Source organism: Nicotiana tabacum, chromosome 5, assembly GCF_000715075.1.
Source record: "Nicotiana tabacum cultivar K326 chromosome 5, ASM71507v2, whole genome shotgun sequence".
Lineage (NCBI taxonomy): Eukaryota > Viridiplantae > Streptophyta > Magnoliopsida > Solanales > Solanaceae > Nicotiana > Nicotiana tabacum.
This window is the reverse complement of record NC_134084.1, coordinates 160,206,863-160,278,951: the sequence shown is the minus strand read 5'-3', so window position 1 is coordinate 160,278,951 and position 72,089 is coordinate 160,206,863. Positions and strand designations below refer to the sequence as shown.

General features: G+C 38.4%; 3 protein-coding genes and 1 long non-coding RNA gene across 5 annotated transcripts; 2 read left to right on the top strand and 2 right to left on the bottom strand.

The window, feature by feature from the left end:
• Positions 1 to 7,271: 7,271 nt before the first annotated feature.
• On the bottom strand, positions 7,272 to 11,568 carry LOC107770037 (elicitor-responsive protein 1). 2 transcript variants are annotated; one of them, XM_016589294.2, is made up of 7 exons: positions 11,349 to 11,568; positions 11,150 to 11,254; positions 10,461 to 10,587; positions 9,952 to 10,023; positions 8,150 to 8,195; positions 7,728 to 8,037; positions 7,272 to 7,647 (listed from the first exon to the last, which is right to left on the bottom strand). In XM_016589294.2, exons 1-7 carry the CDS (start codon positions 11,392 to 11,394, stop codon positions 7,610 to 7,612), a joined length of 744 nt encoding a protein of 247 aa, XP_016444780.2. In that variant the 5' UTR covers positions 11,395 to 11,568; the 3' UTR covers positions 7,272 to 7,609. The 2 variants fall into 2 exon arrangements, with proteins under 2 accessions (XP_016444780.2, XP_016444781.2); XM_016589295.2 differs by lacking the exon at positions 11,150 to 11,254 and having other exon boundaries at positions 11,349 to 11,521.
• A 10,836-nt stretch (positions 11,569 to 22,404) lies between these two features.
• On the top strand, positions 22,405 to 24,093 carry LOC107770038 (uncharacterized protein At4g06744-like). The gene has a single exon (XM_016589297.2). It carries the CDS (start codon positions 22,605 to 22,607, stop codon positions 23,991 to 23,993), a length of 1,389 nt encoding a protein of 462 aa, XP_016444783.1. The 5' UTR covers positions 22,405 to 22,604; the 3' UTR covers positions 23,994 to 24,093.
• A 26,153-nt stretch (positions 24,094 to 50,246) lies between these two features.
• Positions 50,247 to 54,105, bottom strand: LOC107797097 (caffeoyl-CoA O-methyltransferase 5-like). Its single transcript, XM_016619959.2, has 5 exons — positions 53,890 to 54,105; positions 53,637 to 53,716; positions 52,809 to 52,953; positions 51,578 to 51,709; positions 50,247 to 50,776 (listed from the first exon to the last, which is right to left on the bottom strand). The coding sequence occupies exons 1-5, from the start codon at positions 53,959 to 53,961 to the stop codon at positions 50,483 to 50,485; spliced, it is 723 nt and encodes a 240-aa protein (XP_016475445.1). The 5' UTR covers positions 53,962 to 54,105; the 3' UTR covers positions 50,247 to 50,482.
• A 4,258-nt stretch (positions 54,106 to 58,363) lies between these two features.
• LOC107797096 (uncharacterized) lies at positions 58,364 to 63,671 on the top strand. Its single transcript, XR_001650600.2, has 2 exons — positions 58,364 to 59,034; positions 63,495 to 63,671. It is a non-coding gene; the product is annotated as an uncharacterized LOC107797096 (long non-coding RNA).
• Positions 63,672 to 72,089: the final 8,418 nt, after the last annotated feature.

The following is a 72,089-nucleotide window of genomic DNA, read 5'->3' as shown; positions in this document are numbered from 1 at the left end:
GTGCTAGAGGTGGAGCTCAGGCCGCCAGAGGTGGAGGCTAGCCAGCTTCAGGCCGTCCAAGAGATGTAATTCAGGGTGGTGGGGCACAGCCCCGATGTTACGCCTTTCCAGCCAAGCCTGAGGCTGAGGCTTCAGATGCAGTCATTACAGGTACTATTCTGGTTTGTGATAGAGATGCTTCAGTGTTATTTGATCCAGGGTCTACATACTCGTATGTGTCATCTTATTTTGCACTGTATCTGGTCATGCCTAGTGATTCATTGACTATTCCTATTTATGTGTCTACATCGGTGGGTAATTCTATTGTGGTAGATCGAGTCCATCTTTCTTGTATTCTGGTGATTGGGGGTCTTGAGACTCGTGTGGATTTGTTGCTTCTAGACATGGTCGATTTCGATGTAATATTGGGGATGGACTAGTTATCACCTTACCATGCTATCTTGGACTGTCATGCAAAGACGGTGACCTTAGCCTTACCGGATTTGCCCCGTTTAGAGTGGAGAGGAACTCCTGGTCATTATACCCGCAGTGTTATCTCGTATGTGAAGGCTCGGCGTATGGTCGAGAAGGGTTGTTTGGCCTATTTGGCATATGTTCATGATTCTAGTGCTGAGGTCCCTTCTATTGATTCTGTGCCCGTTGTTCGAGAGTTTCCTGATGTTTTCCCTTTGGACCTGCCGGGTATGCCACCCGACAGGGATATTGACTTTTGCATTGATTTGGCTTTGGGTACTCAGCCCATTTCTATCCCGCCATATCGTATGGCCCCGCTGGAGTTGAAAGAGTTGAAGAAATAGTTGCAAGACTTGCTTGAGAAGGGTTTCATTAGACCTAGTGTTTCGCCTTGGGGTGCGCCGGTGTTGTTTGTTAAGAAGAAGGACGGATCGATGAGAATATGTATTGATTACCGGCAGTTGAACAAGGTTACAATCAAGAATAAGTATCCATTGCCGAGCATTGATGATTTGTTTGATTAGCTTCAGGGTGCTAAGATATTTTCGAAGATTGACTTGAGATCTGGCTATCATCAGTTAAGGATTAGGGCATCCGATGTCCCTAAGACAGCTTTCTGCACTCAGTACGGGCATTATGAGTTCCTAGTCATGTCATTTAGGTTGACCAATGCCCCAGCAGCTTTTATAAATTTGATAAACCGAGTGTTCAGGCCTTATTTGGACTCGTTCGTGATAGTTTTCATTGATGATATTTTGATATATTCCCGCAGCCGGGAGGCGCACGAGCAGTATCATAGAGTGGTTCTTCAGACCTTGAGGGATGGCCAGTTATATGCTAAGTTATCGAAGTGTGAGTTCTGGTTGAGTTCAGTTGCATTTCCGGGTCATGTTGTATCAGCAGAGGGTATTCAGGTTGATCTGAAAAAGATTAAGGCAGTCAAGAACTGGCCTAGACCAGCATCAGCTATAGAGATTCGGAGTTTATTGGGATTGGCAGGCTACTATCATTGGTTCGTGGAGGGGTTTTCATCTATCGCAGCCCCGATGACCAGGTTGACCCAAAAGTGTGCCCAGTTCAGATAGTCGGACGAGTGTGAGGCGAGCTTTCAGAAGGTCAAGACAGCTCTGACTACGGCACCGGTGTTGGTTTTGCCCACAGGTTCAGGGCCTTATACAGTCTATTGTGATGCATCTCATATTGGGCTTGGTGCAGTGTTGATGCAGGATGGCAAGGTCATTGCTTATGCTTCGCTGCAGTTGAAGATTCATGAGAAGAACTATCTGATTCATGACTTGGAGTTGGCAGCCATTGTTCACGCATTGAAGATTTGGAGGCATTATCTATATGGCGTGGCATGTGAGGTGTTCACGGATCACAAGAGTCTTCAGTATTTGTTCAAGCAAAAGGAGTTGAATTTGAGACAGAGGAGGTGGTTGGAGTTGTTGAAAGATTATGATATCACTATCTTGTATCATCTGGGCAAGGCCAATGTAGTGGTCGATGCGTTGAATAGGAAGTCAGCCAGTATGGGCAGTCTTGCTTATATTCCGGTCGGTGAGAGACCTCTTGCTTTGGACGTTCAGGCTTTGTCCAATCAGTTCGAGAGGTTGGATATTTCTGAGCCTAGTCGTGTATTGGCCTGCACGATCGCTCGTTCTTCTTTATTGGAGCGTATCCGCGGTCGGCAGTATGATGATCCCCATTTGTATGTCCTTAGAGACACGGTGCAGAGCGAAGGTGCCAAGCAGGTTACCTTAGATGATGATGGAGTTTTGAGATTGTAGGGTCGAGTTTGTATGCCTAATGTGGATGGGCTCCGAGAGTTGATTTTAGAGGAGGCCCATAGCTCCCGGTACTCTATTCATCCGGGCGCCGCGAAGATGTATCAGGATTTGTGGCAGCATTATTGGTGGCGGAGAATGAAGAAGGATATCGTTGCATATGTAGCTCGGTGTTTGAATTATCAGCAGGTTAAGTACGAGCATCAGAGGCCTGGTGGTTTATTTCAGAGGATTGAGCTTCCCGAGTGGAAGTGGGAGCAGATCACTATGGATTTCGTTGATCGACTCCCACAGACTCGGAGGAAGTTCAACGCAGTATGGGTCATTGTTGATAGGCTAACCAAGTCAGCGCATTTCATTCCTGTGGCAATCTCCTATTCATTCGAGAGGTTAGCTGAGATCTATATCCGGGAGATTGTTCGTCTTCATGGTGTGCCTATATCAATCATTTAGGACCGAGGTACGCAGTTTACCTCGCATTGCTGGAGAGCAGTTCAGCGAGAGTTGGGCACCCAGGTTGAGTTGAGTACAACATTTCAACCTCAGACGGACGGGCAGTCCGAGCGGACTATTCAAATTTTGGAGGATATGCTCCGAGCTTGTGTCATTGACTTTGGAGGCTCGATTGTTAGGTACGGATCTGGTTCAGGAGGCTTTGGACAAGGTCAGGATTATTCAGGATAGGCTTCGTATAGCTCAGTCCAGGAAAAAGAGTTATGCAGACCGCAAGGTTCGAGATGTGGGTTTTATGGTTGGAGAGCGGGTATTGCTCCGAGTGTCGCCTATAAAGGGCGTGATGAGATTTGAGAAGAAGGGAAATCTTAGCCCTAGGTTCATCGGTCTGTTTGAGATTCTTGATCGAGTGGGAGAGGTTGCTTATAGACCTGCATTGCCGCCGAGCTTATCAGTCGTGCATCCAGTGTTTCATGTGTCCATGCTACGGAAATATCACGACAATCCATCCCACGTGTTAGATTTCAGCACTGTCCAGTTGGACAAGGAATTGTCTTATGAGGAGGAGTCGGTAGCTATTCTAGACCGGCAGGTTCGTCAGTTGAGGTCGAAGATTTTTCCTTCTGTTCGTGTTCAGTGGAAAGGTCAGCCTCCTGAGGCATCGACCTGGGAGTCCGAGTCCGATATGCGGAGCTGTTATCCCCATCTTTTCCCTGACTCAGGTACTTCCTTCATCACTTGTTTTAAAACGAATTTTCCGTGTTCTGAGGCCTTGAAAACCTCTTTTAGAATTACCTCGATTTGCGTGCAAAGTCCGAGCGCATAACCGGAAAGCTTAAATATGATAATCTATGAAAAACAATAAGTTTTGATTATAAAATGAGCTAATTTGACTTCGGTCAATGTTTTGGGTAAACGGATCCGAACCCATAATTTGACGGTCCTGGAGGGTCCGTAGGAAAATATGGGACTTGGGCGTATGCCCGGAATCGAATTCCAAGGTCCCAAGCCCGAGAAATGAATTTTTAAAGGAAATTGTTTTCTGGAATTGTTTAAAGAAATTTGAAATAAAATTTGATTAGAACATGATGGTATCGGGCCCGTATTTTGGTTCCAGCATCCGGTACAGGTCTTATATATGATTTAAGACATTTCTGTGGAATTTGGTGAAAAACGGATGTCATGTGACGTGATTCGGACTTAAATCGCAAAATTTATGTTTAAAGAAGTTTTGAGAAAATTTCATTGATCTCGAGACTTAATTTGATGTTCATGATGTTATTTTGATGATCTGATTACACGAGTAGGTCCATATGATGTTTTTGAGTTAGTATGTGCACTTGGTTTGGAGTTTCGAGGTGAGTTTCGGGTAGGTTCGGGATGTTTTAGACTTAAAACTAGAAGTTGCAGGTCTCTGAACCCGCCAATGCGGTCCGCACAAAAACGTGTGCGACCACAGAAGGGGGCCAGTGCGGTCCGCGGCGGAGGCCTGTGCGGCCACAGTCCATTTCGTGTGGTCCGCACAAGGCACTGGACCGCAGTACCTCAGGAAGGCCTGTGCGGTCGCAGTCCATTTTGTGCGGTCCGCATAGAGGGTCTGAGAGGGGTATAAATAGACGGGATTTTCAGTTATTTTGCATTTTTCAAAAACCCCAAAAATATAAGAGGCAATTTTTCAAACAACTTTTCTTCTCCAAATCAATTGTAAGTCGTTTTTAGCTAGTTTTCTTCAATCATTAACATCTTTTAACATGATTTCAACTTCAAATCAATTATTTTCATGGGGGAATTGGGTGTTTTGGGTAGAACCTAGGTTTTTCAAAAATTGGGGATTTGGACCTCGATTTGAGGTCCGATTTCAAAACAAATTACATATTTGAGCTCGTGGGGGAATGGGTAATCGGGTTTTGGTTCGAACCTCGGGTTTTGACCACGTGGGCCCGGGGGATGATTTAGACTTTTTAGGTAAAACTTTGGAAAACTCATTTTCATGCATTTAAATTGATTCATCTAGCGTTTATTGATGTAATTAAGTAACTTGTGGCTAGATACGAGCGAATTGGCGGAGGAATCGAGGGGTAAAGCTATAATTGAAACTTGAGTTATGTTCGAGGCATCGAGGTAAGTGTTTGGTCTAACCTTAGCTTGAGGGATTAGGAGTTGAGTCTTATTTGCTACGTGATAATTGTTGAGTACGATGTATAGGTATGGTGACGAGTATGTATACGTTGGTGTCTAATATGACCGTGAGTCTTTAAATTTTGAAGATCTTGATTTCGTTGTATCTTCCATGCCTTGGTGATGATTTCTAAGTGTTGTGGAAAGTTTGTGGAAGGAATTGTAACATTTGAACATCGAGGAGCATTGGCTCAAGTTATATTATGAATTGTGAAAGTATATGAGATGATTGAACCCTTTGGAGCAATGGCTCAAGTGGTAAAGTGAGTTATGAAATAAAAGTGAAAGAAAGAGAAAGAGTTATTAAATTGTCCCCTTGCCAGAATATTATTGCTTTGTTGATTATCTCCCTTGCCGGGATGTTGAGATTATTGATGTTGTTCCCTTGCCGGGATCTCTATTACTATTTTGTTTATTCCCTTGCCCTGTTGCTTGTGATTGTTGTTTGGGTGAGGAAGAGTGTTAAATCACGAAGGGTGATGCCGTGCATTATTTGCTATTGTGAGGAAAGAGTGTAAATCACGAAGGGTGATGCCATACCGTACGATATACCATTCCGTATCGATTTTCATTGATTATATGGTAAGGAAAGAGAGTAAAAGCACGAAGGGTGGTGCCGTGCACATCTTTATTATATGATTGATTTGGTGAGGACGAAAGTAAAAGCACGAAGGGTGATGTCGTGCACACTTTTATTATAAAATTGCTTTGGAGAGGACGAGAGTAAAAGCACGAAGGGTGATGCCGTGCAAATTGTTGATTTCTGATTCTTTGTTGATATTCGAGTTATGTGGTTTCTTTCCTTACTTGATGCTTTCTATTCGGAACTGTTATCTCCCTACAGCATGTTTTCCCCTCCCACATTGACTGGTTATTTTCTGTATTTCTTTTCCGCTGTATATACATTTGAACTGCACAGGTTTATTTGGTAGTCTGGTCCTAGCCTCGTCATTACTTCGCCGAGGTTAGGCTAGACACTTACCAGCACATGAGGTCGGTTGTGCTGATACTACACTTTGCATTGTGTGTAGATCCAAGAGCAGCTTTCGGACAGTAGTTGGAGTGCTTCCTTCAGTCCACCCGGAGACCCAAGGTAGACTACAGGCGTCCGCAGGCCTTGGCGTCTCCCTCTATCTCTACTTCATGTTTCATTCTCTCTTATTCAGAAACAGCGTATTGTTATTTCTTTAGACCTTGTATGTAGAAATCTTAGATAGTCTGTGACACTGTGACACCAGGTTTTGGGTATTTGAGGTTTTAAAAGTTGTAATAGACGTAGACTTAAGATATTTAATTGTTGACTTCCGCTAAATTATTTAAAGTTCCGTTGTTATCATGTTATCGCCTTGTGTTTGTTACAATGAAGCAATATGGAAGCGTAGCAAGTAGTTAAGGTTTGGCTTGCCTAGCTCCCATTAGTAGGCGTCATCACGACCCCCCGAGGTTGGAAAATCCGGGTCGTGACAATTATTTTTCTTAAAAATTATGCAATGCATTATAATTTTAATACACCACACCAAACAGTAGATAAGAAATAATATATGCATAACTAATGCTTGCATTACTAACACATGCATTACTAATCCATGCATTACTAATATACCTTATTCTGCACTATTCTTATACGCCCTACCAAACGACCTCTTAGAGCTCGTTTGGTATAAAAGATAAGGGTTAATTAATTCCGGATTAAATTTGAAATGAGTTTATCTCATGTGTAGTTGGGGTAAAATCATGGTATAACCAATCCCGGGATTAGTTATCCTGAGATTGTAGTATTTTTTATCCTTATGCGAGGATGGAATAACTAATCCTAAAATAATTAATCATGGGATAAGTTGCTTCCCAACCAAACAACCCCTTAGTTTTTCTCCCTAAGAGCTCCCTACTTTGCTCCCTTGTGACTCAGAAATCACAGTCTTAAGGTTGAGAAGAAGGGTGCTTACAAAGACGGTTCATATCCCAAATGGCTCATAATTTCTTTAATATTTAATTTTGGTATAGGTGCAGCTCTTCTGAGTGGACGCGAGATGCTTTATGCACCAGAATTGTCAGCCTTTAAACAGAAGTGCTACACAATTAAGGTCGAATATTTGGCCTCTGAGATACGTGTTGATATCCCGATCCTTATCTTATTAGTATGTACTTTTATAACATTGTTGCTCGAAGTAACACAGAAACAAAGATGGCAAAAGACTGATCACAAATGCTTTTCTTCAAGCATCCAAGAGAAGCTCATAGCATTTGAAAACTGCTATTCTCAATCCAACATGCTATTATTAATTTTTTTTAAAAACTTACATGATAAATTCAATTTCAGTGGCCAAGAGACAAGATTCCGAGAAAAAAATTCTTCTGCTTTGTTCAACAAATAAAGCTGGCATATCAACTATCAACATGATGTAAAAATCCAAAGAATATAATCTGAAGCCCTGTAAACAAGAATGACAATTCGGTGATTCCAGACTCTACTATGGCATCATAATTCTTATACAAACGCCAGTTGAACCTATCTGATAGAAGATTACTGTACATTCCGCTTCAGGGAATATAAAACAGGCAACTAAGACATAAGCTTCTTTTGGATCCTTTTCAGATTCTACAATATCATACAGCATCAAGCATAGCAATCACAAACATGTCATGAAAAGTCCTGAAATTTCGATGTCAGACTAAGCTATAAGACTACTACATGAAAGCATATATGTGCATTCGTTGTCCAAGCATTTAAGAACACAGCATCAGTGTGACCGCGGAGGATAGGCTCCAGGGTATGGACCTGGCAAAACATTAAAATATATAGGTAGTTGAGAAGCCGGGAGAGAATAAAAAAAATTCATGTCTTACAAGAATATTTACCTGGAGGATAAGAGTAACCCTGTGGAGGATAAGGCGGAGGTGGATATGCTGAAGTTGATGAGTAAGGTGAAGGATAAGCTGTCGGTTGAGGAGGATAAGGAGATGGTGGATGATATGTTGCAGAAGGAGGCGGGACTGCGGGATAAGGAGATGGTGCCGGATACGCAGAAGGTGGTGGGTGAGATGGTGCTGGATAGGCAGAAGGTGGTGGGTGAGAAACTGCATGCTGCGGAGCTGCAGAATATGGATATGATCCAGGAGTTGGTGCTCCATATGGAGAGCCTGATGGAGCATGGCTTGTTGCGGGCTTCTGGAAGTAGAAGGAGTAAAAGTCATTTCAAAGATATATAAACATGTCCGTGTTTGGTTTTGGAGGGGGCAAGGGCAAGGGAGAAATTCTAAGAAAATATGGTGGCACTTACATTGGCATTTGCATAATGCATTATTAGTCGAACCTCTCCTGCATGCCTGTAAAAGAAAATACAAGCAACAGTACTTCTGTTATGTGGTGCAATTTCATTAATTACAATCCCAACAGCCAGTGCAAAAAGACCCGAGAAAACTTCACAAAAATATAGTTTAACTTCGGAATCTTAGGTTCACATGGTTCAAATAAACTTAATCGGACTACAGAAATGGTCACAGGAAATCCATTAATGTTTATCACACAAACCGTCCTTGCTTTCTGAGATATACGCGAGATTCTTTACTAGATTTAAAAAAGATTTTGGGTATAATTTATTAAATGCTAAAAACTTACAATAAAACAGAAGTGAAACATTGAGGTCCTGCCAGTTGAGGCCAAAGGAGAGCAGCTTTTCAGATCATCTAGACAAGATAGACATAAGGTCTAAATGTGAAATTGTCTTTTGTTATCTTCTCTTTTTTCCTATAAGATGAATTAAGTGTCTCTTTTAATTCCTTTCCGTACCTGAAAAACATAACGTGCTAAAATATGTTTTATTCATATTAGGAAGACACAATTGTGAAAAAAGCTGCTCTCTTTGTTCGTCACCAACTACTTCACAAATGGTCTCAAGAATCAGCTTTATACTCCCATGAATCCACGTACTTGCATGCTGACTAGACTCCTTATATACCGTGAAAGCAAAGAAACAACACCTCTTGTTGACTTCGCTTAACTCCTGCAAGGTAATCAATGACAGAAACTTACTCGGATTCATCTAGTAACCCTGAACTGTAGGCCCACCGTGGCCCAACAGTATCTAGTATGTCTAAAGGTCTATATGGGGGAAGAGAGGAAGTAAGACAATTAGCCAGGAGAAGTTCAATGGAAAGAAGTCTAACTAATTGAATCCTGAATTCATGAGTTATGTCGCATCTTATATTTCTTTAACAAAGGCCGGAAATCCATCTCCCGTACAGTCATTTGAGAGGTAGAAGGAAAAGAAAATGGTGGAAGATAGATTCTGCTACAAACTGGCAAAGCCATAGCAAATTTTTAGGATGACTTATCCCCCATTTGCTTCTGGACTTAGCAAAAGTAAGATACGGTACACAAGGAGCGAGTTAATTTCCATTTATCCTCTTTCAGTTTGGTGCAAGTGACTAATGCTAATCACTGACTCGTTCTAATATTTAATCCATCAGAAGCACGAAGACTTTAGAAGCTAAGACCAAACTGAATGCTCTTCTGCAAGTCTGTAATCTATCATTTTATTCCTTAACTAGAAGATCCTAATGTCTCCTCTTTGTTGCTTCAAGTCATGTAGCTCTATTACAACAAGCTACGTTAATAACAGTTTCGTTGCTGAAAACAACAATAGTTTTATCTGTTCTCACACTAGGCAAGCGGTTTCCTTGGCTAAGAACCTAAAAATCTTTGGAAATCATTGTTACTTTGAGATTCTTCACGTAAACTATTAATTTTTCAGCACTCATACAAATAGTTTATTCAGTTCTGTCTGCATCACTAGCCTGAAGTAAGTTGACAGCTAATTATGCAGGGTCGAAATCTAAAAAGATGAAATGAAAAACTTCAGTGATGGATGTAAGGAATCACGTCAGATCCAAATTAAAATAGCATGAAAGAGTAAAGCACAATGTACAAGATTTCGCCAAAGAAACACAAGCAACAAAAAAATAAAGATTCTAACTAAGGAGCAGGACATACAGGCAAATCTAATTATAAAAGAAAGATAGACATTGAAAAAGAAGCAATATCATCTAGAAAAGAATAATGTGGCAGTTTTTCTTAATTTACCTGCCCCTCTTCGTCTGGAGTGGCCAAGCAGTATCGTCGTATCCATGAGACAGAACTTTCTGTAGTTGAATCCTAGAACAAATAATTAAAAATTAACACTCAACTAAACAAAAACTAAATTGATCATTCAACAAACTCAGCCTAACTCCGAACAGTAGCAGAATTGGGTGGAGGGGAGGGGGTTCAACTGAATTCCCTTCGTCGAAAATCTATACCGTGCAAATGGGATAAAAGCAACTATTTTGGTGATGTAAAAGCTGTTGAATCCTCTTTCTAGTATACGTAGTACGAGATGAGGTTCAAAAGTTGCTTTAGGTCACAGGTTCAACTCTCAACTGTCACCTTCTAGTACTTTTTTGAATCCCACTTATATAAATTCCTAGTTCTGCCGCTTTAGGTCGGTTATAAATGATTTATATCCATTTTATTTTATACAGGCACAAAATAGATAGAAAAAAGAGAAAATTGAATGAGAAGTAATAAAAAGTAGCAGTAGGATTTGAAATTACTTTCCGCTTCCTATGAAATCATCTGTATTAACGGTATTGCTATTCCAGACAACAGCGTTAATCTCTCGCAACCCTTCAATGAGCGTAAACACGAATTTCTCTTGAAATGTAGGATTTTTCCCGCCATCTACATAAAAATTGGCATGAATTTCATCAAAACTCACCAAATGAAAAAAATAGACACAGAGAAATTAAGGAAAACCGACAGCATCTAGCAAGGAACTAGTTAAATTGACTAAATAAATCATCGGTATTCATTCGACTCTATCAAATAATCCCTCTATTACAATTTATGCGATGCACTTGCTCTTTAATCTGTCCCCATAAAGAATGATACTTTTATTTATTACAAAATAAATTAAACTTAAACTTCTCATTTTACACTCTTAATCAGATGATTTATCAACAACAACAACAACCTAGTAAAATAGGGGTCTGGGGAGGGTAGTGTGCGCAGACCTTACCCCTACTCTAGGAGTAGAGAGAGGCTATTTCCGAAAAATCCTCGGCAAAATCAGATGATTTATCATCACATAAATATGTATAGCTTATTTTACACCATAAAATTTAAAAATCCTTTATTTTTTTAATAAATTCCGTGTCCAGACAAAGTAAATCACATAAAATGGGATCGAAGGAGTAATTAATTTATAATAGTAATATCAACCAATGGCTAATAAGAGTATTACCAGTACAAGTACGAGTACGGTATTTAGAACTGCCGTATTCAAGACAAACGTAGGGATCTTGCCTTGAAATCCATTCAGTATCCTTCAATTTGTTACAAGCAACAACTAAAAAATCGAAAATTCAAATCAAACAATTACGAGAATGAATTCATAGAATTTCAGTAGTTTATAATAGTTAAATGAAGATTGAAGTTGATACCAGTGACTTCTAGAAGCTGGCCTTGGATGCCATATACCATCGACATTGATGAAGAAGACAAACGACGACGAATTTGGGTATAAATTGTACTAGGAGATTTAACAAAGAAATACGCAGCAAAGACGGCTTTATATGGGACTAAAATAGAACGAATCAACCAATATGTGGTTTCTTGTTCATTTTTTTAATTTGAAATAATAGTACAATAATTAAACATCAGTGGGTGACCCTGAAATACGCGTAGAGTGATAATGTTAACGGCTAAAAGATTATAAATAAATAAATAAAATAAATGTCTGGGAAACGAGTACGAAATCCATTTACTACTAAGAAAATTGTATTAGTTTAATTATCTGAAAGTTTAATTATCCGACTGAAAAAATTACGAGTAAAATCAAAACAATTATTAAAAATTAAGCAAAGAAAAAATTGCTAATTCCGAAGGGAACAGATGGGAATACAGTCATGCTGATAGATTCGCATATTTGATTCAATTTGACAATAAAGAGTAGTAGAAAAGTAGAAGTTGAATATGGAGAGCTTATTAATATCAAGCTTGCGGCAAGTTTTGTCATTAAAAGACTTTTCTGACCCAAAAATAATAATAAATTGATTGACACGTCACCTGCCACGTACCATTAAAAAATTGAAAATTAAGATTAGCGCGTGTCATTAATAGAGAACAAATCCAAAGAACTACCAAACCTTTATAATATAAAGCCACTTGTTAGCTATTCAAGGCTGTGACTGAACTTCCTAATTTATAAGTGTGTCTGTAACAACCTAGCCGGTCGTTTCGAGAGTTGTAGTCTCATTCCTCCCTTTTTTTGCTCCTTTTATATTCTACAGTTGTATTATGACTAACCGGGTTAGTTGGTTCGGGTCTGGAGTGATTTCAAAATGAATTGAGACACTTAGTCTCTTATTTGAAAGTTTAAGTTGAAAAAGTTGATCGGATGCTGACTTATGTGCAAACAACCTCTGATTTGAATTTTGATGGTTCCATTAGCTCCGTTAGGAGATTTTGCACTTAGTAGCGCGTCCGAATTGTGTTTTGGAGGTCCGTAGTAGAATTAGGCTTGAATTGGCGAAAGTTGGAATTTTGGAATGTTTGACCGGGAGTTAACTTTTTGATATCGGGGATGGATTGGAATTCTGGAAGTTGGAGTAGGTCCGTGGTGTCACATATGACTTGTGTGCAAAATTTGAGGTCAATCGGACGTGATTTGATATGTTTTGACGTCGTTTGTAAAATTTGGAAATTTCGAAGTTCATTAGGCTTGAATCCGTGTGTAATTTGTGTTTTCGATTTTATTTGAGGTGATTTGAGGATTTGACTAAGTCGTATCTGGATTTAGAACGTGTTGGTATGTTTAGTTGAGGTCCCGGGGGCCTCGGTTGATTTCGGATGGTTAACGGACTTGGTTTTAAGTTGATGAAACACCTGAAGTGTTGCTGCTACTGATGTAATTGCACCTGCGGAGTAGGCAATGCAGGTGCGAGCCCGCAGAAACGGGGAAGGAATCGCAGAAGCGACCAAGAAAGAGTTGAGCAGAGGTCGCAGGTGCGAAGAGTATCTCGCACCTTCGCACCTGCGATGGTCGCAGAAGCGGGCAGAAGGACGCGTATGCGAGTTTGATCTGCAGGTGCGATGGAGTTCCCGCACTTGCGATATGCGCAGATGCGGTCCAGTGATCACAGAAGCGGAGACAGCTAGGCAAGTGACTTCCACAAAATCGAAGTTTTAACCGCAGAAGCGGCTCCGCATGTGCGGATAAATGGCCGCAAGTGCGAAAGGCCTGGGCAGAACATATAAATAGGGGACTTTGAGATTTTTCACCATTTTTATCACCTTGAGCTCGAATTTTGGAAGATTTTAAGAGGGATTTCGAAGTGATTACTGAGGTAAGCTACTTGTGCCCATTTATCTTCAATAATGATGTTTCCTTATTGCTTTTACACCTAGTTGGTGAGTTTTTGAGGTGAAATTTGGGGTTTAGGGCTAGGGATTTGGAGAGTGAATTTTAAGGATTTGGATGACCAAATGGTATCAGATTTTGATAAATTTGATATGGTTAGACTCGTGAGCGAATGGACTTTCGGATTTTGTGACTTTTGTCGGATTTCGAGACATGGGCCCGAGGGTCCGGTTTGAGCTGATTTTGGATTTTTTGCTATAATTCAGTAGTTTTCTTGTGGAATCGATCTCTTTAGCCTATATTAATTGTATTGTACTACTTGTGGCTAGATTCGGGACATTCGGAGACCGACTGGCAAGGCAAAGGCATTTTGGAGTAGCGTTTTGCTCGGATTGAGGTAAGTAACAGTTCTAAATCTGGTTCTGAGGGTATAAAACTGCGGACGTTGTGCTATGTGATTATTCTGGAGGTGATGCACATGCTAGGTAACGGATGTGTGGGCATACACCATGAAAATTGTGACTTGGTCACGTGGAATCGTAAATTGGAATAACTTGTTATTAGCTATATGTTTCTATTAGTGTTATAGAAATTGGACTGAAATCTATGTTAGAAATCATGCTTAGGCTATATGATGTCACTATTAGGACCCGCAGAGGTTGTGCACTTGTTGATTTAGCTACTATTTGTTGTCTTGTACTCAGTCATGACTTTATTTGCGTATCATACCTCCATCTCTTCTTGTTCCTTGTTGATACATATTTTATCTCTGTTTGGGTTGATTTATATGATTTCTGAGAGCCCGAGAGACTAGGGAGGCTAATGACTGAGTGAGGCTGAGGGCCTGATGGTGAGATATTGATACCATAGCACGTGAGTTGTCCGTGTGGATCCAGATATTTATACTGTAGCACGTGAGTTGCCCGTGCGGATCTCGATATGATATTATAGCACGTGAGTTGTCCGTTCAGCACGTAAGTTATCCGTGCGAATTATAACGCTTAGGCTATAGGAGCCCCTTTGAAGTCTGTACACCTCTAGTGAGCGTAGGTAACTATTGAGTGTGAGTACTGAGGGCTGAGAGCTGAGTGATTGAGCTGTTAAGATGAGTTGAGTGAATGCCGCCTTGAGAGGTTGTACTTGCTTTTGTTTATTGTTGCACTTAGTTGCTATCTATCATTGTTGTGAAATTTCTGAAAGATTTTATATCCGGTTTACTTGAACTTGAAACTGTATAAAACTTATTTGACTTGAACTATCGAATTTGAAAGCATGTCTATTCTTTACTGGAATTACTGAAAATGAACTATAACTGTGTAGCTCGTCGCTATCTTTAGTTCCTTATTTATTATGGTTACTTACTGAGTTGGATGTACTCATGTTACTCTCTGCATCTCGTGTGCAGATCCAGGTATTTCCTGACATGATGGACGTTGATCTCGTGCGTGGTTGAGTATTGGAGACTCGCGAGGTAGCTGCCGGCGTTTGCAATCTTTGTCTCTCCTTTCTTGCTATCTTTTCTTTCCTGTATTCGCATTTGACACATACTCTTGTAGAACTGTTTCTGGACTGGTTGTTTAGATGCTCATGACTTAGTGACACCCCGATGTCGGGTTATTTTCCGCATTTATGTTTTGGGACTTGGGTTCACCCTGTTTTTATGAAAAACTCCAGTTATTTTAAATGTCTTAATTCATTTTTGTTAAATGTTGAAAGTATTTTAAAAATGTCGGTTTGCCTAGTACCACGATAGACGCTATCACGATGAGTTAGATTTTGGATCGTAATAGTATCATTCGATATCGCTTCATAATCTTTTAGAAATAATATGTATATAAACAATTCGCCACAATGTTTGAAATTAATACTAGTAAAAGTTAAACATTTTGGTACATGTATGTAAACCGTTATTATAATGTACTACCAGTAAAACACACTAAGAAAATCGGTAGCCAAGAGGTCATTTCAGACAATCATATCACAAGTTTAAAGGTTAGTGGCCGTTTGTTACCTAATCGACCCTTTCCCACTATTTGTCTCAATTATATGCTCTCCAGTTTCATTTTATGTGACAAAATTTGAACATGCATGAAGTTTAACAGGAAAAAAAGATTTTTTTTGAAATTTATGATAAAAAACAAGTTATAAATATTTATGTGGCTATAAATTATTTTATTAATGATAAAACTAAAAGCTTAAAGTTGCATTATTACCAAAATTAGAAAGCTATGATTCATTTTGGGACGGACTAAAAAAAATGTTCCCATATAACGTTCAAAGGTGGGAGTAGGCCCTTGCTAGCATGGGCCCAACATTCCTAAGTTTTTTAGGCCTATTCTATATGAGAGATAGTTCTAGTACTATATTTTTTATTTTTCGACAAATATAAAATTCTAATTTTTTATTTTTTAAATTCAAGAAGTAGGGGGCTTATGTTACAAAAAATGAAACAATCTCCCTCTTACAGAAGTATCTGAATGAAACTAGTGAAACATAAGTATAATGTAAAGATCTTTTAAGCTGCTGATGAGGGGAGAAATTTTCTATATTAACTAATTATTCCTACCGATTCATTGAAGTACAATTACCAAAACGCACCTAGCCGATGAATTGAAAAATGCAATTGGTAAACTAATGGACAACTAAAATAAATGCAAAGATCGGTCTCTATAAAGCAAACTTACATTTTCGACGCAAATTGTAAGAAAAGCTAGTATCACTCTTCTGAAATTCAAAAATATACATTAAAATTGTGACTTATCCCGTGAACTCTTCGTTTTATAATGTCAATGTATATTCATCAAATTTATGCTTATTTGATTTTATATTTGGCTGGCTAAATATTTAAGTTTCGAATTTGGCACTTCAAATTCCAGATAAATTTTCTACAATTTATGTGGCTTATTTTCAACTACTTTATTATATTTTTAAGTTGTGATTATTTTTCAAATACTTTACAAATATTGGCTATCATTCCAACTAAAACTTTAAGCGGGGCATTTTTATACCTGTGGGACATAAATATGCTTAGAAAATTTAGCCATCTGGTTAAAAGAAAAGGATAAGCATTATAACAGTTTATCCAGAGTGTACATTTACACCAATTCATATTCTTTTTTGTCCAAAAAAAATTCTCTGTTTCTGAAATAAAACAAATGTAAAATCTATTATGCTTCACTACAAAAGCTGCTGAATCTTCACAAAAATACTTACTGAGGTACACAACAAAAAAGAATTAACGAAGTAATGTTTTTACCGACACTAAAAATTAGCCAAAGCTAAATTAAATAACACATCAGTCTTGTCATTGTGTGGCAAAGAAGGTATATATAAGTCTTTATTTTTTTAAGTTGACACTATTTGCCACAATCTTTCTTACATTGTTCTCATTTCTTATAATTATTTGTTTGCCAACTTCGAAGCTTTGTACGTGCAGAGGCATAATAAGTTAATACTGTATATTTATTTATTTATTTGAAGTCTATTTTCTAGCATTTCTTAGATATGAAGTTATTAAATAATTTTTTATAATCAGTAACTCTTAATAAGTCTTTCTTAATTATATATTGCTAATCTATTTTAACCTTTCTTGACACATTGATGATCTTAGGTAAGATTTTATCAATTTTAATTTTGAAAACTTCTTTCCGCTGAAGCGACGGTAATAAGAGTTATTAACATTATTTCATAAGTAATATAAGCATTGAAAAAAGAATCAAATCTTTTAATTTGACCGAGTGTATCAATTAAACTGCTATCTTCTAATTGCACTATTTCCCTTAATACTTTTAATTCTGAAAATAAATCTAAACCATCAATATCGAATTGATTATTATGCTTTAAGGAACATTTTCATCATGTAGTGATCTTAATTTTTACCGCTAAATAGAAAATCAAAATATTTTCATATACTTCGAATTGTTTAAATCTATTTTGAATTGAAAAAAAATAGCTTTGTCTACTATATATAAAGTAATCAACTCCAAAGGACTCTTCGAAAGGTTTTTGAGATTTTATTTTCAATATTCTCATCAAATTATTACTTACTATATATCACACGTTTCTAACAAAATTCGGGTTCAATATGATTTTCTCTGCAAAAATCATAACAGTTGTAAATCCTTCTTCTCTATAATTGTTAAAAAAAGAAATCAAACATTTTCACTTCACAGAACCTTTTTATAAACTTATTAAGCGTAACAAAAAATGGGACCCCACAAATATGGGGCCTAAACCAGTTATTTTATCTGCTTTATGGAAGGCCGCCCCTGATTTCTTGTAATTCTTTGCTTTCCAACTTCAAAGCTTTGCACGTGCAGAGGCGTACCAAAGGTAATACTGGCTAATTTATTTCCAAACAAATGATTTCAACTGTTCAATTATAACTTCAAACTCCAATACAGGAAAAGGGCAGAGTCATTATTTGCATGTGCCACTTAGAATGTAAAAATAGCACGCGCTATTCAATTTTCGGACTGATTATTAAAAAATAGCTAGCATTTGAAAGTCATTTAAAAATAGTCACTATTTTGCTGCAACATGGAAAGTTTCAGCATAATATGCTGGAGATTAGTACACCTGTGTATCAACTTCTAGCATATTATGCTGGAACTCCAACACGCGAAAAGTTCCAGTATAATATACTCTCCAGTATATTATGCTGAGTATACTTATGCTAGAACCCTAGTATATTATACTGGAATTTCAGTATATTATACTGGAGTATTTTTCCGAATTTTGAATAGTGTTTTCATTCAGATTTATCTTTACATGAAAGTGGCTAAATTTCGATTACTTTTTGAAACTATAACTATTTTTGAATGACCACTTGTAAATCTGGCTAAGAATTTATCATTTTACACGTAAGAGATCTCAAAATAAAAATCAAGTGATCTTTACAAGTTATTTAAGTTGTTTTGTTGCGGCCTAAATTTAATTCTTTTGATAATGCTTTTATGATTCTTTCTTTTAAATAATTAACATGTCTAGTACCTAGTTTAACATAATTTATAGCTGATATATGTTAAAGATAGAAAAGTTAATTAAGTGTCTATATAGTATGTTAGCATTTCTTCATTTGTGTAGTTTGATTGTTTACCTGATCCTATCTTCTTCTTTTATAACTCCAATTCTCATTGAAAATAGTTGAAAAATATGGGTAATATGGCACACTTATTTAGCTTTTCACATAAATTAGTAAAAATAGCACGGCTAGCCAGTTTTCCGACTGATCATTTAAAAATAGCCAGCATTTACAAAGTCATTGAAAAATAGCCACTATTTTGCCGCAACACGAAAAGTTCCAGCATAATATACTGGAGATCGGTGCACCTGTATATGAATTTCCAGCATATTATGCTAGAACTCCAACACGCGAAAAGTTTCAGTATATTATGATGGACCGGTATATTGTACTGGAACTCCAGTATATTATACTGGAGTATTTTTCCGAATTTTGAATAGTGGTTTCGTTCAGATTTATCTTTACATGAAAAGTGGCTAAATTTCGATTACTTTTGAAACCATGACTATTTTTGAATGTCCACTTGTAAATCTAGCTATTTTTGAAATTCTCCCCATAAATTATGTATGGAAATTTTACCACCTATAGAATAGGTTAGTACCCTATTTATATTAAATAAATACCATTTTAAAATATTACATCCTATAAATACCTTTTATAGTTTATAGCAAAAAATCTAAATATAGTTCCATCCTACAATTAAGGCACCATATATGCTACAAAATATTTTTCTCTCATTTTTTATATTTTCTCTCAACTAATTAGCGTATATCTCCTCTGACCAGCTTTTCTCTCTCTTCTTTCATACATTTTACCCTCTTCTCCCACAAACCTACGTTTCATAAATCTTCTCCCACCCTAAATCTCTATTTCTCCGCCATTGTCACCTCTACTCTCTTCTCCCACATACCCACGTTACTCAAATTCTTTGTCCTCTCTGTATTTTCACAGCATAATCAATCTTTATTATTATTTGGCATACAAAAACAGATCTATAAAACAACAAATTTCAGCAAGAAAAACGGAAGAAATATAAAGATAGAGAAAGTAAAGGAGAAAGAGATCTAACCGTCCATCTCAACGATAGGGTTTTCAACCTTGATTTTGTCGAAAGCCATGTTTACAGATGAAAGAGGTGAAACTGTATTCACATGTATTCAGCAACATTCATTTATATATTTTAGATGTATTAAAAAGTTGTGATTATTCTCTTGTATTCAGTTTTAATCAGTTGTAATTAAATTTTATTCAGCAATAGTTAGTTGTATTCAAGTGTTTTATACAACTGTATTCAGTTGTAGTTAGTTATATTCAACTATTTTATTCAGCAGAAGTTAGTTGTATTTTGTTGCATTCAAAAATTTTATTCAGCTGGATTCAATTGTATTTTGTTGTATTCAATAGAGAAAAAGGAGAAGAGAATTGAGAAGTTCGATCAGATGTGTTGCTCTGGTTTTTCCTTCTTTTCACGTTTTTGAGTTGCTTTCTTTGAGCAAAATACAAATTAGTGTGTACTCGTTTTAGTTCTTTGAGTTAAATTAGGAGACTATCATGTGATTTGATTTTCTTCTGCTTTTAACAAGTTTGAGTTCCCAGAATTTGCGCAAAAAAGTTACTGTATTTCACTGAAATTTTGTTAGAATACAGTTAAATACAGCTGAAATTTCGCTTGAATACAGTTAAATACAGATAACACTTAGTTGAATTTCCCGTTTTTATGCCTATTTTTTTCTTGTATTAATGAATACAACCGTTTAAATACATGAAATACATTGTATAAAAACATAAAAGATATCTATAGAGCGTAATATAGCAAAAAGTATCTATAAATGGCTAATTAGGACTAAAAGATGGTGCTTTGTGAAAAATTCTCATTATGTATTCACAAAATTTCCAATTTGGGCAATTTGGTTAGAAGAATATATGTACATTAAGGTGGGCCCAATTGTGATTGGAAATGGCTCAGAATTAGAAAGCCCAGAAGCTTAATCAAAAATAACAAACTACATAACAACCATTCAAAGACAAACTAGTCAGACTCTATGTATTTGTGGACCGACATAACTCCGTAGCTGAAGCCACGTGTAGGATTCTAACTAAAAAGGCATATTAGAAGATGGGCAAAATGGTCGACCCGGAACCAAAAGTTTATGAAGATGCTACAGTACCTTACAAAATTAACCAATAACAAAAAGCCTAAAGTCTGCAATGTCAGTTCTAACCCTTTAAACGGCAAGTATACGATGCTGACCCGATTTGTATCCGGATGCAGTTCTCTTTTAACCGGATACAGGTCTCATTCTCACTTATTTAATAGTAGTGTAGTAAAGTAAAGTAATATAATTCTCTTTTTCCACTGCAATTGTGGGCGTTGTGGCACTGTGCGGTGAAGAAGTTCTAAGTGGCGACTAGTGGTAGTAAAATGGTTAAAAGTAAACGGTTATCCACTCATATTATCCATTTAAAAATAGATAGGGTAATGAACTTTTTTAAAATGAGTCAAATATAGATAAGAATAATATTATGCACTTAGAAATGGATAACCAATGGATTTAATGTTTATATTTATAAAGCTTCAAATTAGGGGTGTTCAAGTTTGGGAGACGTAGAATTCTCCCAAAAATGACCATATTCAAGAAATCATAAATGATATGGATATCCATATTATCCGCTGGTTAACCCATTTTTTATCCATATTAACTAGGCGTTTGGACATGAATTCCAATTTTTTTTTTCAAATTTGAATTGAAGATGAAGTTGTGTTTGGTTATAATTTTTACAACATATTTGAATGTCTTTTTTTTTCAAAACCATGAAATATGATTTATACCCCACAACTTGTAAAAAAATATCAAAACCACCCTAATTTAATTATCGTACTTGAAATAAACAATCAATATGCTATTGTTTAACTGTTATCATATTCTGCTTTACTGCAATACACAGAAGATGCAAAATCAATATCACATTTTCTAATTCTACTAACACACAAAAAAGGTGTAAAAGCAGGCATAGCCACATATTTCTCATAATAATCAAACTTCCTGTAGGAAGAGTTCAAGTATCAACTAGGACTGATGTTTTACCATCAATCGCTAAAGATGTATCTACCAAAGATAAAAAACTGATGGAGTCATTTTATAAATTTTAAAAATATAGGGTAAATTTGTAAAATTAAAAACTAGCAAATTCTCATTTTCAATTGAAAAACTGGTGGTAAGAATGGGATAACCAAACATTGTTTTAAAAAAAAAAAAATGTATGTCCAAACGGGCTCTTAATATGGGTCGGGTCGGATAAATTACCCATTTTTGCATTATCCGTTTTTGGCTCGTCCATATCCGACCCGAACCGCCCGTTTGCCATCCCCAGTGGCGATTCTTATATATATAAGTTAAAGAGCTGTACATATAGCAGCTGTAAAAAGATGCAATATAGGAGATGATAAATCTTTGATGGTAAATTTAATGAATGAATATTAACTGCAGAACGAAATTGAGTTTATGAATTAGCCAGTACCTTTGAGTTATACTTTCATGGCGCATGGCCCCGATATGTCACTTGGTTAACTTTTGTAGAAAAAAATAAGTAGTATAATAGGGAACAGGGGATCAAATATAGGCTGCAAGTAATATAGGGTCCACGTTATTTAACTATTTTGACATTTTAAACTATCAAATAGTTAACTTGGTCAGATAATCATTGCAATTTATGCGACAAACAAAAGCTGCCTGTTGATCTTAATGATAAATTACAATAACAAAAATTTTAAAACATTTCTCAACAAAGAAAATAAAAAACAACATGAAACCAAAAAGTTAATATATGGTAAAGAAATTTACATTTCAATAACTTTTCAGGTTTAAATCAATTTCTACGTGGGTCTAAAGGTCAAAAATGATGTTCTATATATATACCAATTTCTCTGTCAGTTATCTATGTATCAATAACCAATCAACCCAATTGGCTAAAAGGAGAGAAAGAGACAAGGAAATGCAACTAAGGACTCCAAGTTGCAGTTTAACTTTTATTTTTTATTGAAAAATTGGCAATACATGTGATGATACAATGGAAGCTTATTTATAGATATTAATTCACAGAATCAGTGACAAGTCATAAATGGACGAAAAGGTACCTATGTGAGAGTGAGAGGGCAACAACTTTGTTACTTGTCGACAAAACATCTTGTACTGTTATAGCTCCTCTCGTGACTATGAAATATGAATCAATCAATTCTAGTCTAGCCCTCTACTTTTTCCAATTAATCTATATAATTGATCTTAATTTCTACCACTCCTCAGCCTCTGAGCAAAAATGGCTACCATTATCTCTATTACTTTATCATTTGTATTAGTTATAACTTTTTTCATCCAAATATTTTTGCAGAATGGTCTAGTTTTGGCTGGTTCAATTCTTGGCCAAAGTAGAGAAACTTTGGAAATAATCATCGGCGGAGGTGGTGAAAATTCTCCACCACCACCTCCACCGGATAATCAAGATTGTCCACCACCACCACCGTCACCAGAACCACCTTGCCCTCCACCACCATCGCCACCACCATACCTCTTTGAAAGTAAACGTATCGAGATAGCCTACAATGTAATCCAAAAGTTTAAGGCCAAAATCAAGTATGACCCTTTAGGAATTAAAAACACATGGGTTGGCTATGATGTTTGTAACAAGTACAAAGGTTTCCATTGTGCAATTGTTCCTGATTATAAGGTTCAAGCACTAGCTGCAGTGGACTTCAATCAGTTCAATTTTGCTGGTCCTGACCTTACTCTTAACGGCTTTCTTGATGAATTACCAGACATAACAATTTTCCATGCAAATTCCAACAAGTTTACAGGCACAATCCCAAAAAAGATCGCGAATCTTCGTTACCTTTATGAGTTAGACCTTAGCAACAACAATTATAATGGCGAATTTCCAAATGACGTTCTTGGTGCCAAGAATTTAACGTTCTTGGACCTTAGATTCAATACTTTTTCAGGATTGGTTCCACCTCAAGTTTTCATGCTAAACCTCGACGTTCTCTTTATCAACAACAACAATTTAATGCAGAAACTTCCTGATAACCTGGGATCAACCCCGGTTCTTTACTTGACTCTAGCCAACAACAAATTCATTGGCTCCATTCCACGTAGCATTGGCCAAGCTTGTAAAACTTTACTTGAAGTTCTGTTCTTGAACAACCAGCTTACTGGTTGTTTGCCATATGAAATTGGGCTTTTAACTAAGGCCAGAATATTTGATGTGAGCAAAAACAAGTTAACAGGGAAAATACCTCATTCGTTCGGATGTTTGGCTAACATGCAGATACTGAACTTGGCGCAAAATCAGTTTTATGGACCTGTGCCTGAACTGGTGTGCAAGCTGTCCAACTTGAAGAATTTGTCGTTGTCGTACAATTACTTCACTGAGGTTGGGCCAGAGTGCAAGAAGCTAATTCAAAGAAAGGTTCTTGATGTGAGGATGAATTGCATTCCAGGGTTGCCAATGCAAAGATCAGCAGCAGAATGTGCAGCATTTTTTTGCAAGCCTAGATCCTGTCCTGATGAAAAGTCATTGGGAATAGTTCCATGTACAATTGGCAATTTGGAGCACAATGAACTGGATTCATCTACTAGTTCTGTTTCGGCCTTAAATGATCCGGCTCCAGCGCCAAGAACTTATGGTGCTTTGAAACCGCATTCCTTGTAAATGCCTGTTTTCCATGTTTGCATAAAATTATACTATGGCAGCAGTAAAATGTAAATTTGGCAAGTTTTTTATTTTTATCGATGCAAACATATTGCTGAAATTATTCACTTATTATCAAGTAATTACACAAGTCTTTTGGATGAAATACAATTTAACAAGGTATAAGAGCATACAGAGGTCGAAGGTTCAAGTCTCACAACCATTACCAAAAAAGATATTCACGAACTTGGCTTACAACAAAATCAATCTTGTACAGAAAATGTTAAAGATATCATTACGTAAACAAATATACATATCTATAATAACTCAAACTTTTAGAGGAGCAAAACTTAATGCAATAGTAAGTGTGGCATGTGGCTACATACCGGTTTCACACACTTGATGTGCACATTCATCTATATCGACATGCTTACATGAATTAATGGTTGGGAGGGGTAGGGCGGAGGTAGAGTATTGCTTACGGACTCGGAAGAACCCTATAGCTTTTGCTCAGGCTTTCTATTTGTATTAGAAAATTCATTAAATATGTGTAAATATTTATTGAGAACCCACTAACTAAGGCGTGCTAGATTTCTCGCAAGTTCAGAACCCATAAATTCTAAAGTTTGGCTCCACTTCTAGGGAGGAAAGGTTACCAGTTTTCTAATCGCCATTGCTGGGTGAGGGAGGAGGCTAGTTTCCGGTCCAAACAAAGGCTCGTTTTGAAATCAAAACCATTTGGTTCATAAATCAAATATGCTAGTATTTCCTTTTTGGTAATTTTCAATATTGTTACCCATGCAGTGAATCATTCTGTGTTTAGTCGCAAGTGGACAGATCAAAATCTAATAAGTGTGACATTTAGGTCCGTACTGGTGCACATTTCATCCAATATCGTGAATTCACGATCGTTGAGTCAGTTCTACACATTGACAGTCTAAGAAAAATATTTACACAATACCTCTTATTCCTTCTGTTTTACTTCCCCTGATTCAATTCCTCATTCACAACCCGTAAAATGCAGTACTATATATCTTGAAATTATGTTAATGGCATTAATCTCATACCTTGGAAGAATTATTAAAGAGGTTGAAAAACTTAGAAAGACTATGTAGCTTTCAGTTTTTAACCTGAAGCGATGAATGTAACCAAGTTGTTGATAGACTTGCCTCTCTAACCTTGACATACCCTCAATCTCAGATGTTTCATAACTTCTCTGAACTGCCTACTCAAATCAAAGTCCTAATGCCTGTTTATAGGTGGAGTCCCACAGTTATTTGTATATCCAACAAGAAAAAGCCAGAGATCACTTTTGAACCACCTTGAAATTAGAGGATTCTCTGTAGTTGTAGAATTTTTTGGAGGTACCCCCACCTCTAGTATAGGTAGACATCACATTCATTATAGCTTGGAGCCTTATGTATTTTACCAATGACATTTTCCTCATCTCTTTGTATCTAGATAAATTAGCTATTTTTCAAGCTAGGTTAGGGATGTATGCTAACTATATACCGCTCCCACAAATCATCTGTACTATTGATTTTGGAAAATTAATCAAAATGCGCAGTTGATTTCTTTTTTAACAAGACAACTACAACAACAAAAACAACAATAAACCCAATATAACCCTACGAGTGGGGTCTAGGAAGGGTAGTGTGTACGCAAACCTTACCTTGTAAAGGTAGAAATCTCAAATGAACAACTCCACAGTCATATTTACACAAGATAAGATGAAAAATAGCATCTTGTCTAAGATTTTTATTAGCAGAAAAATTAAAGAAAATAGCTCGGAATGTAACTCAAAGTCAAAACTTCTGTAACAGATTTTGATTTCCAAAACATGATGATTTCTAGTTATTGAACACTTTATGCTCTCAGGACTATCCTCTTCCTTTGAGTACAAACACAAAACAGAAAAATCTAAACCGGAATGCGAAAACTGACACCACTAATTTACACCACAGAAAAACAAAAAAACAGTAAATGCAACACTAAAGCAACAGCATGAGATTCAGAATTTGAGAGGACCAACTTTCATATGAAACTGAGAAAAAGCTATACAAGCAAAATTTGAGTCCGGGAATTCGGAAAATTCAAAATGCAGACATATTCCTCAAATATAAAAATGGTAGAAATTAGCAAATATTCAATGAAGTTTGAGGTTGAATACCTTCGCTGAAGAAGAAGAAGTCAGAGAGCGTAAAGCCTTGGGAGTTGGCAATGAAGTTCCGTTCGTCGGGAGAGGGCGGGGGATGGTTTCTGATAGCGGACCAAGGGGGAAGAGCACTTTATTTCTAAAACCTCATACTCCGTTCCTATTTCTTCTATGCTCCCTTCAAAAACAAATTATTACTTTCAAATTTGAAAATAATTTAACTTAAATTTACAATTCTACTATTAATAAAAAACTTTTATAACCACACAAATACTTTAGATCCTTTTTTGACTTATTTAGAACCTCAAATTCCAAAAGAATTTATTTTTTTCTTAAACTCAATACTCAATCTCACAAGTGGGGTCTGAGGAAGGTAGTGAGTACGCAGACCTTACCTCTACCTGGCGAGGTAGAGAGGTTGTTTCCAATAGACACTCAGCTCAAGAAAAGATGAAAAGAAAGAGAGAGGAAGAAGAAAGAAAGAATAGGGGGACAAAGGACGATAAGGAAAAGGGGAGAAATACAATTATAGTAACAACAACAACAATAACAACGAAACCAGTAACAAAAAATAACATCAAACAGTAACAGACTAGAACATACGATACACAGAGCGGACGAAAAAAAATAAGGGAGCTACTAATACTACTAAAACAGAACGGGGAACTCTCGAAATTAGGCAAATGGTCAAAACATGGAAATAAATTTTTTCACCTCGGAATTAGGACTAGTAGGCTCACCTTAGTTGGACAAGTTGGGCCCAAGACTAGCCCAATTTTCGAGTAAAATTTAAAAATAGCCAAATTTATGGGTGGTAACTGAAAAATAGCCCCAGTTTCATATATGAAAAGTGAAAAGTAATCAAAATTTAGTCACTTTTCATATAAGATAAATTTGAATGAAAATATTGTTCAAAATCCGAAAAATGTTCTAGAATAATATACTGGATTTCTGATTTTTTACATGTGAACTTCCAGCATAATATGCTGGAAGTTCATATACAGGTGCTCCAATCTCCGGTATATTATGTTGAAATTTTCCGTGTGCTGGAATTCCAGCATAATATGCTGGAAGTTCATACACAGGTGCACCAATTTTCAGTATATTATGTTGGAACTTTCCATGTTGCAGGAAAATAATGGTTATTTTTTAATTATCAGTCCGAAAATTGGCTAGCCCGTGCCATTTTCACCCGTTTTCAACTATACTAAAAGGGAAATCGAAAACAAAAAAAGAAGAATTAACCTAAATAGTCGTGCATTCAACTGCTTATATAATATATGTATAATTCTTGGAATATATAATTGTATATAATGAGGGAACAATCTATGTATACCGGCTAGAAAAAATACATAGTGAAATTTGATCGGCTATTTATGTAAAGATCCCGACAAGGAACTGGTGATCTGGTAAATAATTAGAAATACTTACACAATTGGTTTACTTAGAGGCAATTATGTAGAAATCTTTTGATAAATAGTAGTAATTAATAAAAATCCGACGAAAAAATATAAGAAACGAGAAAAAAAGATATACTAAACATTTTCTTACTGATGAAAGCTATCATTGCAACCGACTTATAACTTGATGAAATTAATTTGAAGTTTGAGCTTTTAATTAATTGGCACTTGGCATAATTAATTATATATATGCAAAAATCATAACAAGAGTTTTACTGCTCGTTCTGAAAAAGAACGAAAAAACTTAGGTACATATATAAAGTATTTTGCGTTCACGCAGGATTCGAGGAAGGAACACACCCTAAAAATTATTAGAAGAGTGTAAGGGTCCAAATTTGACCGACCACGACCAACGACGAGTACGACAAACAACGGGGTCTCTTTGAGTGAACGTCCCGAGGAAGGCGACCTTAAGGCAAAGAAGAGACTATACGACCCTTGTAATAGTGTAAGCCCATTAAGGGACATTAGGAATATTGCGTCGAATATTCCTTATATTTTGTCTTTTACAATTTAGAAGAGTTTCTCCCTTAGTATAAAAGGGGGACAATAACCTTGTAATAGGGAAAAGGGACTCTGGAAAGATTATGATTCTTGAATGAAAAGAAACTTAACGTCCATCTTCTCTTTATCTATTATTCTTTCTAGAGAATATTATATTCAGCTAAGATTTACCCCTTCATCTTTGATTGATTTGTTCAAAAAGGTTTTAATATCTTTTGAGTCAAACAATTTGGCGTCGTCTGTGGGGATTTCTATAGCTGAAATCGTAGTTTTCATCTTGATTCTTGAAGGAAATAATCACCTTTCTCCAGCTCCATAAAAACTAACGATGGCGGGAAAGGGAGAAGCGAGGCTGAAAGCAATAGAGGGTGTCACAAATAACCTCCTGAATTCCCTCAACGAGGCCAGTGGAGAAGACAATGAGAATGCAACACCAAGTGTTACACCTGAGGGTGAGATTTCACCTCCTCCACACGGGGATCTAACGACCTTGCGCTAGAGATGAAACTCAACATCCTCAGTAGGAGAAGCGTCACCAACAATCAAAAGGCTACTATAAGAATGGTTAACGAGTGCTTTGAGCAACATGCTCGAGAAACCCATTCAGGGAGGTGTCGAAGACGCGCCATCCACAGAAATCGCAGCTGCTGCCAATGAGCCAAGCGCTATGCGAACAGGTAACACCTGCACTGCTACTGATGCAGGTGACGATGCACTTAAGGCTACTAGAAGAATGGTTAATGAGTGACTTGAGCAACATGCTCGAGAAACCCATTCAGGGAGGTGTCGAAGATGCGCCACCCACAGAAATCGCAGCTGCTGCCGATGAGCCAAGCGCTACGCGAACAGGTAACACCCGCACTGTTACTGATGCAGGTGACGATGCACTTATGGCCATCTTAATGAAAATGGAAAAGATGAAAAATGAGAACAAAACACTCCGCGACCAGATGAAGGAACATCAGGAAAGGGTCGATAAAATACCAGGCGCTCCGAAGTTGTTACCAAATGCGATGTGGGCCGATTCGTCGAACAACCATATAGCGAAGAGGCAGCTCCCCATTCTATTCCAAAGGCCTTCAAAATGCCGCCATATTTGAAAATATATGATGGCACCACAGACCCGGAAGATCACCTAATCCATTACGTTACCGCAGTAAAGGGTAACGATTTATCAAAGGAACAGGTGCCATCTGTACTGCTAAAAAAGTTCGGCGAAACTCTGACCGGGGGAGCGCTGACGTGGTATTCCCAACTACTAGCACAGTCAATATCCACGTTCGAAGAGATGGCAAACAAGTTCGTCACCGCGCACGCGGGAGCGAAAAAGGCAGAAGCTAGGGTCAATGATATCTTCGCCGTCAGGCAAACAACGGGCGAGGGACTTCGGGATTTCCTAGCCTGATTCAACAAAGTAAGGATGAGTCTACCAAATATGTCAGAAGGTATGGAAGTAGCAGCCTTTCAAAACGAGCTAAATAGAAACGAGTCAAAAGCAACCAAAAAGCTACTCAGTAGACTCATAAAGTATACCCCCACCACGTGGGAAGAGATCCACAATGCTTATTGCGCCGAAGTAAGGGCAGACGAGGATGACCTGAATGGCCCGCTTCAGCGATTAACATCAGTCCAGACCAAGACAAGGAGAGATCGCCGCCATGACGGGCGAAGGGATCAACTATTATGTTTCAATCGAGAAAGACACCAGCCTTACATCCGAACATCCAATCCTCCACCTCCATGACATGCAGACGTCGCGCCTCGACATACCGCACCCTCCCGAAACGAAAGAGGTATGCTTCCACTACTATCTGCTCATAATTTTTATGTTTCCCCCTCAAAAATAGTGTACGCACTAGAGAAGCTCGGCACAAAGGTGCAGTGGCCGCAAAAGATGAAGTCGGACCCAAGCACTAAGAGGTCAAACGTCTTGTATGAGTTCCACCAGGAAAGAGGACACAAGACCGAGGACTGCATAGGTCTGCGACAGGAAGTAGTAAGAATGTTAAATCAAGGATACCTAAAAGAACTACTAAGCAATAGAGGACGAGCCAACTTCGCTCGAGGTCACGATCAACCTCAAGGACCTCCAAAGCTACCATCACCCGCTCGTACCATACAAATGATTATTAGCAGCGATGACGACACGGTAATAACCCATGTGAAATTTACCACCACACATAAACTCAAACGGACAGTCGCCTACAAACGATATGACGACCTCGAAGATAGTATCATCTTCGATAAGTCAGATACCGACGGTTTGTCTTTCCCTCACTATGATGCTTTGGTTATAACTTTACGCATCCAAGATACCAATGTAAAAAGAATAATGGTGGATGACGAAAGTGGCGCATGTATTGTTCACCCATGAGTTCTCATGCAAATGAGGCTCGAGGATAAAATAATACCGCGTTGCATAACATTAACGGGTTTTAATAATGCAATAGAGCGGACATCTGGAGAAATAGTGCTACCTGTCCTGGAAGGAGGGGTTACCCTGGAAACGACATTCCATGTCATGAACCAGGAAACGAACTACAACGCCATAATAGGACGACCATGGATACACGCCATGCGAGTCGTCCCTTCAAGCTTCTATCAAGTAATCAAATTTTCCACCCCATAGGGGATATTTAGCATCCGAGGCGAGCCACGTACCGCCCAAGAATGCTATCGGATCGCCCAAGATTGCACACACACCAAACAACTAAAAGGGGCAAGTGCGGAAGCATAACAATCAGCCATGTCGGGAACCAAACTCGATGTACAAGTAGAGGCCATCAAAGAACCGGACATCGTAGAAGCTTGCAAGGCAACGATAGAAGATCTCGACCCCGTCCAATTGGATAACACCGATAGCACAAAAAAGGCTTATGTTGGACACAACCTCTCGGAGCCAGGTAAATATCGTGAGTTTTTAACTAACAACGCCGATATGTTTGCTTTTTCCCACTCAGATATGCCAGGAATCCCAAGAGATATCACCACACACAGGCTGAATGTCGATCCACTTTATCCGCCGGTACGGCAAATGAGGATAAAGTTTAATGCCACAATCAATGAGGCGGCCAGCGAGAAGTTTGATAAATTAGTCGCCAACAGTTCCATCAGAGAATCAAAATACCCCCAATGGGTCGCCAATGTGGTCATGGTCAAAAAGAAGAATGGGAAATGGCGAATATGTGTTGACTTCACCGATCTAAACAAAGTATGCCCGAAGGACTCTTTTTAGTTACCTCACTTCGACCAACTTATCGATGCAACAGCGAGGCACGAACTGCTGAGCTTCTTGGATGCCTACTCCGGTTATAACCAAATCCTAATGTCTGAAGAAGATCAAGAAAAGACCACTTTCATCACTCATCAAGGAACATTTGCTATAAGGTGATGCCGTTCGGGCTCAAGAATGCAGGGGCCACATATCAAAAGTTAGTCACCAAAATGTTCAAAGAACAACTCGATAAGACCATAGAGGTTTACATCGACTACATGCTAGTAAAGTCGACAAAGAAAGAGGATCACATTGGTCATCTGAAGGAAGCCTTCGAGATATTAAGGCAATACGGGATAAAGCCGAATCCCGAAAAGTGTGCCTTCGGCGTAACTTCAGGAAAGTTTCTTGGTTTCCTAGTGTCACAAAGGGGAATCGAGGTCAACCCGTATCAAATCAGGGCCATCGATGCAATACCGGAGATAGTGACCAGCAAAAAACAGGTGCAGAAATTAATAGGGCGAATAGCCACCCTATCAAGGTTCATTTCACGATCCTCGGATAGATGCCACAAATTCTTCAATGTGATAAGGAAAGACCACGGGTTGCAATGGAACGAAGAATGCGTCGACGCCCTGAGAAAACTGAAAACGTATTTATCCTCGCCACCACTACTCATCAAAGCGGACCCGAGTGAATGTCTACTTGTGTATCTAGCAGTTTTTGAACGCAGTCTTGGTCTGTAGATAAAGGCACGCAATCTCTGATTTACTATATCAGCAAAACCTTAATCGATACCGAAACAAGGTACCCTCACCTTGAAAAACTAGCTCTGGCATTGGTCGTAGCTTCATGGAAGCTTAGACCGTACTTTCAACGTCACCCCATAAAGGTGGTGACAACCTTCCCCCTAAGAGGTATCCTACACAAACCCGAACTATCGGGTAAACTAGCCAAGTGGGCCATAGAACTAAGCGAGCACAACATAACGTACTAACCGCAAACTGCCATTAAAGCGCAGGTGCTCGCCGACTTCGTCGCTGATTTCAGCATGGAAATATTGTCTGAGGTAGAACAGGAAGCACTCCACACTTCCACACATACCGACCTCTGGGTCCTCTACACCGACGGTACCTCTAATGCCTCGGGATCGGGACTGGGACTCGTCCTCGAATTCCCTACAGGCGAAGTAATTCGCCAGTCCACATGATGCCCCGAGATGACTAACAACGAGGCTGAGTATGAAGCTGTGATTGCAGGTTTGAAGTTAGCCCTCAAATATGGCGCTCGACGACTCGTCCTCCATTGTGACTCTCAACTCATGGTAAACCAAGTCACCGGGACTTTCCAAATCAAAGAACAGAGGCTACAAAAGTACCGGTCGAAAATCCAAAAACTACTGCCAAAATTTGATGTATGCTGCCTCGACCAAATACCCAGGGCGCAGAATATCGAAGTGGATGGCCTCGCTAAACTAGCTGCGGCCACCAAACATATCAACAAAGAAAACGTGGTCACCCTCCTCCATTCCGCAATAGATCACGTCGAGGTACATTCTATAAATTTAACTTGGGACTGGCATAATCGCCTCGTAGCATATTTGCAGGACGGAACGTTCCCGCAAGATAAAAAAGAAGCCAAAAAACTCTGGGTACAGGCAGCCTGATACAGCCTCGTAAACGTTGATCTCTATAAAAGAACGTTCGGCGGCCCCTAGCCAAATGTCTTGGTCCAAATCAAACAAGGCGAGTATTGGAAGAAGTACACGAAGGGCACTGCGGCGCCCACACGGGAAACCACGCCCTTATCCGATGCCTCATCCGCGCCGGGTACTACTGGCCCACCATGAAAAAAGAAGGCGCGAACTATGTCAGGAGATGTGAACAATGTCAAAAGTACGCCCCTATGATACATCAAGCAGGGGAACTCTTTCATTCCGTCACTTCGCCATGGCCATTCATAAAGTGGGGAATGGACATAGTCGGCCCCCTCCTAGCAGGACGAGGTAAAGTACGCTTCCTTTTGGTTTTAACTGATTACTTTTCTAAATGGATGGAAGCAGGTGCATACACTCAGATACATGAGCAGGAGGTCATCGCATTCATATGGAAAAACATAATATGCCTTTTTTCATCCCCAAAGAAATCAGCTGCGACAACGGACCTCAGTTCGTCGAAAAGAGAATGACTGAGTTTTTCGAAAAATGGCACATCAAACGAATACTCTCCACGCCATATCACTCTGCCGCCAATGGTCAAGCCGAATCCTCCAATAAAGTAATACTGAATATATTGAAAAAGAAGCTTGAGGATGCTAAAGGGCTATGGCCTGAACTACTACTGGAAGTATTATGGGCATACCGCACCACGCCAGAAAACAGCACAAGAGAAATGTCATATTCACTGGTCTACGGGACTGATGCAGTCATACCCGTCGAGGTTGGAGAACCCAGTTTGAGATACTCCAACGAGAGCGGACCTAATAACGACAAAAGTAGGCTACAAGATCTAGATGAAGTCAAAGAATGGAGAGACATGGCCCACATAAGAATGGTAGCCCAGAAACAGCAAGTAAAAAGATACTACAACAAGAGAGCCAATGTGCGACTGCTCAAAGTCGGAGACTACGTCCTCAAAGGCTAAAACACAACCATTGAAATACCCTAATGAGGGAAAATTGGGAATTAACTGGGACGGACTATACAAAATCATAGTTTCAGCGAACAAAGGAGCATTCTAGTTAGAAACAATAGAGGGAAAACTACTCCAAAACAACTGGAATATCGCCCATCTCAAGTACTTTCACTTCTAAAAGAAGGTGTCACCTAAGTCATACTCTTTTTCCCTCACCCGAGTTTTGTCCTAATCAGGTTTTCCCGGGAAGGTTTTTAACGAGGCGGCAAGGGAGATGCCTCAAGGATCGCAGTGTTGTTCATTACCTCGACCCATCGACATGATCTCCGGAGCAAGCAATGAAGGGACTGGATATAGATAATCGAATCTCCATTGTATGTGCATAGTCTACATGTGATTCTCATTAATCAAACCTCCATTGTATGTGCATAGTCTACATGTGATTCTCATTAATCAAACCTCCATTGTATGTGCAGAGTCAACATGTGATTCTTACAAGTATATAATTAAACCTCCATTGCATGAATCGACATGTCTTTTATGGGAATACGATCAAATCTCCAACAAGAAATGGCTAAGGCCATCGACAATAATATGAGTTTGACCTCGTTTGAACTACGATGGGATCCTACTTCGACGACAGTTAGAAGCAACATCCCAATGGCCAATGCCATCGACAATAATATAAGTTCGACCTCATAACTATGACGGGATCCTACTTCGATGACAGTTCGAAGCAACATCCCAATGGCAAAGGCCATCAACAATAATATGAGTTCGACCTCTCTCAAACTACGACGGGATCCTACTTCGACGACAGTTCGAAGCAACATCCCAATGGCCAAGGACATCGACAATAATATGAGTTCGACCTCGTTCAAACTACGATGGGATCCTACTTTGATGACAGTTCGAAGCAACATCCCAATGGCCAAGGCTATCAACAATAATACGAGTTCGATCTCGTTCGAACTATGACGAGATCCTACTTCGACGACAGTTCGAAGCAACATCCCAATGGACAAGGCCATCGACAATAACATGAGTTCGACCTTGCTCGAACTACGACGGGATCCTACTTCGACAATAGTTCGAAGCAATATCCCAACGGCCAAGGCCATCGACAATAACATGAAGTTCGACTTCGCTTGATCTACGACGGGATCCTACTTCGACAATAGTTCAAAGCAATATCCCAATAGCCAAGGCCATCGACAATAACATGAGTTCAACCTCTTTCAAACTACGATGGGATCCTACTTCGATGATAGTTCGAAGCAACATCCCAATGGCCAAGGCCATCAACTATAACATGGGTTCGATAAATGTAAGAAAGAACAAATCGATGAAATGAATTTTACATTACATCAAAATATTATTTACACTTGCCTTTACAAACGGACCCAAGTATGCCCCCCGCAAAAATCCCAAAACAAAAGCAAGTACAAACAAATACTACACATCATCCCCGGTGGGGTAAGCATCTTCGTACCACAAATCCGAAGCAAGGTGGTTCGCATCATCAGAGTTGATATCACCCCCGTCAGGTGTTAGGGGGTCGTACCCGCATGTCTCATGAGCTACACGAGCTTCGGTGTGCACGGCCTGAAGCTCTGCCTCAGTAGCCCTTCCCTCGGCATGAAAAGCCTTATACACATCAAGCTGAGCCTCCGCGTAGATCCATAACTCATATAAACGACGGGGCACGACCGGATCGGCTGAGGCGCGAGACGTAGAAGGCTGAGAATGTCAACTTGCATCCTCCGCCCTCAGCAAGGACATTTGTCCATTTAACGCAGCCAGCTCCGCCTCCAGTTCTTTGACACGCCCCTCGAGCCCTGCAACCTTACGACTAGAGGCCTCCTTCTCTTCAGCCAACTTCAACCTGCAAACGCGGAGGGCATTCTCCAAAGATACGATTCCAGAAATGGCTGCCGCCAACTTATCAGTGCCGACACTCAGCTCGCCATTAAGCCCCTCTACCTCTGCTGCCTTCGCATTCAACTCAGCAGTCAAACCGGACACCTTTGCCTAAAAGTCGGCATTTTTGGCCATCACCCCCCTACTCAACTCAAGTTCGTCATCCTTCACCTTAAGGGAAGCCTTGAGCTCACTATTGCGAGCAACAACCTTCATGAGCTCCTCATCCCGATCCTTCAACTCTTCGATCTTACGCTCCAGTTGGTCCTCCCGTTGTTTGACCCCCTCACGAAACAACTGAAACTTAGGGTCCTAATGATAAATGTCGGCCAACGCACGATGCTTAGCACGATACTATTGATATTTGGACGACATCTTCTCATAAAGGCCTGTCCTTTTTCTCTCCCTACGCACTTGTATCTCCATGACGAGGGTCTGACAAAAAAGGGGAGAAGTTAGAAACAAAATGCAGAACAACGATCACCACACAAACCCAACGACGAAAAGGGGAGGAAAGGCACCTACCTGCAAAGCCATACCGGTGACTTTCTGAGACAACTCCACGTCACCCATTGCCCTAAGCACCTCGTTCTCAGGAGCAACACATAGAGGAGCTAGAGCAGACGCCACTTGCTCGCAGTTCAGCAACAAGTTGTAGTCCCCCGGAACGACTATGTGATGATCAGACCCTTTAGTTCTGATCTCCACATAAGTATGGCAACCTACAAACTCATTGACATCCTCTGGGTCCACATCTGAGCCTGAGCCGTCACCCTCAACACGACGACCTACAACATTGGATGATGTAGCGCCCTTCAATTGAGCGCACCAAGCCGGCTCCTAGATAAGCTCATTCCACTCGGGGAGACCTCCCCAACAAGATGGCATCAGCCATAAAAGTGGGCACGGGTGCCGTTTGCGACGTCCTGCTTCTGTCAGCGTCCACGGACATGCCCTTCCCAAGCTCCATCCTTCTCGTTTTTATTGATAGCGGTTCGTCCACATTAGAGGACTCGTCCAAAGGATGTGAAGCCGGTACTGAAGAATCCTCCTCCCTCACGACCATGACTCGAGAGGGATCTTCTAATTTAATAGGTTGGGGATGGCCCTCTCGAACAGACTCACTCAAAACAAATTGTGCATCTGCGACAGCAACGACCTGACAAAACGCAAGGACTGCCGCCCTCCACCTGGAAGCTCCACGACTTGTCATCACGGAAGGTCGTATTAATAAACAAGGTCGTACGGCCAACGAAGTGGTAAGGAAAATATTTACCAGAAGAGACTCTAGGGCCGTAACGCTTCACGAAGGCGGGCCAATCACGAGTCTGTCACGCCCCAAACTAGGGGAGGCACGACTGGCACTCGATACTGTATTCGATTGAGTTAGCCACTAAACAGACTAGCTAACTAAACTGGGGGCCCAACAGATCGGGCAGCACAACATCTGAAATACTAAGTCTGGACCATTAAGGTCATGACCTGAATAACAATAAGCCATATAAACAAAGGTAGACGAGCCAAAATATTAAAGTACTAGTTGGCCGATGAGTCCACGATTGGAGACATACATGCCTACACACATATATATACATGTCAAGCCTATGGGCTGTAAACTGAAAGCTACAAAAAGAAACCCAGAATACTATGTCCACAATAGCCTCTAAGAGTGTTATAAGCACTGTCGAGACAAGGCCCCGACTATACCCAAACTGTATAACAAAAGTAACCATTCTATGAAAGCTCTAGGAAGAGGTGGAGCTTACCAACTCACAGCTGAACCCCGAAATCCTAGAGGAGGGGTCGATCAGAGTCCCTACCTTGACTTGCACGCATGAAACAAAAATGTAGTGTCCCTAGGCAACGGGACATCAGTACAAATAAAAATGTACTGGTATGTAAGGCAGACAGTAGAATCATACATAGCTTATGCAAAAAAAAAGTAATAGAGATACCACTTGACACTAAAACTCTGATAGCCTCCATGGCCGACGTCCGACTTTATAGTAATCAAATATGCATGGTATGCTCGTGTAATCGTATGTCGTGAATACATATATATTGATGCAAATGCATGACATACCCAACCAAATGCTAGCAATGGCGGTCTCTTCTGGTGGCTAACCGATATCATATTGCCAACTTGTGGTCATCTGTACAATATATATAGTTTTTCGGGAAAATAGGCCTCTTACCTCCGATTATAGCTCGAAGTCTATGCTAATATGCCATGTATGATATGAACTTTGAATGCACATAATAGGCCATAACAAGAACTTAGCCAATCTTGGCTCATAGGTACTCTTATCCTCATGATCTCATAATCACCTTCGTATCGCATACAATTGTCTCGTGGAACCTCATATGTTTTCTTTTCTTTTGAATAAGCTTGAAAACTTAACTCGACTTTTAGAAAGATAACTTAACTCTGAAGATGTTCATAAAAAGCTTAAGGTGCTTTACTTAGTCCTTATACATGATTTCTTGATATTTAGTAAAAGAAAGTATTTCAAAAATCAAGTGTTTTAGTAGTTTAAACATAAAAATTATATTTGAGATTTTTGGAAATCGACGTGTCACTTTAGAGATTTTAAAATACACTTTAACAAGGAAGAAGGACTGATCGCAAATACTAAATGCCTTTTTTTGTCACACAACCCAAAGATGAATAAGAATTCATATATATAGACATATAGTAAAGAAAGCCGACAAAATGACATATATATATGTCGAATACCCTATTTAACCGAATGAATGGAATATCAACCTAATAGCATCATGAAAATACTTCAGCTACAATCCCAATGCCTTTCATAGAAGGTCTTTCTAGCAATAGAATAGTAAAATATCACATTTGACGTCTTAGGAATTTCCAAGAATTCGTGCTAAAAGGAAGGACAGAGCTTAGCCTTAACATACCTTTCCAACAAACGTCTTAATGCCTATAGTTCCTTCACAAAAGTTGTTCTTTACGTCCTAAGCTTCGCAAATACTATATATATGCAGCTTATACGCACATATAAATAGTTCATAATTGAGTTTAAATCGGCAGATTTGCCATATGACCCTAACTTGACGAAACGTCCGTAGAACTTTGTAAAAATGAACATAAAAGAGTCCCAAGATGATTACCTTGGAAAACCAAGTATAAATCCTAAAGAACCAGCAAGAACAAAAAATTCGTATCTTCCAAGAATAGCTCCAAACACAGCTAATAGAAGGGGAAAACGACTGCAAAGCATAGAGATTGCGTTTCTAGGCACGGGGGCAAAATTTAACGGTAGAAATCGTTACAAACGCACCTTAATCACTCAAGAACACTATGGAACCTTCTCTTCAGCTTTCTTACTGTTTTAGGATGAAAATGAAATGTTTTTAGGTCTAAAAAGTCGAATTTGCCGATTTATACTACTTGTTTGACCCGACCCGGTTCGCGACCCGGTTTCAGCCTGGACAGTTCGCGGTAAAACAGTCATAACTCTTTACTCTGATGTCGGATTGATGTGAGGTGTTTTTGGTTGCAAACTAGACTCTTAGACCTTCTATTAGGTAGGTTGTGGGTCCCATAACTCTTTATATATTGGGAGAAATGATCTGATACATTTGACCCAAAGTTTCAAAAATTTATTAGAGAAATTTACGATAACTTTTGCCGACCTTTATTTCGCAACTTGCTTGATTCCAAAACTTAACATGTGACCAGTGTGATATTATAATACCTCATAACACATTATTCTTAGCATATTAGACACTCTTGGTCTTATCCCACATGTGTAAATTAACTTAAACCTTCCGAACGCGCGGGGTGCCACCCGAGCCATTTCTTTAACCACGAACCTTTGTTTAAGGGATTCCTTTGACCTACAACTTTAGTTTAGTTCCTTGATATTACCACACATTTTCATTCTTATTCTCCCAATGTGATACACCCAATCATATATACCTAATATAACCACGCCACGTTACGTATATTACGTAAGAGAAAAAGAAAAAAAATATGGGGTCTCACAGTCTCCCCCCCTTAATAACATTCGTCCGCGAATGGGTCAAGTCAATTCCTTGGTTTCATTTCTTTTCCGCTAATACGTTATTTGCAAGGCCATATTTGTTACATTACAGAGCATAAATCAAATTCTGAAGATTCCAACTACTAGGCTTCGTATAGCTATCTCGCAATAAGAAATTTAAATTGCACTTTCAAGTCCTTTAAAATCCAATTAAGTTGTTGTAAAGGAATAATTGCCAATTATTTAAATGCGACTCACCTTAAGTCATAAATAGGTGGGGGTACTTCTTCTTATTTCCTCCTCAGCTTCCCAGGTCATTTCCTCGATGTTGTTATTTCGCCATAACACTTTCATGGAAGCCACTTCTTTAGTTCGAAGCTTTCTTACCTGCCGATCTAAAATAGCTACTGGTACCTCTACATAAGATAAGTCTTCAGCAATGTGAATATCCTCCATGGGCATAATATGTGAAGGATCTCCAATGCACTTCCGCAACATAGATACATGAAACACAGGATGGACTGCTTCCAATTCTAAAGGCAAATCAAGCTCGTACGCCACCCTACCAATCCTCCGAATAATCTTATATGGTCCAACATACCTGGGGATGAGCTTCCCCTTCTTTCCAAATCGCATGACGCCCTTCATAGGCGATACTTTCAGAAAAACCCAATCTTCTACATCAAACTCTAAGTCTCGTCGTCGAACATCTGCATAAGACTTCTGCCGACTTTGTGCCGTACGCAACGTCTCTAATAAGTTTTACCTTTTCCATTGCTTGCTGGACTAAATTAGGACCTAGCAACTATGCTTCCCCGACCTCGAACCAACCGATCGACGACCTACACTTCCGCACGTATAGTGCTTCTTAACGGGCCATCTGAATACTAGCATGGAAGTTGTTATTATAAGCAAACTCAATAAGAGGTAGATGATCATCCCAACTTCCTTTAAAATCTAGCACGCAGGCACATAACATATCCTAAACTGTCTGAATAGTACGTTCTGCCTGTCCATCAGTTTGCGGATGAAAAGCGGTGCTAAGATTTACCTGCGTGCCTAGACCCTTCTGAAAAGATTTCCAAAAATGTGATGTAAATTGAGCCCCTCGATTAGAGATAATAGATAATGGTACTCCATGAAGGCGAACAATCTCTCGAATGTAAAGCTTGGCATAATCCTCAGCTGAATATGTCATCCTGACTAGTAGGAAATGAGCGGATTTTGTAAGTCTATCAATAATTACCCAAATAGAATCATACCTCCATGGAGTGCAAGGCAAACCAGTGATGAAGTCCATATTTATCATGTCTCATTTCCATAATGGAAGTTCAATATACTGAGTTAGGACTCCAGGCCTCTGATGTTCGGCTTTAACTTGCTGGCAGTTGGGACATTGGGCTACCATCTCCGCGATATCGTTTTTCATTCCATTCCACCAATAGATCTGTCGAAGGTCCCGATACATCTTTGTCGCTCCGGGGTGAACTGCATATCTAGAATAATGGGCCTCCGAAAGAATCTTGGCGCGGAGCTCTCCGACTGTCGATACACATAAGTGGCCCTGGTATCTAAGGACTCCATCTCCAGTTAGCTCAAATAAAGGTTGTCGCTGCTGTGGAATACTTTCCCTCAGTTTTATAAGCTCAGGATCCTCGTGTTGTCGCTCTTTCACTTCAGTAACAAAAGAAGATTTTGCTGTATTCTGAACGAGAATGTGTCCACCCTCTGCGTCTACCAAACGCACCTGCAAATTAGCTAGCTGGCATAGATATTTGGTCATCTTGACCTTATCAGCTTCAACATGGCTTAGACTGCCCATGGACTTCCGGCTAAGGGCATCAGCAACAATATTAGCTTTGTCGGGATGATATAAAATATCAACATCATAGTCCTTTAGTAATTCTAGCCATCTTCTTGGTCGTAGGTTCATATCCCTCTATTTAAGTAAATACTAAAGGCTCTGGTGGTCGGTGAAAACATCAATATGAAACCCATATAGATAATGCCGCCAAATCTTTAGGGCAAAGACAACTGCGGCTAACTCAAGATCGTGCATAGGATAGTTCTGTTCATGTTTCTGCAACTATATGGAGGCATACGTGATAACCTTACCATGCTGCATAAGAACACAACTTAGGCCAACTCTCGAGGCATCACAATATATAACATAACCCTCGGTGCCATCAGGAAGAGTCAAAACAGGTGCTGTCGTAAGCCTTTTTTTTAGCTCCTGAAAACTTTGTTCACATGCCTTAGTCCACTGAAATTTAGCTCCCTTATGTGTCAGTTTCGTCAATGGTGCAGAGATAGAGGAAAATCGCTCCACAAACCTTCGGTAATATCCTGCCAAGCCTAAAAAGCTACGAACCTCTGTCGGATTCAAGGGCCTCGGCCAAGTCATCACAGCTTCAATCTTTTGGCCATCAACCTTGATACCATCACTGGTAATAACATGACCAAGAAAAGCTACAGAAGTTAGCCAAAATTCATATTTAGAGAATTTAGCATATAACATGTAGTCCTGGAGAGTCTGCAATACAACTCGCAAGTGGCCTGCATACTCGGCTTCCAATCGTGAATATATCAGGATGTCGTCAATAAACACAATCACAAATTCATCCAAGAATGGTTTGAATACCCGGTTCATAAGATCCATAAAGGCTGCTGGGGCATTTGTAAGCCCGAAAGACATGACAAGGAATTCAAAATGGCCATACCTCGTCCTAAATGTTGTTTTTGGGATATCAATATCCCTAACTCGTAGCTGATGATAACCGGATCGCAAGTCGATCTTCGAAAAGCATTTGGCACTTTGTAACTGGTCGAACAAGTCATCAATCCATGGAAGAGGATACTTATTCTTGATAGAGACTTTATTTAGTTTCCTGTAGTCAATACACATCCGCAAGGAGCCATCTTTCTTTCGAACAAAGAGCACTGGAGCACCTCATGGGGATGTACTTGGCCTAATAAAGCCTTTATTGATCAAGTCCTTCAGTTGTTCCTTCAATTCCCTTAGCTCTGCAGGATCCATTCTGTAGGGAGGAATGGATATAGGCTGTGTATCAAGAAGCAAATCTATAGCAAAATCGATTTCCCTTTCGGGAGGAATTCCTGGAAGCTCGTCAGGGAATGCCGTCGGGAATTCATTCACAATAGGAACCGATTGAAGAGTCGCTGGCTCCTTATCTATATCCCTGACATAAACCAGATGGTATATACAGCCTTTAGCAATAAACTTCCGAGCCCTAAGGTATGAAATAAACTTACCCTTGGGCGTGGCTGCATTACCTTTCCATTCAAAGACAGGCTCACCAGGAAAATGAAATCAAACCACCTTTGCACGATAATCAATATTAGCATAACAAGAAGCCAACCAATCCATACCCATAATGACATCGAAGTCTAGCATAACCAATTCAACTAAATCAACAGAGGTTGGACGGTCATTAATTAACACTGTACAACTCGATAAACATGATTAGCTATAATAAAGTCGCCAACTGGCGTAGACACCTCAACTGACTATGGCAACAACTCAGATCTTATGTCAAGCTTACCAGCAATAAATGGATTAATATATGAAAATGTAGAGCCGAGATCTATCAATGCATAAATGGCATGAGAATGTATTGTCAATATACCTGTGACAACATCTAGGGATGCCTCTGAATCCTGTCGGCCTGTGAGTGAATAAAAGTGGTTCTGGCCACCATTAGAACCTGAGGTGTCTCCTCCACCTCTCCCCCTACCACGACCCTGAGTAGACTGTGGACCTGGTCGAGGAGCACGGACTGAGGGCGAAGAGGCTGCTGTGGATCCTGAAGGCTGAGCTGGTGCACCTCTCCCTAACCCCGGGCACCGACTAATAAAATGTCCTGTCTGCCCACAATGATAACATGCACTCGAACCCTGTCTACACTGCCCGGTATGCAGCTTACCGCATTGAGTACATGGAGGAGTAGCCTGTCTCATTTGTGCAGAACGCTCCTGTCGATGCCCCTCAGGCTGGCCTGAGCTCTGCCCTGGTCCTGACTAAATATATCGATCAAACCGCTGGCCCTGCATCTGTGGTGGGAAACTACCTGCTGACCGAGGTGGATATCGATGGAGTGGGGGCCTAAAATCACCCTGTGGCTCCCTATAAGACCCCGTAGTACAAGCCCTCTTACTCTGCTCCTTATCCCTACGAGTATCACGAATCTGACAGGAAAGGTCCTCTGTAGTCTGAAAGAAAGCCTATATGCAGGAAATATCTACATCATCCGATAGGGATGCTACCCTATAATCTCTAATCAGATGATCCCCCAAACCATCCACATAATGATGAACTCTAGCCCTCATAGTACTTATGATATCTGGTGCATACCTCGCCAAAGAATTAAACTTATGGCTATAATCCCTCACACTCATATCCCCCTGCTTCAAGTTAAGAAACTGGTCAAGACGGGCCTCCCGAACCTCCTGTGGCAAATAATGGGCTAAAAAGGCCTCAGAGAAGTCCTCCCACTCTGCTGGCGGAGCATTATGTCCTCTAAATCTCTCCCATGCCTCATACCGTAGGACGGCTACATCACGTAGTCGAAAAGAAGCCAACTCCACAGCCTCGGTGACAGAGGCATGCATCGCCCTCAATACTCTATACATTTGGTGTATAAAGTCCTGGGGATCCTCAGTGGAACTGGATCCTGTAAATAATGGAGGGGCCAAGTGAAGAAACTCTCATACTGTCGAGCTTCCTATTCGATCTCTCTGGGCATCTGCTCCCGACTCTAGCTGTCGCTCATGAACAGAAACCATCCTAGTCAACAACTGAACTGCCTCCCTCATCCCATGCTCCCCAGTCTCTGATGGGGGAACAACAGGTACTGGAGGTCCTGTGTCTCTAGCTACCATAGGTACTAATGGAACTGGTGAGGCTGGGGGTACTGCATCTCCCGGGGCTCCAACACCTGCTGGGGAAGCTGAAACTAGGGGTACTGGAGATTTACTGTGTGCCTCTAAGGGAAATCTATCCCTCTGACCTGGTGGGGAATGACTGGTACCTTCCCCCGGATCCATACCTATCTCTCGTTGTGCCATCTCCTGAGCGTAGGTAGCCTATTAGATAAGAAACACAAAGCACGATTTAGATTTCATATGTTCTTATAACTTCGCTCTATAGCACGATTTATTAATTGAAAGAAATGTAACCATTCCTAAATGCCACATAGCCTCCTGATTATAAGTGTGGTGCACAATACACCCATAAGCAAGACTCTACTAGACACGACTTGTGGACTCCCTGGGATACGATCTGCTCTGATACCAAGTTTGTCACGCCCCAAACTAGGGGAGGCACGACTGGCACTCGATACTGTATTTGATCGAGTTATCCACTAAACATACTAGCTAACTAAACTGGGGGCCCAACAGATCGGGAAGCACAACATCTGAAATACTAAGCCTGGACCATTAAGGTCATGACCTGAATAACAATAACCCATATAAACAAAGGTAGACGAGCCAAATATTAAAGTACTAGCTCTCCGACGAGGCCGCGATTGGAGACATACATGCCTACACACATATATATACATGCCAAGCCTATGGGCTGGAAACTAAAAGCTACAAAAAGAAACCCAGAATACTGTGTCCACAATAGCCTCTAAGAGTGTTATAAGCACTATCGATATAAGGCCCCGACTATACCCAAACTGTATAACAAAAGTAACCATTCTATGAAAGCTCCAGGAAGAGGTGGAGCTTACCAACTCACAGCTGAACCCCGAAATCCTAGAGGAGGGGTCGATCAGAGTCCCTACCTTGACTTGCACGCATGAAACAAAAATGTAGTGTCCCTAGGCAACGGGACATCAGTACAAATAAAAATGTACTGGTATGTAAGGCAGACAGTAGAATCATACATAGCTGATGTAAAAAAAAGTAATAGAGATACCACTTGACACTAAAACTCTGATAGCCTCCATGGCCGACGTCCGACTTTATAGTAATCAAATATGCATGGTATGCTCGTGTAATCGTATGTCGTGAATACATATATATTGATGCAAATGCATGACATACCCAACCAAATGCTAGCAATGGCGGTCTCTTCCGGTAACTAACCGACATCATATTGCCAACCTGTGGCCATCTGTACAATATATATAGTTTTTCGGGCAAATAGGCCCCTTACCTCCTATTATAGCTCGAAGTTCATGCATAATATGCCATGTATGATATGAACTTTGAATGCATAAAATAGGCCATAACAAGAACTTAGCCAATCTTGGCTCATAGGTACTCTTATCCTCATAATCTCATAATCACCTTCGTATCGCATACAATTGTCTCGTGGAACCTCATATGTTTTCTTTTCTTTTGAATAAGCTTGAAAACTTAACTCGACTTTTAGAAAGATAACTTAACTCTGAAGATGTTCATAAAAAGCTTAAGATGTTTTACTTAGTCCTTATACCTGATTTCTTGATATTTAGTAAAAGAAAGTATTTCAAAAATCAAGTGTTTTAGTAGTTTAAACATAAAAATTATATTTGAGATTTTTGGAAATCGACGTGTCACTTTAGAGATTTTAAAATACACTTTAACAAAGAAGAAGGACTGATCGCAAATACTAAATGCCTTTATTTTTTTTTTGTCACACAACCCAAAGATGAATAAGAATTAATATATATAGACATATAGTAAAGAAAGCCGACAAAATGACATATATATATATATGTCGAATACCCTATTTAACTGAATGAATGGAATATCAACCTAATAGCATCATGAAAATACTTCAGCTACAATCCCAATGCCTTTCGCAGAAGGTCTTTCTAGCAATAGAATAGTAAAATATCACATCTGACGTCTTAGGAATTTCCAAGAATTCGTGCTAAAAGGAAGGATAGAGCTTAGCCTTAACATACCTTTCCAATGAATGTCTGAATGCCTGTAGTTCCTTCACAAAAGTTGTTCTTTACGTCCTAAGCTTCACAAACACTATATATGCAGCTTATATGTACCTATAAATAGTTCATAGTTGAGTTTAAATCGGCAGATTTGCCATATGACCCTAACTTGACGAAACGTCCGTAGAACTTTGTAAAAACGATCATAAAAGAGTCCCAAGATGATTACCTTGAAAAACCAAATATAAAGCCTAAAGAACCAGCAAGAACAACAAATTCGTATCTTCCAAGAATAGCTCCAAACACAGCTAATAGAAGGGGGAAACAATGGCAAAGCGTAGAGATTGCGTTTCTAGGCACGAGGGCAAATTTTAACGGTAGAAATCGTTAAAAACGCACCTTAATCACTCAAGAACACCATGGAACCTTCTCTTCAGCTTTCTTACTATTTTAGGACGAAAATGAAATGTTTTTAGGTCTGAAAAGTCGAATTTGCCGGCTTATACTACTTGTTTGACCCGACCCGGTTCGCGACCCGGTTTTAGCTTGGACAGTCCACGGTAAAATAGTCATAACCTTTTACTCCAATGTCGGATTGATATGAGGTTTTTTTGGTTGCAAACTAGACTCGTAAACCTTAGATTTGGTAGGTTGTGGATCCCATAACCCTTTATATATTGGGAGAAATAATCTAATATATTTGACCCAAAGTTTAGAAAATTTATTAGAGAAATTTACGATAACTTTTGCCGATCTTTATTTCGCAACTTGCTTGATTCCAAAACTTAACATGTGACCAGTGTGGTATTATAATACCTCATAATACATTATTTTTAGCATATTAGATACTCTTCGTCTTATCCCACATGTGTAAATTAACTTAAACCTTCCGAACGCGCGAGGTGCCACCCGAGCCATTTCTTTAACCACGAACCTTTGTTTAAGGGATTCCTTTGACCTACAGCTTTAGTTTAGTTCCTTGATATTACCATACATTTACATTCTTATTCTCCCAATGTGCTACACCCAATCATATATACCTAATATAACCACGCAACGTTACGTATATTACGTAAGAGAAAAAGGAAAAAAACATAGGGTCTCACAGAGTCTCTGCTGCATGAGGCAACAGACGGGCTACCCAACCCTTGATATCCGCAATAGGCCGAGGCGGACGTCCCAAAGCTGCGAACAGGAAACAAACAAACTTTAAAATAAATACAGACGAAGGAAGAGTAAAACAAGCAGTGACACTTACGAGTCTCATTCGATCGCTCCGGGAACTTGGCGGAATCAGAAACGACATGTTCGATTTTGACAAAGATGTACTTGTGCCAAAACTTGTGGCTTGCCCGGTCATCTGTCCCGACCACCAGCCCTTTCGTGCCACGAATCCTCAAATGCGCCATGGTACCCCTGTGGAAACCGGGCGTGAACAGGTGCAAAAGGTGGTGGACAGAAATGTTACACTCCGCCAACTCCGCATACTTGGTCAGCAGTAGAAGTACCTTGAGCGTATATGGTGAAAGTTGTGCTGGACAAACTTGGTAGAACCTACAGAATTCTTCTGCTAAGGGGAAGAGAGGAAGAGTATAGCCGATCATAAAAGGGTACTCATAGAAAGCGTACCTAGGTCTGTGGGCATCCACGTAATCTCTCCTCGCCGAAACCATTTCTACATGAGCGGCAATGTCATACTTTACACGAAGAGTGTCGATATGAGCTTGCTCCATCTCAGAAAATACGGGGTCCGGAGTAGGAGGGGGATCTTTGAGGAAGTCACTCTAGGATAAGGGATGCCTCGGTAGTAACTCCTCCACCGTCGGAAGGCTGTCACCTTCTTCTACCACCGTATCTTCGCCACCAGAAGGGGGCGTCGTGGACAACGGGGTGGCTTTAGGAACCTCTTCACGAGAATGACGAGACCTCGACATAATATCGTTCAAAGAAATATCAACACAAAAGGAAGAAGGAAGAAGAAGCTTCGAATGAAGAACGTAAGAAGAAAGAAAAGGATATGAGAGTAAATTAGGAAGAGTGAAAGAAGTTATCAAGAGTGAAATGGTTAAAAAATTTCGAAAAAACAAACCATTCACCTATTTATAGGGTTGGGTGGTGCCAGAATCGAGGCGGCAGGTCACAAAGCAGCGCAAGAATCAAAGCATCAAGCCATCAATTCCTGCCTCGAAAACCTGCGTGATGATGACACACGTGAAGCTGACATCATTTTCCGGTAAAGTGTATCACTCGATGTCTTGCTGAACACGCTGACCGTCCCTCGTTGGCCACGTCGTAACATTTTAACGGATCAAATTTCTCCATAAGAACGCATGAAGTCCGCTCATCGAGGACGCTCCAGGTTGCAACTCCGACAAGTGGAGGGACTAACTGTAAGGGTCCAAATTTGACCGACCACGACCAACGATGAGTACGACAAACGACAGGGTCTCTTTGAGTCGACGTCCCGAGGGAGGCGACCTTAAGGCAAAGAAGAGACTGTACGACCCTTGTAATAGTGTACGCCCATTAGGGGACATTAGGAATATTCCATCGAATATTCCTTATATTTTGTCTTTTACAATTTAGAAGAGTTTCTCCCTTAGTATAAAAAGGAGACAATAACCTTGTAATATGGAAGAAGGACTCGGGAAAGATTATGATTCTTGAATGAAAAGAAACTTAACGTCCATCTTCTCTTTATCTATTATTCTTTCTAGAGATTATTATATTCAGCTAAGATTTATCCCTTCATCTTTAATTAATTTGTTCAAAAAGGTTTTAATATATTTTGAGTCAAACAAAGAGTACTTTCATTGCTAATTTAGAAAAATTCACATACATTATATGACATTTATATAGTCTACTGGAGATTGAAAAATGAACCAGATGAAGAAATAAAAAAAAAGAAGTCTTATCACCTTCTATGTCGTTCCGAGTTTCTTTTGTCGAATTTAAGTCTTCATATCATTGACTAGAAAATTGTAAATGATAACAATAGTTAAGCAAAAGTTCATCTAATCTATTGTAAAACTTATTGTACTCGACACAAAATTCTGAAAGGAAATTAAAATAGTATAAGCTTTTTAAATTACTCCACAAACATCCGAGCAAAAGAGAAAAGAGAGGGGCAAACCATCCTAATAAAAGTTGAGCAAATTACTACACATTCAAATTGTTAAATAATTTCTATTTTTAAAATAATTATCAATGAGAAATTTCCAGATATGATTACCTTGTAATCTGTAGAATCGACATGAAAATAGAAAAATTGCTTTACATAAAATTGACAAAGTTAAAAAATATTCAATACTAGCAATGTAAGAAGCAACAAATATCAAGAATTGTTATAATTTTAAGCTCTGCATAATAAATCCCATGAAGCAAAATGAGCTTTTCAAAATCAAAAGAACAACTAAAAATGAGATACGAGAAGCATGAACTTTATACTGAAAAATAAATAAATAAAAAGGATGGAACAAATGTTAAAGTTTAAACCATGACCCTATTCTGGAATATTTCATTCTAATACTTGCAAGTTTTAATTATGAGAAATACATTGAGATACAATCTTTTACCATTACAGATATTGAATAATATGATACTCATAGCTCAAAAGGAAGTCCTCCCTTACATTATAAACCAAAAGAGAAACAAAAAAGAAAAGGTTTTTTTTTTTTATACTTAGAAATAAAAAAGAAACAAAAGAATATTGGAATGATCAGCTGATGCGGCGGCACAAGGTAATGCCATCACCAACAGGTAACATACAAATCTCAATCCTAGGATCAACGGCTAGGGCTTTGTTAAGCTCCAATACAAAGTCCCTGTAATACCTTACGTATTTCCTCATTGGTGCATCGGGTGGAGCCACCACAGAACCATTCCATAGGGTGTTGTCGTACCCAATCAAACCACCAACTTTCACCAAATCTATTATCCTTTTGTGATAGTTAATGTAGTTGTCCTTGTCAGCATCCACAAATATGAAATCATATGTGCCATGATTCTTTTTCTGAAACCAAAATTGAAATGAAAATTATTAGTGTTTGTGGGCATTTGGACATAAGAATTGTAAAATTTCGAAAAGATGTGAAAATACTAAAAATGATATTTGAAAGTTAGAGTTGTTTGGACATGAATGTAATTTTGGGTTGTTTTTGAATTTTTGTGAGTGATTTGAAGAGAAAATTTTGAAAAACAACCTTTTGGAGTTTTCAAGTGAAAATCGAAGATTTCATGGCCAAACGTTGATTTCGAAGAAAAAAAAGTGATTTTTTTGTATGGCCAAACAACCCCTAGTGAAGGAATCCCTAAACTAAATAAGACGCTTATAATCGGGATCATGCCATATTAGTTCTTTCAATCACTATTACATATGTCGCACTTACAGTGGCAAAGAGTTTGATAAGACTTTCGGATAAGAAAGATTAATCCCGAATAAGCTTCACCAAATTCTCATTATCTATAGGAAAATATTTTTTTGTCAAGTCAGTCTGGTCGAAAAGAAGCTCTCAAGGAGCTAAGTATAGTTTTTCGAGCTCTTGCTACGATTAAACAAACCTTTCCGGATTATTAATCTAATGCAAAAACAATTATAATGTCCTAAGTTCTTTGTAACGTTGTAAAGTTTGTTTAACTCTTGGTGTGGTTTCAAATTAAAAGTTATATAAAAATTCAAATAGCTGAATTTACACTTGTAACCAAAAAAGAAGATAATAATCTACTAGAAACTATATCAATAATAAAAAAATAGTAGTATTAAAGAGATAATTAAAAGCAAATGATAAGTGGATTTGGGAAGGAGTAAACTCACATCTTCAACCAATTGATCAAGAACAGGCAAAGCAGGGCCTTCTCTAAATTCAATTTTGTGAGCCACACCGGCCTTTTCTATTATGGGCAATCCTATTTCGTAATTTTCCCTGTTAATGTCCATTGCTAATATCTGCATAAAAGAAAGAAGTTATAAAAAATTAGATTTTTGGTCATGCTAATGGGCAAACGGGATATGCAAAAGAAAAAGAAAAGAAATATTTGCCGTATATATCTTATTGTTCTTAATTATATCATTATATATGGCAGGGGCGGATTTACCTTGGGCAAAGTGGTGTCACGTGACACCGCTTCATCGAATTTTTTTACTTATTGCTTATAAATAATTAAAATGCAGAACTAAACAAATGTATAATTTAGTTGAAGTGGCTGGCATTATTTGCTACGTAGCTCATGTGGTGAAATGCTCTAGCTTTTTATCTCGCGTCATGGGTTCGAACATGACAGATTAATTATGAGTTTTTAAGTAATTGTTTGATGCCTTTTATAAAATGAAAGTACATTTAGTATATTTCTAGTGAGGTTATTTTGAATATATTTTAAAAAATAAAAGTTTATCAAGGAGAGTTGTTATATAATTGAGTTGTGTTTTATTAATATGATTCGAGTTATATTTTTTTAATATGATATTTATTTATTGTTTATAGTATAAAATCATAACACCGCTTATGAAAAATTCTGCGTACGCCACTGATATATGGTATTTATGTTTAAAAATACGATTTTCTTTGGAAGAAAAAGAAATAATATGCCAACGAAAAATTTATTTATTTGTTTCTCCTAACTCTCTTGCTTTCTTTCTTTAATTCAAGTCCAATACCCTCTCATAGGAACTTTCTTTTCTCTTTTTATTCCTTTTCTCTTAGCTAGGGACAATTCTGGTGGAGCTACCAAAACAACTAGAGAAAAAACAAATAGTTCTTTCTCGTTAAACAAGAATGAACCTAATATTAGTTGGGGAGTCAAACAATGTCTTGTTTTATTATATTTTTTGCATTTTTTTTTAAATATTTTAAATTGTTAATTATTATAACTTATAATATTTTTTATGTAGTTTTTAAATATGTAAATATATTCCAAGAAATTACAGAATCTATGTCCGAATTTACACAAAAAATTAGTCAATTTACTCCAAAAAGATTCAAACAAATTGAAACCGAGGGAATAATATAATTCGATCGTTATCCCCTATGAAATAATTAATATTATACCTTTCCATCATCGGGGATAGCAAGGGCAGTAGCAAGGAGGGAGTAGCCAGTGTAAACTCCAATCTCCATTGTATTTTTAGCATTAATCAACTTCAACAACATGTTCAAGAACTGTCCTTCATCCGCTGATGTTGTCATTAAATTCCTGTTAATTTCCAACATTTTCATATTTAAATTATTCAGTTAAAAAAATAAAGGAAAAAAAAAACTACTCCCTCCATTCCAATTTATATGGCATGAATAAACAAAATATTCCCTCCATCCCAATTTATATGGCATGAATAAACAAAATATTGAGGAATTGTCCATACGTAAAATCATAATTATTGATACGGGTCTTTTCCACAGGGAATCTTGTGTTCAAATAGAAGCACAAGTGATGTGGATTATTCAAGAATCGAAGTCGATTTGCTTTATAAAAAGAATATCAATGAACTTTTATGAAATGGTTTCGTGGGATTTAGCCAATTGTCTTGATCGTGAAATATCATTGAGAAATAGGAATCCAGGTTATCAAAAAATTTCCTACGATTATTTTTAGTATATGAAATCAGTCAATCATCCACTATTATATGGATTTCGAGAGTTAAACAAGTTATTGTAATTTTTTCATATGCATTTTAAATATTTTGAATTGTTACTTATTACATCTTGTATTATTTTTACATAGTATTAAAAAAATATAAATTTTATTCCAAAAATTTAAAAAATATGTCCAAATTCATGGTCAAAAATTAGAAATTTGATTCTTGATATTCGAATAACGACACATAAATTGAGATAGAGGGAATAGTACATATAATTGTTCTGCAAATGTAATTTACTCACCATGGATGCTTAGCAGTCACCTCCCTGAGCTCTTTCATGGATTCTGGCTCTCTTGGGTATACACTGGTTTCAAGTATGTACTGTCACAAGTAGAAAATTAAATGCCAATATAATCAGGAATATAGAAACATGTTTGTATATGTATGTAATCAATAAAGTTATTAACTCTAAATCTTAATTAAGATACTAGCGATTGCTATCTAAAACACAAAAAGAAAACACAAAATTTCATTTTTAGAGGAAATAATTATACCTGGTAAAGAGCGTCACTTTGCAAAAGACTCTTGTGGCCAACCTCTTGGTGTTTAATTCCATTCTCTGCCATTTCTTTGATGTTTTTTTGCTACTTTTCTCTCCTTTAGGCCAATCTTTTTAGGCTTTTCTTCAGTTTGATTGTTGATTTTCTATGTTTTTCTGAGTTTGGAATCAAGGGAATGGAATGTATATATAGACACCCGCGTAAGATCCTCGAATCAACCACGACTACCATCTGCGGTCCATTTTCGTTCTCTTCCCTGCCCGGGAAGGGGGATCAAAGAAAGGAGTCTGGTTTGGACCTTGTTCATTAATTATCAGCATTATTGTTTTTATTTTATTACTATTATTTTATCTATCAAGTTTATCATTACTTTTATATCTTTTAATTTGGTTATCTTTACTATTTTGCTATCAATATGTTTTTTCCCAATATTTTCATCTTAACTTTTTTACTCATATATTTTTTACGCCTATTTTGAAAATACTTTTCTTGAGTCAAGGTTTTATAAATATTTTTACCTCACACAAGGTAGGAGTATGGTGTACGTACATCCGATCCTCCCCAAAGCCCGCTTGTGAGAATAACGGGTATGTTATTGTTGAACTTACGTGGCTTTCTTGCGCATGGACCGGCCGCCAACCGGGTCCGTGGTTGGTAAGTTTCGTCAACAGTGTGAGGCTATGTGTGGACCCCACCATTGTGGGACCAAACGAAGTAGTTAAGGATGGCTCTCAATCGTTAGATGATATCACCAGAAACCACATTCAACGGCTGGATTTATTTCAAAGACTTAGTAATAGATAATGGAAATATAATACAAGTAGTCTATTTGTTTTCATATGGCCTTGATTAGGAAGAGAGAACTTTTATTAAAGTCATGCAGAAGTTGTTTTACTTTGTGAAATGTTTAAGAAAAATTATTAATTAACATAAAAATTAAACTCTTAAGTTTATAAAGACACCTAATTGAGAAAAGATCAAACAGAGAGTGAAAGAAAATGGTAATCTAATCTCCAATAAAACAAAATTAGACTTAAAAAAGTTCTCGAGAATAATTTTGACAATAGAAACTATAAAAATTAAACTCTTAAGTTAAGATTTTGGTTTAAATATCATCATAGTTTTATTTCTTCTTTTTCATTCATTGGTCCACCCTACCCCAACCAAAAAATATAAATATTAGAAGTATATATATATCCGAAGAAGTTTGGTGGGTGGGTGGGTGAGGAAAGCAATAGGGAACATTGGCAAGTCTTTTAAGTAGGACGTGCACACAAAAAGGAAGTTAATTGAGTAGGGATGGTTCTTCATTTTCAAAGTTGGTGGGAGGTTGGTGCAAAGAATTTGGATCCACATACATTTGTTGATAAGAATAAATACATAAACTAATATAACATAGCATAGATAGTTGGTAAAATGGTGACCCATGGGCCATGACGACCATATGTACTCTTCTACTTTTTTTCCTCTTTCTTTCGTTCCTTTGTTGTCCATTTTGATATTCTATGATTCACCCGAATAATGAATAGGTAGTTCGATCCTTTTTATTTTAAACTTTTTAGTAGATGGATAAGGAATGCGGAGTAATATGTCTAATTATTATATAAAGAAGAGTTGTAAATTATAGAACTTCTTGTTCGAATAGGAATATTTCGATTTTTCTCGCTCGTTCGAGTAGGAATATTAAGGCTTTTTGGCATATTGGTTTAGCTGTATATTATATTATCTTAGAGTAGGTCAGAGGTTTGACTATGTACAACCTCCATTTTTTTAACAAAGAGGCTCAAAATTAACCTAGCTTTAACAATATATATGTAACTATTTACAATAAGTCTTATTTGATGTAAAAATAAAATAAACGGTAATAAGGAATTGATAAAAAAGCAGTAATAGCGTAACGATAATTTACAGCCTAAGAGCTAAATTCGTTTATTTATGAAAGTCACTCAATATCTTGGTAGTTCTAATTTTGTTGCTGCTCATGATCAATGGAAATTTATGAGTAAAGTTTGGCTTCTTGTCTTATCAAATGTATCCAAATATACGAAGTCTACACAGTTAAATATCAGGTTTACAGATTAGTTTTAGAACTGTTTGTCTTTTTTGATTGTATTCGTGTTCTTTATTTCTCAACGGAAGTGCCAATATATATACTTATCTAAGAGATACTTGAGCAAAATTATGGGTGCGTTTGGTATGGAGGAAAAAATTTCTGAAAAATATTTTTCAATTGTTGTTTTGTTTGGCTGGTTAATTAAGATGTTTGAGGAAAATATTTTTTTAAGAAAATAAATTTCGAAAAAATCAGAAAATGACTTCCCTAGTGGAAATAACAATAACAATAACAACAACAACAACAATCCAGTGAAATAGCTCACAAGTGGGATTCGGGGAGGGTAGTGACTACGCAGACCTTACCCCTACCGCGAGGGAGTAGAGAGACTATTTTCGAAAGACCTTCGGCTCAAGAACCCTAGTGGAAATAAGAAAAATAAATTTAATAATGTTGATTATCCCCATGCACCCCAACCCCCTTCACCCAGCCCTACCCCAGAGGCGTCTCAATGGTGTTAGAGGCCTAAAGACAAGCCATGATAAGATGCCTTAAACTTGTTTAATAATTTTAGATATTTTTCTTTATTTTTTTTTTAACTTTTTGATATGCAATTTAACCAATTCATTTAATCTTTATTGAAATATTACTAACTTTTGAAAAGATTTTCTTAAGTTTAATTTTGATTTTTTCCACACGATCGTCAACATAAGGGAATTTGTATTTACAAAGATGATAAACAAATCAACTATAGTTTTTCACAATCTAATTAGCTTGAATCTTACCTACAAAAACCTTGAAAGAAAATATCTTACAAAATTAAAGTTGTAAATAAAATTTGTTCAAGTTAGAGTGAGAACAACTAGAAAGTAAATACAGATTTAATTGCCTTTTACTTTCATTAGAATTTCTCAACCAACTACAAAGAAAAATCACATAACAAGTATAATAAATATTTAAATTACATATAAAAAGAGTAGCTTTTGGGGCCTTGTTTACCCTTAAAATTGGATAACAATTAAACTTATAATGTGATTTTAAGGACACGTGATTTCACCTAATACCAATTGATAAATGTAAAGATTAGTAATAGAAATTGACAATAAGATAAATCAAACCAATGTGATGAACAAGTGTGACCTTCAAGCTAAATCACCTTTGAATCAACTGAATATGCTATTGAAAACGTATGAACTCTAATAGTAAAGCCTAAGAGAATATAAGAGAGATAGATGTAACATATTGCTTGATTATCAGTCAATGTGTACGTCCCCTTACAAGATAATTGAGGGCCTTTTTATATAGTAGAAGAATTCTATTTATGGTATAATTCTAATTACGGAAGTAAATCTCATGATTGGCTAAATTACCGGTCCTAACTTGATATGTGCCGAGATCTCCGCTACGATTCTTGCCCGATTACGGATATCTCGGCTTTCTATTATTCGACCTCGCAGACTTCTTTCGATCTCTCTCGATTTCTTTCTTACTTCGGTCTCGACCACGGTTGGTCTCGATCTTGATCGGCCATTGATCCACGAGCTTACCAACCCATATCCGTACCATGACCTGATATAACCGAGGCCGAGCCTAGATATTCCACCTCGATTTCGGTCAGTCATACAAAAGTAGGCAAACCCGATTTTGACCATATACAGATAGTCCCCTTATTCTTTGGAGTGTAATGACAAGAAGCGAATTGAGTCCGAGTTCTTTTGCCTCTTCTTCTCAAAGCACCAAATATTCCAATCTCTATTCTTCCTTGCTCCCAAAAACAATATGGCCAAAATATCTAAAACCGTTCCGCAAAAGGAAACTGCTCAGGTTCGGGCAAAAGAGGTTGCCGAGCGCGCCAAGTGTCAGTCTCGGAGGGAGACCCTTGAAAAAACCCATGCTCGGGGCTTTGATATTTCGACTAAGATTGATGGACCCCGAATGACCATTTGTAATAGAGTTTGAGTAGCTCTTAGGCTTAACAGTCGAGTGAGGATTTTCTCGAACTCGAAGTAAAGTTAACCCTTAGGCTTTATAGATAGTCCCCGAGTGAGAGTTTGCTCGAACTCGGGTTAAGATAGCCCTTGGGCTTTTATGATCGAGTGAGGACTTTCTCGAACTCGAAGTGAAGTTAGCCCTTAGGCTTTATAGTAGAGTGAGGATTTTCTCAAACCCAAAATAAAGTTAGCTCTTAGGCTTTATAGATAGTCCCCGAGTGAGAGTTTGCTCGAACTCTGATTACACTACCAGAAAATTGGCCTATTGGAACGAATATTTTTGTGACGGTTCAACAACCGTTCCTATAGATAAGTTATTGGAATGGTTCCAACCGTTGTAATATTACATGGGTGATATTAGCACACTTTGGCTATAAAACCGTTCCCATTAATTAGCAACCGTTCCCATAGGGGTTTATTTTTTGCAATGCTTATGCTAACCGTGTCAATAAATAAATATATTGCCACGAATCTTGAAATTAATACAATGGGAACGTTTGTTATTTCCCTCCTAAAATTTTGGCCCCCTTGAAGTTTCGTAAAATTCGTGCTAGAACCCCTATTTTTACATAAATTTCTTTTTGTCTTAATTAATTTCTATACCTAATAAAATTAAAAATAATTAATGGCTATCGAAAGGCCATCCCTCTCAAAAGGGACTTCACCGAGAACGACGACTCTGTAACAACCATCGAAAGGCAGCCATCAACCGCCGACTCTGCCACCATCCCGCCGTCAACGTCCACAGTAGAACCTCCGACTATGTAACAGCTATGGCCGTCAACAACCACCTCCTTCTACGGCCGTCAACAACAACCACCATCCCGTTGTCAACAAAATTGTTCCAGCTCTTTGAGTAGTTCCAAGATTTGATTTTCTTTTTTCTTCACCCATAAACTTTATCTCCTCCACCTGAAATAACCACCTTCTTCTATTAATCCAAGCTCCACATTTTCAAATAGCCCTAAAATTGTAGGGTTTTTTCTCCACTAAGCTCGACCACCTCCTTTTGCAATTTCTTAATAGTTGAGCCATAATTTGCAGATTCCATTAGTGAGGAAGAAATTGCAACTGATAGCTGTGGGATAAATCACGGTAAGTGTTTTTTAATCTCTTTTGTATTTAATCACGGTAAGTTTAGATAATTGCATTCGATAGTTGTGTTTTTGAACCATAAGCAAGAAACTCCAGTTTATGTGTTTGTCGTTGTAACTTACCTTCAATTGATATGTTACAATGTTGTCAGAATATGTCGTGTTAACTGGAAAATGGTAAGGGCTTTCAATCGCAAAATCGTTTTTTCATATAATGTTGACTTGGAATTTGCTAAGGAGCAAATATATGCTGTTGCAACTTTCTTTTCTTTCAGAACACTCTGAATTCATAGCTGATATGATTTCTTATTATCGAAGTTACCATTAAAATTGTATACACAAAGTGATACATATCTCTACGTAGGTTAAACTGATCATATGTTTTCTTCTCAATGTGGAAAGTACTAACACTATTTGGAAATCATGAGCTTCTTGATTAGTTTTAGATTCCATCCGGAGCTATTTTTGGGCTAAATTTTGTAGCCGAATTGTGGTTATTTATATTACAAGAACTCACTTATAGGTGAGTATCTGATATAAGCACATCTAATTGATATCTAGTACATCAAAGTAAATAAAGAGTCCATGTAATCAGGTGGCTATTTAGGTTTTCACATTATACTTAATTTGAGCCTAATATGGATAAGAGTTAACTTTGCTTACCTTGAATATTAATTTTGGTGATTTGAATATGTTATATAGGATAATTATGGATACGGTGACAAAAGTTGGATGAATCTCCTAAGATGGACAGATGAGTATATCTGTGGAGTGAATAAAATTAATTAACAATAGTAATTGATGATTATCTTTGCTTTGTACTATTGTGGAGTGAAAGAGCGTAAGCAAATTGTGCTAAATCAGAACAATCAACTCATAGGTCCTACTGATGAAGAGGTAAATGAGTTGGGTAGCTTCATCGGTACATTGGCAATGAATGCAACCTTTTGTTCTCTTAATGTGTTTAATTGAAGGAAACTTGAGACAAAAGAAGATATGTGAAAATATATCAAGGTTTGAAGTCACAATATTTAATAGGTGTGTGTGGATATTTCATATTGTTATACTAACCTAAATGCATTAAATTTGTAGCGAAAATATGACATTCATGAAGATGCAAAAAAGTGAGTTTTTCAATCAATTCAAAATACTTGGAGAAAGTATAAAAATCAGTTAAAGAAAGACCATTTTGAACCCTATGAGAATGACGAGCTTCGAATGGAGAATGAATCCAGGATTACGAGTTGATCCTAACATGCTAGCTTTCAATGCTCGTTCACCTGGAGAAGCTTCCTTTGCACAACAAGCTGTTATGCAACTAATCAATCGTCTATATCTACTGGGACTAACAATCAATGTCAGTACATACTCCAAACGTTACACCCCTTCTGTTGCTTTTCTACCACTGCTCTCTCTCTCTGTTCTATTTTTTTTTAGAGGGAAGTTAGTAAGATGGCTTAGTCTAGTTAGTTTAGTCATTTTTTAACTTCGCCTCCGGCCCTTTATCATCGCGTAGTTCTGTGGTTGCCTTGACGACTCTTTGTTGTTGTATACTTGCAAAGAAAGATGCCACTTTTCTCATTCCATTTTAGCTCCCAATCCCTACTTAGCCATAAGAAACAGAGGATGTTAGCTTGAAGAAGTATCACAATGATCAGTCCTAGTGTTTTGAAAGTTTTTAAGGAATATGATCTTTCAAAGTAAAACAAAATCCAATGCAAATGTCATTATGCCTTTACTCTTGTTTCCTTCAAATTGTAGAACGTGCGGGTTCATAATGCAGTTTTTTCCCAATCTATTAGGGAGAATTCTACTTCTAGAACTAAAGAATTGAAATATGAAATTAATATTATGAACTCAAAAGTAAATGTCTATGAGAACAATTTTTTTCTCCATAAAGTTATCAGATTAGAATACTGGAAAATACATTTTATATTTATCAAAATTTCTCCTCCCGTATATTTGAATTTTGGTAGTTTTCCATGAAAACTGAAGTGTTTTACATTAAATAAGTATTTACAATTCCAATCTACTAAAATTCTCTAAAAGACTAGTTGTATCTGGTAGTAAGTATAATGTATCAAGATTTAGGCTTCAACCACTCTCCTTCGAGGAGATTTTACTCTGTATACATGTTCTTCTCATATGCATTTATCTACCTTAACAATCCAATGTCCTATATTTTCCATTCCTTGAGCCGTAACCTTTTTTGACTTTGCACCAATTCTGGTCAGCAACAGCCCTTCTCCTACGACGCGTCCTCCTGTTTGTTGACCTGCTGCCACCAGTGCAAGGGTGGTGAAGTCTGCAACATTTGCACAAGCAACTACCATAAGTTGTACATTATTTCCTGTTGCGAGCGCGGAGATGAACTCTGCTCTGTTTGGTTCTGTAGCTCTCTTTCCCTGAATCAGATCAACATAACATTCAACTTGAGGAGAAAAAATCATTTGAATTGTATATCAGATTGCACATATGATAAGTTCATAATTATACTTACCATGTTCATGGTTTAGAGAAAAGATTTAGTGGCATTTTCAGCAGACCAACAACCCATTTTCTGTTTCTTTGTAATTTTCTCTTGATATTTTTTCCAATTTTTTAAAGAAGTAGAGAGCTAGAGATGTATTTAAGCCTGCTTGGGTTAGTTTGGTAAAACATCTACATTTATATACAGGGCAGGTAGAACCTATGTCCATGTGGAATTTAATTAGTAAAAATTCTCAAGTTGGTGTTACAAAATAAAATATACTAGATATTAATAAGAAAGGACGACTTTTTCTTTAATATTCATGGAATTAAGATTGCCATAGGAGAATTGCATAATGTCAAAATGTCTTGTTTCTTGTTGATACTGTCTTGTTTCTTCCTGTTTAAAAACCTAATACTGCCTTGTTTCTTACTGAGCTACAACTTAACAACGAATTGCAGCAATTAAAAAGTTGAAATCTAGGTTGTTTCTGATCGGTTTTCTGCAGTAATTTTGGCAGCAAATCTGCACGGGTGAGCTCTCAAGTTAGTTGTTTTTTTGGTTTAAGTCAAATCTGCACGGGTGGATATGGTAATATCCTTTTTTCTTCCTATTGATGTGCCTATTTCAGTATTATTGGTATCCAACTTCTTTGTGACCGACTGAGAGTCAATGGTTGAGGTTGTAGTTGTGGTTGGGACTTGGTACTTATGTGTTAAACTTGATTGTCTTGTTTGGGGTTCCTGCGTTTTCGGGCATTACATTGCTAAGAAATAGCTCTAAGGTTCATTCTTGTAGCAATTTTGGATTAATGTTGCATTATATGTTTAGAATTGGACAGTGATATAGATATGTATCTAAGTTTACTGAGGACTTCACTGACTTGGTTAGAATGCGTATAAAAATCACACCTTCTAATTGGTCTGTATCTTAATAACTCTATCCAATATTCTTATCTCCACCACATATATCTGAATAACAAAACGTTTGAACATTTAATTTAATATTAATTGACTGAAACACTAAGTTCTTAACAAATTAAAAACTACAGCATGTAGCAGACTTTCTATATAAAATTAAAAGTCAGAGTATAAATGTGTTTTTGTACTTAAATAGTCTCCAGCAAATAGGAATTACTTCACTTGGAGAAAAAATATACCTCTGACCTTTCCCAAACTCTTTTTCTTAACCCTTTTGTGAGGTTGGTCACCACAACATATCCCACAACCGAGGCTTGACCACCAGAGTAGCCTGCAATTCATAACAACAAGAATGGTAATAATGATAGGATAGATAAAGAACAACCTCCAAAGAAGGCCATTACCCAAAATTTAAAGCTTACTCTTAACATTGTCTCAGCCTCAGCTTTTAATAAGTACTACTATAAAGTTGCTAGTTGCTGCTTCATTTTTCAAAATATTTTAAGTCCAAAAGTTGTTGCCTTTACATATTTAAGTGGGTAAGTGTAATAATCTTGATTTCTTGCTTCATGTTTTAACTTGTTTTAGAGGTTTCTGACTTTGTCAAATGTAATCTTGGAATAATATTGGAAGAAATTGAATTTGTAAGTTGCCTCTTCTATTGTCTAATATATATAGTCCAATGACTTGATGTCTTTACATATTTACCTGAGTAAGTTCAAAGATTTTGATTTCTTGCTTCATATGTGCACTTTCTAGATGTTTATTACTTAGTCAATATACTCTGTATCAGATTGGAAGACTTGATTTCTGAAGCTGTCTTTTTTTAATATATAGTTCATAATTGTTAGCTGCTTTTACAACTTAGTTGGGTGTAAGTGTAGTGATCTTGATTTCTTACTTCAAATGGAAGAAATGTACAATCAGATCATGTTATTTTATTCATAAAAGTTAGCTGAAGCTGTTCCATTACTTTTATTCCTTTGAAAAAGTAATGGAAGTACAATCAGATCATGTTGTTTCATTCAGAAGTTTAAAACTGTTAATAACTTTATTTATCCTCTTTTGTAGGTGGAGTAGATCAAGAAATGGATGATGAAGAAGAACTAGACCTTACTTGAGATAGAAGTTTGAATTGTTATAGATGAATGTTCTAGGAATCTTTTGTTATCAACATTTTTGAAACTTACTTACTCTCTTGAAATGTACTAAACTTATGCACTTGGGGTACAACATTTGCTTTATGGATATTATTTGCTTGAATGATAATTTTACATTATTAATAGTTTCATTTTATGATGTATTTAAAAACTAGTGTTATTATTATTTTGTTATATATATAAATATTTATTTATAACAAGTGCTATATTTTGGTTTTAATTGAACTGATACAATAGCCTACTAGAACCGTTGCAATAGAACACAAATGACGTTCTAGTAGACAATGTAAACCGTTGCAATAGATCCTATAAAATATTCCAAATTGATCTATAAACCGTTCCAAATACAAATATAACCTTTGCAGTAGATCCGATAAAATATTCCAAATTGATCTATAAACCGTTCCAAATACAAATATAACCGTTGCGATAGCTTACAAAAATCGTTGCTATATCCATACATAACCGTAACAATAGCTTACATAAGTGTTGCTTTAAATAATATGGTAACCGTTAAGAACCGTTTTGTAAACAATATATTAACGGTTTTGAACCGTTCCAATTGAAAAAAATAAACGTTCCAACAAAGAAGGTGAAAATCGTTGCGATAGACGTATCTATAGTCACGGTGATGCAAAACATTACACGAACCATTCCAATAGGCCTATTGGCACGCGGGCAGATGTAACCGGTTATGAACCGTTCCAGTATACCTATGGCAACGGTTACATAGTCTATGGAAATGGTTGTCCAACCGTTACCGTAGACCAATTTTTCAGTAGTGTTAAGATAGCTCTTGGGATTTTATGATTGAGTGAGGACTTGCTCGAACTCGAAGTGAAGTTAGCCCTTAGGCTTTACAATCGAATGATGATTTGCTCGAACTCGAAGTAATGTTAACCCTTAGGCTTTATAGATAGTCCTCGAGTGAGAGTTTGCTCGAACTCATGTTAAGATAACCCTTGGGCTTTTATAATCGAGTGAGGACTTGCTCAAAATCGAAGTGAAGTTAGCCCTTAGGCTTTATAGCCGAGTGAGGATTTGCTTGAAGTCGAAGTAAAGTTAGCCCTTTGGCTTTATAGATAGTCCCCGAGTGAGAGTTTGCTCGAACTCGGGTTAAGATAGCCCTTGGGCTTTTATGATCGAGTGAGGACTTGCTCGAACTTGAAGTGAAGTTAGCCCTTAGGCTTTATAATCGAGTGAGAATTTGCTTGAACTCGAAGTAAAGTTAGCCCTTAGGATTTATAGATAGTCCCCGAGTAAGAGTTTTCTCGAACTCGGGTTAAGATAGCCCTTGGGCTTTTATGATCGAATGAGGAATTGCTCAAACTCGAAGTGAAGTTAGCCCTTAGGCTTTATAGTCGAGTGAGGATTTGCTCGAACTAGAAGCAAAGTTAGCCCTTAGGCTTTATAGTCGAGTGAGGATTTGTTCGAACTCGAAGCAAAGTTAGCCCTTAGGCTTTATAGATAGTCCCCGAGTGAGAGTTTGCTCGAACTCGGGGTTAAGATAGCCCTTGGGCTTTTATGATCGTGAGAGGACTTGCTTGAACTCGAAGTGAGGTTAGCCCTTAGGCTTTATAGATAGTCCCGAGTGAGAGTTTGCTCGAACTCGGGTTAAGATAGCCCTTGGGCTTTTATGATCGAGTGAGGACTTACTCGAACTCGAAGTAGAAGTAGCCCTTAGGCCTTTGTATTTGTTAGGGATTTCGGACGTCTCCGATCCGCGTTAATTTGGTTGTAGCCTCTTTAGTTCGGAACTTACCCTATGGGCGTATTTTCTGTTTCACCTCGAGCTTGCCCGAAGTGTTAGTCCCCGAGTGGGGTGGCCGTGGCCTGTAAAATCGAAGGTCGGCTTTAAGGTCTTATGGTCTCAAAATTTTAGTAGCTCGATTTTGTTTGTTTTTCGGATGGCAGTCCTCAAGCGTGGGGTTAATTGTTCGAACTTCCGTCATGATCGGCCCTTAAGCCTGTTTACACAATAGATCAAGAGTATGAAGTAGGAAATTTTCCTAAAGGCATGAGATATCGGCAAGGAAAAATACTCCTCTCAATAGATGATTATACATGCGGGCATGTTTGATGTTAGGGCTTGAGTAACCTATATGGGCACAGTTCATTTGACCGTTTTACCCTTACAACATTTTCCTATCGAGACCTCGCTGTCACGAAGTAATTTCTTTGCAATAAAGTAGACATTCGAGGATAATTCCCCCCAGTACTCTAGGCTTATTGTAGGGAACCTCCTGTTGAATTGCTCTAAGTTAGCACGAACAATGGTTGCCTCATTAAAAATCTCGCCAGAAAAACCATTTAGGACAAAAATCGGTCTAAGAGAAAAAGAGTGCAACACATGCTTTAAGATCCAAAGCTTCGTGCCGATCCTTGTCGATATCATACAAGTGTTAGTCAAAAAAATAGAAAGAATTAGAATGGGGTCGCACCTTCATTCGGATTTTGGATATTTAATGTGATCTTCCTCAGTATCAAGCCCCCGTGAATTTTGACCTCGATCATTTCTCCTCTCATTTTATGTGAAGCTTCGCCCAGACCCGCTGCCTCTAGGTCTCCGTTGTACGGTTGATATCGATCTCTATTCGACCTCGGCTCTCGATCGATGTCCCTTTTGATCCTATCCATGGGTATGCTAGGATAAACAGACCCTGAAGGAATCCCCAATTGATCATCATCGACCCTAATCTTTGACTAATATCAATTATGTATGTCGGCCCAAGTGACAGCCAGGTACTCGATTAAACTTTGCTTCAACTGCTCTGAAGCTATGGAACTCCAAGTGTTGTGACCTTGATTGAAAGCTTGAACAACCCAGTCATCAGTGACCGGAGGCAAATCCATTCTCTCCGCTTGGAACCGAGATATGAATTCCCTAAGCATCTCGTTATCTTTCTGCCTTACCTTGAAAATGTCCGACTTCCTTGTTGCAACTTTAATGGCTCCAGCGTGTGCCTTTACAAAAGAATCTGCAAGTATAGCAACGAATCAATAAAATTAGGGGGTAAGTTATAATACCATATTAAGGCACCTTTCGATAGAGTCTCCCCGAACTTCTTCACCAGTACGAATTTAATTTCGTCATCTTCCAAGTCATTTCCTTTGATGGTGCACGTATATAAGGTGACGTGTTTATTCGGATCGGTCGTCCCCTTGTACTCTGGAATCTTGGGCATACAAAACTTCTTGGGGATTGGCTTCGGAGCTGCACTAGGGGGAAGGGTCTTTGCACGAACTTTTTACAATCTAGTCCTTCCAATATCGGTGGTGCTCCCGAAATTTGATCAACTTGGGAGTTGTACGCTTCTACCCTTTTGTCGTTTTTCTCAATCTTGTTCTCCCCCGATTCGATCCGTTTTGTGAGTTCTTCGAGCATATTTGTAATGGCGGGGTCAGTCCCTGATTCGTTCTTATTTGGCCTCTCCGGAACTGGTTCGACTCTGTGAACAACTTCTAGTGAGGGTTCGAGCTGGATTCTAATTTTGGAGTTGTGCTATTGTAGCTTGTTGAGTCTAAAACATTTCAAATATCATTCGAAGACTAATTCCGCCCTCTTCACCGCTCTGTGCATTCTGATCGGCCGCTCAAGCATCTCTGCGGACGCTATTTTCAGGATCGATGCCCAAATTTCCATTAATGCCAATATGGGAGCTGACGCCAATTAGGTTCTTGGCCGGAGACCTATTGGGGTTGACTGGAGGCACTCTATTTCCCGGGGCGGCTATGTTGTTATTTTCACCGTAGCAGCCGAGGCCATTGTCTGTATGTGTAGGTGCTACTCGAGAGTTTGACATGTTTATTCTGAAATGAAAAACCCCTCACAAAACGAAACATTATTTTTAAATAAAATACATATTCAATGGAGTATAATTTTAATTTTCAAAATCCTTAAAATTGGATAACAATTAAACTTATAATGTGGTTTTAAGGACATGTGATTTCACCTAATACCAATTGATAAATATGAAGATTAATAATAGAAATTAACAATAAGATAGATCAAACCAGTATTGAAATGGAATTCAGCCCTCGAGCTAGTAGATATTAGAACAATTGAATATGCTGTTGAAAAAGTATGAACTAGAATTGTAAAACTTAAGAGAATATAAGAGAGGAAGATGTAATATATTGCTTGATTATCAGTCAATGTATCCGTCCCCTTACAAGGTGATTGGGGGCCTTTTTGTATAGTAGATGAATCCTATTTATGGTATAATTCTAGTTACGGAAGTAAATCCCATGTTGGACTAAATAACCGATCCTGACTTGATATGTGCTGAGATCTCTGCTACGATTCTTGCCCGATCACGGAATCTCGGCTTTCTGTTATTCGACCTGGCAGGCTTCCTTCGATCTCGTTCGATTTATTTCTTACTTAGGTCTCGACTACGGCTGGTCTCGATCTTAATCGGCCATTGATCCACGAGCTTACCAACCTATATCTGTACCATGACCCGATATAATTGAGGCTGAGCCTAGATATTCCACCCCGATTTCGGTCAGTTATACAAAAATAGGCAAACTCGATTTTGACCGTATACAAGCCTTTAATTTTGTGAGGTGACTGCTTTAGCAGCGTGGAGGTTAACCACCTATGCCCTACCCTTGAACCCCCCCCCTCCCCAAATCATCCTACTTCTCGCCTCTCACTCCTCGCTCCTCAACCCTATATCCTCCCACCCTCACTCCCGACCCTCCATCCACTCCTTTAATGTTCTCTATATATATATATGCTCCAGAAATAGTATTTTTTTCCCATAGTTATCAATAAACATCAAAAAAACATGCCAGAAAATCACTTAATTTATATATATGAAAACACCTTCCTTCGTACCAAATACACCTTATTTTGAATTTATATACTCCACTTATTATCACATGAAGATATTTCGATTAGCGAAGTATCATTTTCTGTAGCCCGCAAATGTAAGCATATGAATGTGAAATATAAGACGAGAATCCTTATTTTAAGAATTGGGATCTTGCATTCCTAGAAAGAGTTTTTTTTTTTTTTTGACAAACAAAGATAAATATTTATATAGAGTTACGAAACATTCTAGAAAGAGGTTCATATATACGTTGTCGATTATGTTTATCAAGCACGGTAATTTAGATCCTCTTTATTTAGCTTTCACTTATATTAAGTTCTTTGTATACTTGAATAAACTCTATTTAATCCCCTTAACATTTTGAATGAAACAATAATTCCTTTAGATCGGAACAAAGAATCCTCCTTTACTTTAAAGTCAATATAATTGTCAAATAAAGATATTGTCGAAACTTTTAAAATATCATTTATTAGCGTGGAACATTACTTTAATGATGAGTCAATTTTATGTAATTAATGAACTTTCATTTAATTTTTTATGTCACGCTTCATTACATATTTCATGGTCTATTATTTCAAAATATTTCATTACTTTTTAAATATGATCATACATCAACAATATAATAGACCGTTGATGACTCCAAATACTCTTATTGGGAGTCGTTTGGGCACCTTGATATCAACTCAACATATCCTGAAGTTGAATAAGATCCAAGTGCTTAGTCTTTTGAAACATATATGTATACGGTTAAAATCGAGCTTTTTCTTTTGTATGACTAGTCGAAACGGGAACATAATAGGTCAAAGTTCAACCTCGTGTTATATGGAACCATGGTGCCAGGTTAGATTGCCGAACTCGTGACCCAGAGATCGATCCAGATCGAGATCGAGCAAGATCGAAACCGAGCAACATAGAGATCGAGCGAGATCGAGGGAAGCTTACCGAGCCAAATAACGGAAAGCCAAAATATCTGCAATCGGGCTAGGATCACGGCGAAAATTCCAGCACGTATCAAGAAGAGGCCGATTAAATAGCTAATCATGGGATTTCTCACCCCATATAGAATTGTATCAAGAGTAGGACTCCCCTAATATATAAAGGGGGTCTGATCATATATATATAAAAGGATATCCACGCAATACAAAGCAATATCCTGTCATTTTCTAGCTTTCATTATCTTGTTATTCTGTTCATAAGCCAGTTGAAACATCTTTTGGTTCAAGGGTGACTGAACTCGAGGGCCAAAACTATTTAATTTGTGTGGTTTGCATTGATTCTTTTATTGTCAATTTTAATATTAATTTATTCTTCTTAATTTGTACTAAGTTATATCACGTGTCCTTAAAATCGTGTATAAATTCATTTGTTATCCGATTTTAGGATAAACAGTTTGGCGCCTACCGTAGGGCTAAGGATAATAGTAATTACCTGGTACAAACTTTTGTGACACACACTATTTTACACTTGTTCTTTGAAGTATTTTGATCATAGACTAAAAAATGCCGAATTCTCTGTAAGCACCCCAACACATAGACAATGATTTCGGCCACCACCGCGAAAATGATAACATAGCACCAGGGAACGATGTACCCCCGGTTGGCCTCGATAGAGTCCCGGCTATAGATCCAATCGATGACAGTTCACATGTAGCCATAAATGGAAATTTTGCCGTCAATCCCGAAGGCAGCGTCCGTGGGAATGCTCGATCAGTCGCTCAGAGCGCACGTGGCGGTGAAGATGGCGGGATCAGCCTGCAGGTGATCTTCGAAATGTTGCAGGATCAGCAGGCAATAATAGCCCAGCTCTAAAACCAGAATCACACACCGAGCATGGTCAACTTCGAGCCATCCCAGGAAGTTGTTCACATGGTCGAATCGGTTTCAAGAAAATCGAGCGAGAAAGAATCGGAGACCAATCTTGCTATCATAAAGATGCTCGAAGAACTGATAAAGCAAATCTAGTTGGGGGGAAAAGAAGATCGAGGAAAACGACAAGAAGGTGGAAACTTATAACTCCAGGATCGATCAAATCTCGGGGGCGCGACCAATATTGAAGGGACTGGATTCCAAAAAGTTCGTACAAAAACCTTCCCCCCGAGTGCGGCTCCGAAGCCAATCCCCAAGAAATTCTACATGCCTGAGATTCCTAAGTAGAATGGGACAATCGATCCAAACGAGCACGTCACCTCTTACACGTGTGCTATCAAAGGGAATGACCTAGAGGACGACGAGATCGAATCTGTCCTTCTAAATAAATTCGGAGAGACCCTATCAAAGGGAGCTATGATATGGTACCATAATTTACCACCTAATTCTATTAACTCATTTGCTATGCTTGCAGATTTTTTCGTAAAGGCACACGCCGGGGCCATTAAGGTCGAAACCAGAAAGTCGGACCTTTTCAAGGTAAGGCAGAAGGACAACGAAATGCTCAAGGAATTTATGTATCTATTCCAAATGGAACGGATGGACTTGCCACCGGTCGCTGATGATTAGGCTGTTCAAACTTTAACTCAAGGGCTCAACGTTCGAAGCTTAGTGGCTTCGCAACAATTAAAGCAAAATTTGATAGAATACCCAGTTGTCACTTGGGCCGATGTACATAATCTATATCAATCAAAGATCAGGGTTGGGTACAATCAACTTGGGGCTCCTTCAGGGCCCGTTTATCTTATCATACCCATCGGTAGAATCAAGAAGGATATTGACCGAGAACCAAGGTTGAATAGAGATCGATATCAGCCGTATAATGGAGATAGTAGGAGCGGCTGATCTGTGCAAAATTCTCCACAAAATGAAAGGAGAAATGATCGAGGTCAGAGCTCTCTAGGACTCATAAGCAAGAACGGCTTCAAAAGACCTATTGGATCCAAAGAGGCACCACAATTGTCAGTGTATAATTTTAATGTTGATGCGACTGCCATCGTATTGGCTATCGGGCGCATCAAAGAAACCAAGTGGCCTCGACCTTTGCTAACTGATCTAACACAAAGGTATCCCAACCAAATATATAAGTATCATGGCACACATGGCCACAGGATGGAAGAATGTCGGCAATTGAGGGAAGAAGTAGCCTGGTTGTTTAACTACGGTCACATTCGAGAATTTCTGAGTGACCTAGCTAAGAATCACTTCAGAAACAGGGATTTCAACAAATAAAATGAACAAGACAAACCCCAGCACGTCATCCATATGATCATCGGAGGGGTCAATGTTTCCCAAGGTTCGATGATGAAACGCACCAAAGTGTCAATCAGAAGGGAAAAACGGACTCAAGATTACCTACCAGAAGTGACTCTATCTTTAAACGAAGAGGATGCAGAAGGAATCATACAACCCCATAACAATGCACTGATAATTTCTACACTTATGAATAAAACTCGAGTTAAACGTGTGCTAATTGATCCAGGTCGCTCGGCCAACATCATTCGATTGAGGGTCGTAGAACAACTCGGCCTACAGGACCAGATCGTACCTGCAGCCCGAGTTCTAAACGGATTCAACATGGCTTGCGAAACTACTAAGGGAGAAGTAACGTTGCTGGTAAACGTATCCGGTGCCACCCAGGAGACCAAGTTTTATGTAATTGAGGGGGACATGAGATATAACGCCCTGTTCAGAAGATCATAGATCCACAACATGAGGGTCATGCCCTCGACCTTCACCAGG

What these genes read in the sequence shown, in the direction of transcription:
- LOC107797097 (XM_016619959.2), bottom strand. Translation starts at nt 53,961, where the DNA reads ATGGCAGAGAATGGAATTAAACACCAAGAGGTTGGCCACAAGAGTCTT. An exon ending in GTGACTGCTAAGCATCCATG is followed by an intron (nt 52,954 to 53,636) that starts GTGAGTAAATTA and finishes GGAAATTAACAG; the next exon opens with GAATTTAATGACAACATCAG. An exon ending in CTATCCCCGATGATGGAAAG is followed by an intron (nt 51,710 to 52,808) that starts GTATAATATTAA and finishes TCTTTTATGCAG; the next exon opens with ATATTAGCAATGGACATTAA.
- LOC107770038 (XM_016589297.2), top strand. Translation starts at nt 22,605, where the DNA reads ATGGCTACCATTATCTCTATTACTTTATCATTTGTATTAGTTATAACT.
- LOC107770037 (XM_016589294.2), bottom strand. Translation starts at nt 11,394, where the DNA reads ATGTCGATGGTATATGGCATCCAAGGCCAGCTTCTAGAAGTCACTG. An exon ending in GATTTCATAGGAAGCGGAAA is followed by an intron (nt 10,024 to 10,460) that starts GTAATTTCAAAT and finishes TATTTGTTCTAG; the next exon opens with GATTCAACTACAGAAAGTTC. An exon ending in GGGTTACTCTTATCCTCCAG is followed by an intron (nt 7,648 to 7,727) that starts GTAAATATTCTT and finishes ATGTTTTGCCAG; the next exon opens with GTCCATACCCTGGAGCCTAT.